This window comes from Lygodium microphyllum, chromosome 26 (assembly GCF_053477565.2).
Source record: "Lygodium microphyllum isolate KBCC chromosome 26, Lygodium_microphyllum_v1.1.10, whole genome shotgun sequence".
Taxonomy (NCBI): Eukaryota; Viridiplantae; Streptophyta; class Polypodiopsida; order Schizaeales; family Lygodiaceae; genus Lygodium; species Lygodium microphyllum.
Genome location: NC_141160.1, coordinates 116794327 through 116866415, shown reverse-complemented (window position 1 = coordinate 116866415; position 72089 = coordinate 116794327). Strand labels below are relative to the sequence as shown.

The 72089-nt window shown below is 39.6% G+C and overlaps 2 protein-coding genes across 2 annotated transcripts; both read right to left on the bottom strand.

The window, feature by feature from the left end:
- Positions 1 to 42579: 42579 nt before the first annotated feature.
- On the bottom strand, positions 42580 to 68191 carry LOC148013730 (plectin-like protein). Its single transcript, XM_087667991.1, has 5 exons — positions 67890 to 68191; positions 66784 to 66925; positions 66228 to 66329; positions 43201 to 43274; positions 42580 to 43041 (listed from the first exon to the last, which is right to left on the bottom strand). The coding sequence occupies exons 1-5, from the start codon at positions 68062 to 68064 to the stop codon at positions 42932 to 42934; spliced, it is 603 nt and encodes a 200-aa protein (XP_087524117.1). The 5' UTR covers positions 68065 to 68191; the 3' UTR covers positions 42580 to 42931.
- Positions 49404 to 49979, bottom strand: LOC148013731 (uncharacterized). Its single transcript, XM_087668676.1, has one exon. It carries the CDS (start codon positions 49974 to 49976, stop codon positions 49404 to 49406), a length of 573 nt encoding a protein of 190 aa, XP_087524802.1. The 5' UTR covers positions 49977 to 49979.
- Positions 68192 to 72089: the final 3898 nt, after the last annotated feature.

The window sequence follows — 72089 nt, the reverse complement described above, 5'->3', positions numbered from 1 at the left end:
GCTGAGAATGATGTTTATCACTATCTTTGGTACATTTTCGTATCATGTGATGGCATTTGGGTTATGCAATGTGCCTAGGGCTTGGCAATGTATAGCTGATAAGAATTTTGGTGACATTTTCCCAGAGGATTTAAAAGTTTTCATCAATGATCTTGGGGTAACCACCACAAGGGAAAGACAATTGGTCATTTTAAGAAAGTGTTTTGAGCATTACAAATAGTTTTGCATTGCTCTTAATCCACAGAAGTGTGTCTTTGGGGTGCCCTATGGGTTTTTACTGGGCCATGTGATTTAGGTTGGCTGGTATTACTAATGAAAGAATAAAGGTTATAGCTACTATACGTCTGCCACGCACTCCAAAAGAGGTACACAACTTTCTATCATCAGTGGGATATTATCGGATATTTATTAATGCACTGGCAAAAAGAATGTTGCCATTGACAAACTCTTTATCTTTTAATTGACTATTTAATTGGAGCAAATCCTATTAGGTATCCTTTAAGGATGTGAAGCAAGAACTAGCAAAAGTGCCAATCTTGAAAGCACCCAAAAGAGGTGAGGTCTTTTATATAATTTCAACAGCAACAATTCATAACATCAGCTGCTGTTTAGCCCAAATTTGGGAAGAGAAATGGTATCATCCAATAGCCTTTGCTAGCCATAAATTGGGAATATCTGAACTCAACTATACTTACATGGAGAAATTATGAGTTGGAATGGTTTTTGTGACAAGGAAATTTAGACACTATATTCTCTATGAGAAGATGGCATTTTTCACAAAGGCAAAAGGACTTATAGCCGCCTAACCATTTAGCAAAGTGGTTAGTCACTGTGCAGGAGTTTGATTATGAGATCAGGGGTAAGCCACCAAAGATGCAGGGCATTGTGGAATGTCTTATGGGTTTTGGGGAGCCAAAGGAAATTTTGGCTAAAGGGATTGGCATCAAAAGTCTATTCAAAATCCATATAGCTTCCATCCATTCTTGGTATGCAGCTCTCCCACTGCCTAGAAAGTTCTCCCATGGTGCTGGATATTGGTGGCACTGCAAGGAAACAAAGCAATAGCGATGCCGATTAGCAACGCAGAATAGCGGCATCGCTATTTACGTCGGAAATGCGATACTAATAACAGTGCAAATAGCGATACTAATAACAGCGCAAATAGTGACGCCCCAAGCGCGTTTCAATTCGCGCATTCGTGAAACTTTTCGAGAGGGAGAGCGAGCATTTTGCATAGAGGGTGAGAGAGGGAGAGGAAGAAGGCTTCTCACCGCTGCCGCTGCCGCCGCTGTCATTTGCAAAGGAGAGGAGGAGCCACCGTCGCGAAGAGGAGCCGCCAAACCCTCCTGCAAATCTTTACGGTGAGTCCATTCTCTCTCTCTCTTACTTGTTTAGGGTTTAATTTGTGTATATTGAGAGAGGGAGAGGAAATGAGAGAGAAAGAGAGGGAGAGGGAGGGGGAGGGGAAGGGGGAGGAAAGGGAGAGGGAGAGGGAGGGAGAGAAAGAGAAAGAGAGGGGGAGAGAAAGAGAAAGAGAGGAGAGAGGGAGGGAGAGAGAGAGAAAGAGAGGGAGAGGGAGAGGGAGGAAATGGAAGGGGGAGGGGGATGAAATGAGAGAACGAGAGGGAGGGAGAGTGCATTCTCTCTCTTTTTTTTTGTATAATTTGTGTATATTGAGAGAGGGAGAGGAAATGAGAGAGAAGTAGAGGAAGAGGGAGAGGGAGAGGGAGGAAATGAGAGAGGGAGAGGGAGAGGGAGAGGGAGAGGGAGGGGGAGGAAATGAGAGAGGGAGAGGGAGGGAGAGAGAGAGAAAGATAGGGAGAGGGAGAGGGGGAGGAAATGGGAAAGGAAGAGGGAGGGAGAGGGAGAGGGAGGGAGAGAGGAAGAGTGGGGGAGGGAGAGGAAATGAGCGAGGGAGAGGGAGACATTAAATATATAGGGAAATGAGAGAGGGAGAGGGAGAGAGGGAGAGGGAGAGAGGGAGGGAGGGAGACATTAAACATAATAGGAAAATGAGAGAGGGAGAGGAAATGAGAGAGGGATAGGAGAGAGAAAAAAATGACAGAATGAAAAGAGAGAGAAAAAGAGAGATGTTAAACATAATAGGAAAAGAGAGAAGGAGAGGGTGTGGGTGAGGGTGAGGGTGAGGGAGGGAGAGGAAATGAGAGAGGGAGAGGAAGAGAGAAAAGGAAATGAGAGAAAGAGAGAGAGAGAAAAAGAGAGAAAAATCATTAAACCTAATGGGGAAATAGAGAAAGAGAGGGTCAAGGTGAGGGAGGGAGAGAAAATGAGAGAGGGAGATGAGAGAGAAAAAGAGAAAAAAACATTAAACCTAATAGAGAAAGAGAGAAAGAGAGGTGAGGGTGAGGGAGGGAGAGAAAGAGAGAAAGGGAAATGAGAGAGGGAGAGAAGAGAGAAAGAGAAATAAGAGAGAGAGAGGAGAGAGAAAAAGAGAGAAAAATCATTAAACCTAATAGGGAAAGAGAGAAAGAGAGGGTCAGGGTGAGGGAGGGAGAGGAAATGAGAGAGGGAAAGAAAGAGAGAAAAGGAAATGAGAGAGGGAGAGGAGAGAGAAAAAGAGAAAAAAATCATTAAACCTAATAGAGAAAGAGAGAAAGAGAGGGTGAGGGTGAGAGAAGGAGAGGAAATGAGAGAGGGAGAGAAAGAAAGAAATGGAAATGAGAGATGGAGAGGAGAGAGAAAAAGAAATGAGAGAGAGAGAGAGAGAGGAGGAGAGAAAAAGAGAGAAAAATCATTAAACCTAATAGGGAAAGAGAGAAAGAGAGGATCAGGGTGAGGGAGGGAGAGGAAATGAGAGAGGGAGAGAAAGAGAGAAAAGTAAATAGGACCTTACAATAAGCTCATCCTAGGCTCATAGGGGTTAGGCCGATCCTCAATGAACATAAGGGATATATGGCTAGAGAGCCCTAGCATACTTGTGCCTCCTAGCATAATGTTATTCTTGCAAAGAGACCTCTCATACATGGGGCTTGTCCTAGCCTCCACCACACAAATATACAACGAAGGAAATCAGTCTATCAGTATAAAAAACATTCATTTTTTCGTAAACTAATCCCAAAAATAACTTTGGATATTCCATAAAAATCAATCTCTTTTTAAAAAGACAAATACAGAAAACTAAAACAGCATCATTCATATACTTCGCAAAACTAAAACAGCATCACCACAATATCTCTTAGGAAACTTATCTTCAACTATCAATTTTAATTAACAAATATAATAAAATCACTTGCAAGGAATGACACTCTTTTATCATTCACCCTCTTTCTTCCTTAGAATAGTCTTAGGAATAAATTTCTGCTCTAACAAGCATATATTTGAGCATAATAACTATTTTAAGGTTTATTCCATGAGTAGTAGTAGTATATATGCAACCATCAAGCTAGAGATCATGCTTTGGTATCTGTGGAGATCCCAATCTCATGCCCTCATAGAGATTATAGTGTGCAATAGTGTGGAGAGAAGATGGTCGAGTTGTAAATGGTAAAGGAGAATTCTATTAATGATGGAGAGAAGATGAGGTGAATCGCCAATCCTATTCTTAGTAAGTGCAACCTACCCATAGTCATGGTGGTCGTGATCGTGGTCGTGGTCGTGGTCGTGGTCGTGGTCGTGGTCATGGTCGTATTCGTAGTCATAGTCGTGGTGGTCGTGGTCCTGGTCCTGGTCCTGGTCATGGTCATGGTCGTAGTCGTGGTCGTGGTCATCGTAGTCGTGGTCGTGGTTGTGGGTCGTGGTTGTGGTCATCGTAGTCGTAGTCGTGATCATGGTCGTGGCTATGGTCGCAATCATAGTCGTAGTTGTGGTCGTAATTGTAGTCGTACTCGTGGTCGTGGTCGTGGTCGTGGTCGTAGCTGTGGTCATGGTCATGGTCGTAGTCGTCGTGATCATAGTCATAGTCGTAGTCGTAGTCGTAGTCATCGTCGTAGTCGTCTTTGTGGTCGTCGTGGTCATCATGGTCGTGATCATGGTCGTCGTCGTCGTCGTAGTCATAATGTAGAAAAAGAGAGAGAGATGGAAGGAGAGGATAAAATTTAAGAAACAAAAAGAATGATAACAAAAACAAATTGTTTGTTGTAACGTAGACAAAATGGAAAACGATGAAGGTCATGTTGTTCAAGATCGCGAGGCGTATCTTAATCAGCGTGTCCCATGTCCTTGCTCTCAATGCAAGCTGGCAATTAGACGAAAATGTCGATTGTCTATAGAACACGTACGACGATTTGGCGAGTTTCAATTTGAGATCATTGATCACGCGATTGCGAATTTTCAACAAATGGTAAGAAAAGTTAATATCAATCATGCATTGTACTAGCAAGCTAATTGAATACCATATACAATAAGATTGGGTCTAGCTGGCAAATTTTCTATCCAAGGAGGTGATGTCTCATCCCAAGGAGGAGTGCACCCTTTGTAGCCAATTAGAAGAGTTCATGGGCGTGCGATGGATGGAGTGCATGAGCTAATCCACCACTTGCAAGGCGGCCAATCTATACCGTCAATGCCAGAGGAGACAGGTAACCTTCTAGACCTACCTACAATCTTGGAACCTCAGATGGAGGCAATGATCGACGCATTGATTCCCATGGATGTCGACACTTCTGATCCGCTTAGAGATGAAGCATCCATACCATTATATGATGGGTGTCGAGTATCTCGCCTAAAGACACTGCTTGCACTCTTAAGTGTGCAAGAAAAATACGGGTGGAGTGATGCAAGTGTGACCAAGTTGTTTAGGTACCTTGTACATATGCTTTGTTGATTTTTTTTTGCACTATTATTAAAAATATTTAAGTGTTTATGATTTTTTTCAAGTTATTAAAATATCATATATTACCACCTGCAAATACCATGCCTGAGTCTCATGATGATGCACGACATGTTTTACGAAAGCTTGACATGGACTACAACAACATCCATGCATGTATCAACGATTGCATATTGTTTCGAGGAGAATAGAGACTATGGAGACATGTCCAAAGTGTGGTGCTCATAGGTATCGACAGGACTTGCAAGGGCAAACCATCCCTCAAAAAGTTCTCAGATACTTTTCGCTTATCCCCCGCATAAACCACAAGTTTCGTACGTCCGGCATGGCGAGCTTGATAACGTGGCATGCGCAGAATAGGTTCACGGATGGAGTTCAACAAATATCATCAGATTCACGTGCATGGAGCCACATTGACTCTACCTTCCCAGGCTTTGCCCGAGAGCCAACGAATGTTCAGCTCGATCTTGCAATGGATGGGGTGAACCCATTTGGTCTACGCTCAACTTCTTACAGTGTGTGGCCTATCGTCCATGTAAACTACAATATCCCTCCATGGCTTTCTACGAAGAAAGGACATCTCATCATTAGCTTACTCATCCACGGCCGCTACAAAGTCAAAAATATGGACGTGTATCTTCATCCATTAGTTGATGAGCTTAAGATTTTGTGGGAGGAGGGGGTCACCGTCCAAGATATGAGCAAGTGCAATGGTTGACGGTTTGCCAATATTCGAGCCATTATCATGTGGACGATGCATGACTTTCCGGGATTCGGAGAGTGCTCAAGTGAACAGGCCTCCATTCTCATTGGTAATATCTATATTTTATCTCGTTTAAGCTTGTATTCACTAGGTCATGGTGTTGGAATAGATCTGGTTACCTCAGGTTATCATGCATGTCCATTGTGCGGGCCACAATTAGACTCCCAAAGGTCACGAACCATGAAGAAGATGGTATATCAAGGACACGCCGCTTTCTTGCCAGAGGATCATGAACTCAGGAAAGGTTTTCTTGGACGATCTCCAACACGTATGAACACTGCAAGCTCGTACGAGCTGAAAATGGTCCATGCGAAGTCACATCCAAACAGAATGCGATGGTTCTCAGTTTTCTATGAGTTGCCATATTGAACCCACTTACAGGTCAACCACTTGTTGGATACCGTGCATATTTTAAAGAATGTGGGCAGCTTGCTATGGGACCACATCACAGGAAAGACAGACACTATAGGGGCACGAATGGAGTTGAAGGAGGTAGGTAAGATGGAGACGCTTTGGCCGCAGTTGAGTGCTGATGATCGCATACAACTACCTCACGCTCCTTGGGTTTTGTCCACTAAAGAAGAGCGCATTGTGAAGCAAGTAGTCAAGTCTATCCGCACTCCGATGGGTATGATGCATTCTCTCAGGTCTGCATTTTCTAAAGACGACCAATTATCAGGGCTAAAATCCCATGACTGGCATAAGATATGTCAGGTTTATACTACGAATGGATTGTAATTGGTGTGCGCATTTTGCTATTTGGAGTGTAGTCATTATTCATAATGCTTTCTTATTTGTGGCAGTTTGTACTACCGATTGCGATCGCAGGATGTCTTACTCCAAAAATACGTAGGGCCATTTACAGGTTGTCGACTTTGGTGCAATGGATCTCACAGAAGGAGATTAAGACATCCTCTAATGAATCCGCAAGGCAGGGAGCAGTGGAGACGGTCTGTGTGTTGTTGTTTCTTTTTTTGCAGAGTCCGTTTGATGCTCCTTTGCGCCGGGACGAGCTTTTGGAGGGCGAGGACATGTAGCTCACCCTTGGATCCCTGGAGCTCCCACATCGTTATTTTTTGGTCGTCTGATCTGTGTAGACATTTTCTATGTATTAGTGATATCTTACCATGATTGTACCAATCGCTTATTATGTGATCATGTATTTATTTCATGTATCAGTGTTGTGATTTCAGTATACTTTGTTTTTGTTTGCACGAGCATTGTACACAGTGTAGAAACTATTTTATATGGCTCAAATAAAGCACACAGTGCCTGCCCTGGCATTAAAAAAAAAATTCCCTGTTACTGTCGTTATTAGCGTCCCAAATTTACTACTCGTGTTGTTATTGGCATCGTTATTTTCATCGCAAACCGTCACTATCAGCGTCGGGATGCCGACTCCAGTACCGACGCTGATACCGACTGCTCTATGGCGTCGCCAATAACGATGCTTTTTGCGACGACGAGGGCAAATTTTGTTATTTACATTTTCGTTGCTTTTAACATCGGTATAAGGCCTATATCTTGTAGTGTCTGATGTCTACCAAAGATGCAATGCTAGGGAGAATCGTATGCGGGCGCTAACTCCTATTTTAGCTATGTTGCCCTTCGAAAAATGGGATATCAATTTTGTTAGACCAACATACCCTTCATCGACTACGCAAAAGCATTATATTATTGTAGCAATGGACTACTTTACAAAGTGGTCTAAAGCTCGAGTAATGATAAAGGATAACCCTAACGAGATGGCAAGTTTTATTATGGAGCAGATTGTTTGCTATTTTGGTCCACCAAAGGAGATAGTATCCTTGACAAAAGCTTTGAAGATTAAACACAATAAAACTACCCCATATAATCCATAAGAAAATGGTCAAGTTGAGAGTACAATAAATAGCTTCTAGGGATCTTATCCAAGATAGTGCCTGAAAGTAAGCGAGATTGGATAAGAAATTGTATGCAATGGTTTGGGCTTACAATACGACATTCAAGAGAGCTACATGCCACACCCCATTCAAGCTAGTATATGGGGAAGAGTGTGTCTTACCATTGGAAATAGAGCTACCCACTATGCAATTTTCTCTCAATCATTCTTTGGGTGAGGTAGAAGCATTGCATGAAAATTTTATTTCTCTTGCACATCTTGATGAAATTCGATTGCAGGCTCAATTACATCAAGAGGTAGGAAAGAGGAGAATGAAAGCATTTTATAACCTTCGGGCTAAGAAATATAAATTTATGAAGGGTCAGTTCATGTTATACTATGATGCTCGTCGTCGTGAGCTATTTCCTGGTAAATTGGAATCCAAATGGGATGGGCCATATAAAATTGTCTGTATAGCAAAGAATCCTCATTAGAATGCACAGTTACCTACTACATGATGGTGTGATTGTCATTTTTTGAAAGGATTGTTTGTGTTTGCTAGAATCTAGATCTCTAATTAAAAACATTGACAAACAAGATAAAAGGAAACGTTGTGCTAGGCTACCCCCAAGCTAGCTGTGAGACCCTACTCCAAGGGGTCATGGTTAACGCTTTGAGAGACTTAGACTGGCTCCGTAGTGAAAGGTTTGTCCGTAGAGGTAGCCTCAAACAGTAGGAAATTGTGGGTGCCAAGGGGAGCTCTAGTTGTAAATTTCACATTACTCCTAGAATCTAACGAGCCCCTTCATGACCCAGGATAGGATCCTGGAACCCTAAATACTAGTTACAAGGGTGAAATCTTGGTGGGAAAAATACCCTTGTGGAATTCTGTATATTTTCCATATGGTCGAAAAGATGAAAATTGTAATAAACTTCCAATATAATAAAGAAATTTTTTCTATTCAAGGGTTTTTTTAAATTGTATGCATATCCATAAGATAAATTACATGAAGAAACCTGTGATTTAATGGACTAATTAAGAAATTTGGTTATATAGGTTCCAATAAATGTGTTGTAGGTAATTAAAAAACTAAAGATGATTCCTTTATCAAAGGAAAGAGGGTGGGCGTAACCCCCGATGGTTCTGTTCAATGGTAAGGTGGTCCTAGTTAATTGGGAGATTTTCTAAATCGGTGATAAAAATAGGAAGACGGCAAATTGATTAACTAGTCGTTAGGTAGAACCGATTTGCATTGTTTTAGGGGGTTGGAATGGGATTTTGCCTTATGGGCAGGAGGGTTGGCATACCACACTCCCCTTCCTCTCCCATTCTCTTTGAACCAAGTGAAATGGCAAGTTTGCTTCAGTTCGAGTAATCATGTAGAAAGTGGAAACTCAAAATTACTGATGCTACAGCTGGCTGTTAGAAGACCCATCTAATTTTAGAAACCCAAAAATCCAAGTTGATCCTAATGGTTTCGGTCGAAACTCTTCCATTGCGATGTAGACTCAGTAGGGCCTAAGTGACAAACCCGGTGATACTCCAAGGGAGCGTCGGAGAAAACCTACAGATGGACTACTACAAGGTGCACCTTTTGGATTGAGACTGGTGAACACCTCACAGTTGGTATCAGAGAGCACGTTAGTATAGAATACGACATAAGCTTACAAAAAAATATTTTTTTTAAAATACAGCCTAGGACATGTTTTCTTCCCTTTGTTAATGTATGTTTTTGAGTTATGGCAGAATAACGAATCTTGGAAACGATTCTTGATCTTCCGAGTAATGTTTATATCACCTATGCATTCATCCAGTTTTACCTTGAGAAATCAAATGATGCGGATAATAAATCACTTGTACAACCCCCTCACCTCTATATCATGAAAGATGGTGGATGATTAGCGGAGGATACTGATATATCGATACAAGCTGTCTAGATTATCTTCAGAATAATCTAAAAAGGGTAAAATGGATGGAAGATCTTAAAGTTGTCAAGATCTATCTATTTTATGAGGCCAGTGTAAACTCAACCTTGTATACTAGAGGCAAGAAGATCAAACTAAACCAATATATCTATGAGGACGTTATGAAGATCCTTCCAACCTATAGAATAAAAGTCGTAGTTTGCTCTAGCTACCGCAACTACAAAAAGGATGGATTTCGTGAACTCCCTCAAAAATATACATTCCCAGATATCTACTCTCAGAATCCAAGTTACTTCATAAAGGATATATCACAGTATCATGCTTAGATTGTAGTGGGAAACCCTTTTCTGAAAAAAATAAGATGAGCATGTGAGCTATCTGAATAATGTATTTCTTCCCATTTGATTACATTGTACATCTATTGTAATAAAGATTGATTGATACTTTATCAATCAGAGAAATAATGGAACCTTATTTTCCCTTGGAACCTTTGAAATTGCAATTTAACTTTAGCAATGGAAAAAAGAGTTTTATTTGAAATTGTTTCAATAAATTAAGCGGGAAATAATTTGAGTATCAAACTCTAATATTAACACTATATAAATTTCGTAAAGCTTAACTTGGGAATTGTTAAAAATTTCCCAAAATTTTTCACCCATAATAATTCCCAATGAAGCCCAAGAGAAAAGGAATCTTTTGAAGCAAGTCAAACCTCCGAAATTTGACAAGAAAGGCAAGAATGTGGAAGCCGATGCAGAAATTTGGATCGAATCCATGGAATATTATTTTACTGCTATTGGAACTGTCTCCCAACCAACCAAGCCATGATAGTTAAGCTAAAATTAATTTATGAAGCTTGACTCTTGTGAAAACAGTGGTGCCAAGATCAAGGTGGAAGCAGCGGCAAAGCTCGACTCTGGTGGAAATAGTGGTGCCGAGGTGTCCTTGAAAATACCATTACTTGGGATTTGCTAAAAGAAGATGTAAAAGGAAGATATTTACCTCTAGCTTATCACACCCAAAAGATTAATGAGTTCAAATGGGACTGACCTTGGAGGCATATTACTCCAGTTTGTTTCACTTCTTCAATATGCACCCTCCATGGATATTGCTCAAAGTTCTAGAATGGGCTAAATTCTCCTCTAAACACTTGTTTGGAATCAATGTGCCCAATAGACCTCCAAGATGCTTTGATTCGAGTTGCTCCTATTGTGCTAGAGCTACAATAACCAAAAAAAAGGAGGATTCAAAGGTCAAGCAAAAAGAACCCAACGCCAATTTTACCAAGGTCAGAAGAAAAAGGCAAAATCCAATGCAGTTGTGAAAATTTTGTTCCTACCCAGGGAAATAGGAATAGTCTTAGGTGCTTTCACTATAATGAGCTATGACATTTCAAGAGAGATTGTCCAAAGCTCGGTGGAAAGCATCGTCAAGGCCAATTTCGAGGTCAAGGCAGAGCTACCCAAGGCCGTGGTCAAGTAGTTATGGCAAGAGGAAGAATGTCAAATATTACTCTTAAAGAAATTAATAAGGAGGAAGACCCTACTACGGAAGAAGATATTGAAAAAGCAATTGTTCATGCTACATTCCACAAGAAGGGTCCAAATTGTCAATATTCGATGATACAGACACCACCTAGTCACCCATGTAAATCATTTGAAATTTTGATTGAGTGTGGAAGTACACACTCATTTATTTCACCTAGGATTGCTAAGAAGTTAGGAATTAGATATAGTAAATGCATCAAAATTGCTTATGGAATTAGCAAATGGAAAGGAAGTACTTTCTACACAATAAACTGGTAAGATAGAGTTTAACCTAGGAGAAAACCCTTCGAGTATGAGGTTCAAAGTAATGAACTCAGGAGCTTATGAATGTTTACTGGAAATGGATTGGCTGATTCCCAATGATGCTCATATCCATTGTGGAAAAGGTCAAGTCACATTTTAGGATTTGAATGGTGAAATAGACACTGCACAAGGTAAAACAGGGAAACTTAAAGTTCAATTAGCAAAAGCTTCTCAAATTGTGAAAGGATTAAAGAAAAGATTACATGTTTACTTGATCAAGCTTAACAAGGTAAATCAAGATAGCCAGATAGACAAAGAACCATCCTGGTTAAAAGAATACACTAGTGTATTTTCTAAAGAGCTAACTGAGTTACCTCCAAAAAGAGAAGTCGATCATGAGATCAAACTTGTTCCTGGAGCCGCTCCAATTGCAAAAAGACCTTACAAAATGTCTATTCCTGAATCCATCAAATTAAAAGAGCAACTCAAACAACTGCTAGAACAAGACTATATTTGGCCAAGTAGTTCACCATGGGGGACCCCAATATTCTTCCAAAAGAAGAAAGATGGAACTCTCTGTCTTTGTATCGACTACCAAGGGCTAAACCACATAACAATTACGAATAAGTACATGATCCTGAGGATCGACGAGCTTCTTGGCCATCTACAAGGAGCAAGGATCTTTTCTAAAATTGATCTTCGATCAGGATATTATCAAGTCAAAATCAAGGATGAAGATATTCCAAAAACAGTCTTCAACACAAGATATGGTCATTTCAAATTCATCGTGATGTCATTTGAGTTGATAAATGCCCCAGCTACCTTCAACAGGTTAATACAGGACATTTTCAAGCCTCATCTCGATGATTGTGTTATTGTATTCTTTGATGACGTCCTCACTTATTCTAAGCAGGAAGAAGAACATGAATGACATCTTTGTATTGTCCTAGAGACAATGAGAATTACAAGTTGTATGCCAAGAAGAAGAAGTGTGCCTTCTTCAAAAGGAAGATTGAATACTTGGGATTCATAGTGTCTGTTGAATGTATATCAATAGATCCTACCAAGGTCAAAGATATTCAAGATTGGCCACCCCCAACCACTATCAAGAAAGTGAGAAGTTTTCTAGGTCTAACAAGATGGTATAGAATATTCATCAAAAACTATGCCCAAATTGCAGCACCTCTTACAGACCTACTCAAAAAGCAAGTTGCCATTATTTGGACGCCAATTGAACAATCTAGCTTTGAGTAACTAAAGCATAGTTTGATAACTACTCCTATCTTAAGGATACCTGACTTGAGCAAGAAATTTGAAGTTGTCATAGATGCTAGATCTCTTGCATTGGGATGCATACTAATACATAAAGGTCATCCTGTAGCTTACTCTTTGAGAAAATTGAAAGCCCATAGAAAGAGATATGTTACTTACGACCTGGAGTTGTTAGCTGTGATTCATGCTCTCAAATTATGGAGACATTACTTGCTTGGAAATAAGTTTTCCTTGATCACATATCATAAAAGTCTTAAGTGGATTTTTACTCAACCTCATCTTAATATGAGACAATGATGATGGATTGAAATTCTGTAGGAATATTACTTTGAAATTAAGTTCACACTTGATAAAGAAAATGTAGTAGCAGATGCCCTTAGTCATAAAGCCTTCCTTAATACTCTTATCATTGAAAAACCATCTAGGGCAAAAAATCTAGCTACAATAGTATCAATGCCAAATAATCCTATCATCAAGTTGACTAAGGATGAAGCAAATAAGGACCCATACTATCAACAATTGTTTTGGGAAGTTTAGAATAAGGAACAAGATCCCAAACTCAAGACTAACTGTCAAGAATTCTCTACAGATGATGACAAAGGACTTGTTTATTTCAGAATGAGACTCTAGATTCCTTCAAGTCAGACTCTTAAGAGAAGGATACTTTGGGAAGCACATAACTCTCCTTTTTCAGGACACCCTAGGGTATGCAAAAACTCTTAATGCTGTTAAGAAAAGCTATTACTGGAAAAGACTCAAGAGTGATGTACTTAAGCATGTCACTGAATGTCTAAATTTCCAAAGGGTAAAATCTGAACATGTCAAGTTACCAAGAAAACTCTAGCCACTTGACATTCCCCAAATGAAATGGGAGTTTATTAGCATAGACTTTCTAGTTGGTTTACCTTCTATACAAGGAGGATATAACTCAATAATGGTAATAGTAGATATGCTAACAAAGGTCACTCATCTTATTCCAACAAAAACCAATTACAAAGCTTCACATATTGCAAGAATTTTTTTTAAAGATATTTTTAGGGTACATGGGTTACCTAAAAGAATCATCAGTGATCGTGATTCTCTTTTCACATCACATTTTTGAAATAGTTTATTTGAAGCCATCAAGACAACCAACTCACTGCTTATCATCCACAAACTGATGAGCAAACAGAACAAGTTAATCAAGTGATTGAGGATATTCTGCGCACATATTGCAATAAGGAACCTAAAAGGTGGATTGAGTATCTACCCTTAGTGGAATTTGCTTATAATGCTTCCTATCAAAGTATTCAAATGACTCCATTTCAGGCACTATATGGTCAAGATTGGCGTATGCCACTTAATTTTTCTGATCCTACTCTAACGATAGAAGCTTTGAGAAAAATGTTAAAAGAAATGGATGATCAAATCAAGATTATCAAACAAGATATTCAAGCTGCCAAGGACCGACAAAAGGCGTATGATGATCTAAAAGGGCAAGAATGAATATTCAAAGAAGAAGGAGACGTGGTCTTCATCCGTGTCCATCCAAAGAAGAGTTCTTTGTCTTTAGGAGAATTTAAGAAGCTTAGTCCAAGATATTGTAGACCCTATAAGGTTCTCAAGTGCTTAGGACCAAGCACTTACAAGATACAAGTCCCTGAGAATATAAAAATCTACAATGTATTTTATGGTAGCTTATTGAAAGCATACGTAGCTAACCCTAACCATATCCTTGATGATCAACAAGTTATAATACCTAGCCAAGGAGTCCTTGAGCTACAAACTCACAGAGTAATTGATGTAAGGGAGAGAAATTTGAGGAGTAGAACCCTTAGAGAATACATTGTCCAATGTGGAAGGATTATCCCGAACAAGATGCGACATGGATAGATGAGAATGTTATTTATCAATAATACCCACAGTTTCTCACGAGATGAGAATATATCGATTTCTCTAAGGGGAGGAAGATGCAATACTTCCACACAATTAAAAGTTAATTGGTTCATTCGAAAGCTAGTTAGTCAATTAGTAAGTTAGTAAGGTTACTAACTAAAGACTAACTAAAGTAAAAACTAACTAACGTTAATAACTATCTAGCTAACCTTTTTTTTTAAACTGAGGATCATAACCCGATATTTTTTCCGAATTGACAAGGACTATAGCCACCCATCATGGAAGTTGCCACGTGAACGAGAGTTATGAGCCATATTAGGCATTAGTGTTAGTGTGTATAGTATGGATTGTCCAAAAATACTAGTTTTTTTATAAAACTAGTATATTTTTTATATTCTAGATATTATTTATTGTAAACATCCAAAAAATCTATGGAAACTTCTAGAATAGAGTGTCATGTAAAAAAAAAAGTGGCTTTTTAGCCAATTTTAGAGATTTAATGCAAAAAAGAAGGATTGGCGAAATCGTGTATGTCGTGATCGCAGTTCACAAGCAACAAACAACGCTCCGAACAAGGAGAAGAAGGAGTGATTTGGAAGATTTTTGAGCATGTGTCCTGCGTTTTTACCACCCTTTCAGAGCCAACGGAACCATCAGATTTGTGATTTGAGCATCGAATACATCTTAGAAGTTTCAAATTATTGATTTTGCTAAGATCCCCTCTATAAAGAGCTCTTCTTTCTTAGCAACAACCCTTCTTTTCTAATTTAGCTATAAATAAGAGGCATGGGGAGCAGTTTAGAGAGGCACAAGGAGACCCCGAGAGGCTGCGAGAGGGAGGTAGAAGGATACCCCTCCAAGAGGTTGTGAGACGGAACGAGAGAGAGAGAGAGAGAGAGAGAAAGAGAGAGAGAGAGGAGTTACCCCGAGAGGCTACAAGGGAGAGAGTTAGCTCAACCCCCCTATCTCGGTCTTCGACTAAGCCATCTTCTCTTACGCTTTCCAAGCGCTTTCCCATCCTAAATTCATTTCTCCTTCTTTATCTCTCGAATCCACTTTTGAATGATGGCTCCAAAGCGATGAGGTGGAAAGACCATGAGAACCACCACAACCAGTCAAAGAACAGGTATTGTCGAAGATATGAGAGTATCCGAGGTTGTCGGAGCTGCCACTACCAATAGAATATTGGGTGTGGAGAATGCAAGTGCAAGCAAAGATGAAATTTTCAATGTCGTCGTGCCAAACCAGATTATTCACATTTCAAAAATAGGCTATTATTTTCATATCGCCACATAAAATAATAAGGTTTTTATTGAAATTTGTATAAATGTTAGCTTTTGCATTAAATGGTACAAGATCTACTTAGATTGCATGGACAGCATCTATATAAGAATTAAGTATTAAAAAAATATTAGCTTTCATATTTTTCACTTTACATGAATTGACAATTTCATCTAATACATGCATAAATGATGAACTGCTACCTATGATTTGTAGTTAGATTAATCAATATTATAATTCGTAAGATAATGATAGAAATAGTCACAGGAGGATATTGCATGAAATGAGTAAACGACTATATACACACTAGAGATTAATAAAATAACTTGATATATTGTCAATACGACAAGGTTAGGGTTTATTAACACTTGTTATGAAAAGTGAATGTCTATTTAAGGGTCTTGTAAATCATCTCGTTAAATTATTATCATAATATTTTTTCTAAAGGAAATTCGTTTATGTTGGGCAAGTTAGCCCCAAATGTGAAATTCATGTCTTGCTACTTAACATGTTGTAAGAGATGTGCTCAACACTTCTTTATGGGGAGGAGAATCCTTATTAGAATGTAAGGTTACATTAGGATAAGGTCTACCTTGGCTGTGAAAGCTGTGAACTGTACGATGGTGTGATTGTCATTGTTTGAAAAGATTGTTTATGTTTGCCACAATCTAGATCTCTGATTAAAAACATTGACAAACAGGATAAAAGGAAATATCACGCTAGGCTACCCCCAAGCTAGCTGCTGCGAGACCCTACTCCAAGGGGGTCATGGTTACCACTTCAAGAGGCTTAGACTGGCTCTGTAGCGAAAGGTCTGTCCGTAGAGATTGCCTCGGGCAGTAGGAAATGTAGGTGCCAGGGGGGGCTCTGGTTGTAAATTCCCCATTACTCCTAGAATCTGACAAGCCCCTTCGTGACCCAAGATGGGATCCTGGAACCCTAAATACTAGTTACAAGGGTGGACATAATACCCTCATGGAATTCTATATATCTTCTACAAGGTCAAAAAGATGGAAATTATAATAAACTTCCAATATACTAAAGAAATTTGTTTTACTCAAGGGTTATTTGAATTGTATGCATGTCCGTGAGATAAATTATATGAAGGAACCTGTGATTTAATAGACTAATAAAGGAAGCTGATTATATATGTTCCAATAAATGTATTGTAGATAATTAAAAAACTAAAGATGATTTTATCATCAAAGGAAAGCGGGTGGGCGTAACCCCAATGGTCCCATCCAACGGTAAGGTGGTCTCGATTAGCTGGGAGCTTTTCTAAATCAGTGATAAAATAGGATGACGATAACTAATCGTTAGGTAGAACCGACTTGCATTGTTTTAGGGGGTCGGAATGGGATTTTGCTTTATGGGCAGGAGGATTGACATACCTTACTCCCCTCCATCTCCCATTCTCTTTGAACCAAGTGCAATGGAAAGTCCGCTTCAGTTTGAGTAATCCTGTAGGAAGTGGGAACTCAAAATTACTAACGCTAGCTAGCTATTAGGAGACCCATCTAATTTTAGGAACTTAAAAATTCGGGTCGATCCTAGTGGGTTCGGTGGAACTCTTCCATTGCAATGTAGACTCAGTGACAAACCTCGTGATACTCCAAGGGAGTGATGAGCATCGTCATTTGGAAAACCTACTAGTGGACTACTAAAATGTACACCTTGGATTGAGACTGGCAGACACCTCACAACCACCAAGGTTGAGTGATATGGTGGTGTAAAGGTTATCAAGTTATTTAGTAGCAAGACGGATCTTTCACGTGGAATATTAAGGTCTATTGTCACCATTGTCAAAGGATTCTTACAAGTATTCCTATCAAGTTCGAAAAAGGAAGGAGGGATTGTACATATTATGCATCCTCTCTCTCGGCTTGATTTTGATTATCATAAGTACAAGTGAGTTGATTAGTATGGCGTAGCCTTTATATTTTGATCGAGCTTCTAGAGGGCCCGCTAAATATGCGAACGTTGGTGTGGTCATTAAAGATCCCCGATGTAAGGTTGCTATAAAAATGGGAGTATATTTAGGATACTCTTTTACTAATAATATTGCAAAATACAAGGCCTTGATTATGGGGTTGAATGTATCCCGATGTGATGGTATTTGTCGATTATTAGTGAAAGGTGACTCACAGTTAGTAATCAACTAGTTGAATGGGACCTATAGTGTGTGAGATCCTATCCCACGAATGTATCGTCGTGCAGCCTTGGATATGTTGCATATTTTTGAGACAGTGACTTGTCAACTAGTTCCTCGTCTCGACAATGGAATCGCTTTGCAAATTCCTTGGCCAACTATTCTTTTGTTGAAGATGCCTTTTCAATTGTGGTCCAAGGGGGCTCTTACAATTACCTTCTAACGTTAGCCCATGACTACTTTGGGGTCTTCTTGCTAACATGTCCTATTTTGGCAGTCAATGGCTAGTTTGGCTTATGAGTCAGGTAGTAATTGAGCACCTTCCTATTCTGTCATGGATGCATAAAATCGTTTATCATCATATTCCTCCAAAATCCCTTTTTATTTATGTACGCCATTAGCTAATAATGTGATGCATTTAGTGTAGGGCTTGAGGAGCCGTCAACCTTGGTTGGCCTTATGCTTTAGTAAAGTTATGTCAGGACCAAGGGTTTGTTTCAACAGTATGCTATTGATTGGTCGTTTTAGGAATTATTTCATTAGGCCAAAAGGGCAAATTATTCTATAGTAAAATGTTACATTTCGTTAGGCCAAGAGGGTCATGTGTCTGTTTAGTGTGGATGTGGTTAATGGTGTTTTGTTTTAGTATTGTGCACTAGACAGATTTTGCGGGACCTCGAGGGAGCCTCTTGCTACGCAGAAGCTTCTTATGGCCCAGTCCGAGTAATATTCTTCCTTTTTATGAGTATTTTTCTGTTACTCTACATGTGTTTATGTACTTGGGGAGATTTTTTTTTTTGTTGGGGACCAGAAATCAATGTATGAAGTAGGCTAGGTATGTCTGGGGGAGGTTTGAGTAGTTGTCTACCTCCTATCAAAGCATTGTCAGGCATTGAAAGACCTATTTTTTGAAGGCAATCCTACTGACCATGTTTTACTAGTCTACTTTAGGCACCTATTCTAGGAGTTCCTACTAGTGTGAGGCGATTAGAGAAGCCTACCAACATAAGTAGAAGAGACAAGCAAGAATATATTTGAAGTATAAAAGTACAGAAGTGCGTAAAAATGGGTTCTAACCCCTAAAATAGAAAAGAAAAGAAAGAAAAATCTTAAAAGCAATTGATTATTGCCTCGCAAAGGATTGGTAGGTTCCTAGGGACAAGTCATACCCGAGGCCAATGCCCTGTCTTCCTAGGGATGGCATCTTGCTGGAAAAGAAATACTAGGGAAGGTTGGAGTGAAAAAAATAAAAGTGAGCGGGAAAACGAAAAAGGTTGAAGTATCACCTTGCAAGAGTTTGGTAGATTCTTGGATACCGAGTCAAGACCTGAGACCGATGCCCTATTCTCCTTGGGTCATTATGCTTAGATCCCTCCTTTTTACATGCCTGAGTATGGAAACCTTGAAAGAAATATGTGTTAAATGAAAATATATGATAATCACGCTATAGGAGCCCTTGCCTAGGCCACACCTAGGATGACTTCTTTGAGGGTGCTTTTTAGCCAGTCTGTGTTGGAGTAGTTGGTTAGCAACTTGCTCTAGATTTCAATCAGATTATGATGGACCTATCCCTTGAGGTTTTTCATGCCTTGATTTTGTTAGGGGATAGGGTGAGAGGAGTTGTTTTTGTGCCTTGATTGAGTACTTTGTTTTGTGGTACCTTAATGCTTTTTATGGTTGTTGTTTATGCAAATCAGTTTATGGGATTCGAGGGCTGAGTCGCCCTATCTCGTGGGGTCACCAATGAGAGCTGGATTTTGGGACCCGCTTTTGAACTGAAAAAGTGCCTAGGAATCGTGAAAGATTAATTTTTCATGCAAAATGAAACGGTTGCAGATCGATGACTTAGAGTTTTCCTAAATAGAGTTCAATGCCGAGAACGCAATGTAAGTCTCGGTTCGTCGATCGGAGTCTATTTTTTTGACCCTCCATTTAATCGCCGCAAGGTTTGGTGTCCTAAAGCAGCTATGTGATCAGGGAGCCAAAAATTACATGGCAGAGACCAAGTTGATAGATTTCGACACCACGAAGTCGGTGTCCAATCCATTTTCGCGTGAATGTGAGTTCGTTTTAGGCCTTCGTTTGGCCAAAAACCACTTCGTGTAGTATGAAAACTCAAAGATAAACTAGTTTTCTTTTAAAGGTTAAAGCCTTAAGCCTTGCTTAAGGCTAAAACTCACAAAACATGAATCATTTTGTTGGGGGGGAGGGGGGAGGGGGGAGGGATAGGGGGATTTTTTTGGCACCTCCCCCTTGAACAAAAAATTGATTTATGCAACCCTTGGCATCAAGCTGAGGGAAGAGGGAAACAAGATACAAAATTTGGATGCTCTCCAGTGCTTCAATCCATGCAAAAAATGATGCATTCTATGAAGAGATCGATTTTTAGTCTTTCTCTCTCCTCTCTCCTCTTGTTCTGTGTTTCCATGGTTGATTCCATGAGAGAAGGGGGTGGGTTGAGATGAGAGATTTTGATCATGGGATGATATTGGAGCGTAAAGGAGTGTAGGTCAAGATTGAAAGGATCATCAAAGACTACTGGAAAGTGTTAGCGGGCCTCCAATCACAAGACACGTATGTCATAAGGCACGATTCTATGAGTAAGAGGTAGATTTTATATTTTATAGCTAAATTTGGTTGTCAATGCTTTTATTGATCAAAAGTGTTAAAGAAATCAAGAAAAATCGATCATTTAATAATTTCTTTATAAACATGCAAAACTTGCAACATTGTGATTTTAAGGAAAATCATGTGGTTTTGGGATTTTGTTGTACATATGGTGTTCATATAAGATGGAGTATGATAAAAAATAATTCTTAGTAAAATCAACTAGTCTATATAAATAAATCAAAAAATATTAGTAATTATAAATAAATAAAACTAAGAAAAATAGATTTTTTACATCCAAAAAATAAAAAATAATAATATTTGTATTTGTGATTGTATGGTAAGGATGAGGCATGAGATTTAGCCTCAATGCGGCCCTATCTCTATGTTAAAGTGGGTTTTTATTGCTTTCATGAAGAAAAAATACATTAAAATGTGTTGTAAACCTACCACTAAATGCACAATCTTAAGTACAGTAGTAGGGAGAAAGGGGTGTTAAGTGTTGATAATACACTAAATTTTGATGTTTTTCTAACTCATGGAATATAGAATACGTTGTTTTTTAAAAATAAGAGTGTCTAATAGCATGAGTATGCTCAGTTGTGCCAAGCAACGCAACAATCTCGATTTAGAAGAAAGGCATGAAAATACATGTTTTTGCACCTTCACAATGCTAGTTGTTAAGAATGAACTTTTTTTAGCATTAAGAATCATATACAATTACATTGCACACAATGCATGGTATCATCTTGGATGCACATCAATTGTTTTCACGAACAATGACTACGTTGAGGAGGTGAGGTACCTTAAGCTGTAGGGTTAGTGGTTCACTGCTTGGGGAATATTCAATGAGGACTATATATTATCTCTTGGATTGATTCATTAAAAGAGTAGAGTATGTGTCGTACGTGCTTTATATATTCATGATGCATCTTGGTGCCAATCCCTAAGGTGTAGGAGAGCCGTAGTGGGGCTGTGGCATCAGCCGAAGGGCACTCCCTTTGTTAATGCTTACGTGATGTATAATGCCAATATGTGTAGGGACTCCCTCCCAAGGAGAATGGGAAGGGTTATTCATTGGTGGATAAAAATCCATACAAACGCAAAGTTCTATATTAGGGGTTAGGGTAGTACACCCCTTAGACACTCCTAGTCGTCGCGAGGCTGTGAGGGGTGGTTTGGGTGTGTAGTAGAAGCTCGGCTAGTGCCATAGAGCTAGTCTTGGGCTCGTTTTAGGTCCCGATAGGTGCTTCCCACCATGTGACTTCTTCTAGATGGCATTATCCATATGTGACCTTTGTATGGGTAAATACTCATAGGTGATAGCTCTTTGATCCCCGTTAAAGGCAAAGGTGATATGTAGCTAATTTGAGATAGGCATACTAGTGTCCACTATTGCTATATGATAAACTTCATGGAACCTCCCTATTAATCTACTAATAATAAAATTCATGGACTTGACTATCTCACATGGAATGTTTTCATGAAAGCATGGTTTTGCAAAAGTGATTATGGTATGTGGTGTCTAGAGCTATTTTCCATTCCCACATTCTTGATTCTATTCCAGAAGAGTGGGATTGTGACAACTATGAGGAAGCTATGCTTATTTAAGAGTCATTCGGACAATGAATGTGCATATTTATCTCTACTCCAATGCAAGGTTTTTCAATATCTTACCTCTTGCAAGACTGCTTTAGAGGCATGGGACAAGTGATAGATGTTGAACAAGGCTCCTTTAACCATGCATGCGGTGACCCTCTATGGTCAGCTCTAACAAGTTAAATTTGAACTTAAACATCATATTCAATCTTTGTTGCTTCATGTGATACAAATTCAAGAGTAGCTTTGGCATATGCAGTCCACTCTTCTAGAGGCACATCGAGTAGAGATTGTGCTCTATACACTTCCTACAAAGTTTCATGGAGTGGCCAAAGCTTTGTAGGTTCATACCTCTTCAAAACTAGTGAGCTTTACTCAGATGTCCTCAATGTTGCTTGAGCACGAAGAATCTTGTCAATTAGAAGGAAGACTTCCATCTCAACATGGCGGGGTGGCAAGGATCAGGGCTTTGTAGCTTCATAGAGGGGTAATAGAAAGAAAAAGTCAAAGGCATAGTATTATCACTATGGAAAGAAGAGACATATATGCAAGCATTGTAAGGGGTTAGTAGATCACAAAATAAAAAGGAGAAGAAGCAAGATATGGATTGTTATGATGCATCATCTTCATCTTTCTCAAATTTGGACTTTGCTCCACTGATAATGACAAAGGCCAAGGCATAAAAGGGATCATCTTCTACTGAGAAGGGGAAGGTCTTGGTAGCCCCTCCTCCTACTATTTTCCAATGAAAGTGTTGTGATCATCACTCACAACTCTCTAGTGCTAGAGACAGAATATGAGAGGATATTGAGGTGGGGCTAGTAAGCCTCATCTATATAGCTATACATGTACATAAGATCCATTGAGGGATGTCCCTAATGCTGAATCAAAGTCTATCAAGTTGAAATCCTAGAGCTAGGATTGATATCCAGGTTCACAATGGGATGTTTCTTGACAAAAAGTGGGATTGGTTCAACTCAAATGAGGGGACACTTCGGTGGTCTAGGAAATCCATGGTCACATATATTTAGAGGCATCTTTTATAGGATGGTCATGTATGCTACTACAAGACGTTATTGACAAACATTGCAAGCAACTATAATTGTTCTCTATTTTCAGGAACTAGTATGATTGACATGGATATCAAGGCTTGATCACCCACTACTTGGGTACCCATGGTCCTATTCTAATGGTTATTGTTGTATGTCTCCTATGATGAGTCATCATTTTATCATTGTATTGTACTAGATCACCCATGATTTGAGAGAGGGTGCCAGCACATAAAGTCATTCCATATGTGAGTTTGTGCTTGTGCTAGTAAGCAGGCATTTAGTGATGTGGTCTACTATTGTGGCACCTGATTATTTTGGTCATTTCCTAGCTTGTCGCTTGCATTTATGGCTAGTTAGCCTATATTTTTGGACTGCCACACATGCTCCCAACCTCATCATGGTTTCAAGCTATGTATAGGCCACACACATCCTTCTCTATTCATTCAGTTATTCAAACACTTGCATTCTTCTCAAGCACCTCCTATTAGAGAGAGGGAGCTAGTCCTACTAACCATACAACTAGTAATTCACTATTGTCCACAACTATCTCATGTTTAGTATATGGCTTCCATTTCCAGAGTATATCTCTAAGTTCTTGTTTGTAATGTTCTTGTATTTTCTGTCTCTTCTCTTTAATGTTATGTGGTCTATTTTAGTATTCTTCTATGCTTCCTTTGCTACATCCACTTTTGATATACTCTCCCTCCAATTCTCTCCAAAAATGATTAGTACTCTATTAGGCAAGTAATAGTACACAATAAAATCCATGGAAATGATCTCAAGGACCTTACAAAAAATAACTAAATGAAAATGCAAGGGGATTACTTGTTGGTATACATATATTGTGAAGGGAGGTAGCCACTCTTGCCTTTTGTGACCTTAAAAGTCATCTCCACAAAAAGGATGTTTACATGCAAGCCTACAAGCTATTGTAGCACATGGATGGAATGTCATATAAAGTAAGGTCTCTTCCCCTCTTTCCCTCTCTATCTCTCTTTATTTTTCTCCCACTCTCTTTCTATCCACATATCTCTCTCACTATTTCTCAATCTACTTATCTTCTTTTTCTCTCTCTCCCTATATCTATCTAACTCTCACTATCTCTCTATCTCTCTTCCCCCTCTCTCTCATGCATCACATGCACGCTCTATGTGTGTGTGTAATTCCTTGGTGCGCTAGAATCAGCTTACCCCTCGATGGTCTCAAGGTGGATCTCTCGAAAGGCCCCAATGCTAGTTGACAGCGAACTTGATGGTTATTTTTGGTCTTCGAGCAGAGTTCGAATATGGAGTGCAACATTTATTGAAATAAAAATAAAGATAATAAAATTTGAATAAGTATTTTTTTCCAAAATAATTGTTTTTCCTTTATATTTGTGTTTGTGCCTAACTTATGCGAAAGGAACATTGTTTAATGAATTAATTAATGAAGGTATTTTGATATGTTGAACTAAATTGTGTTAGGATAATTAGAAAACAAAAAATACTCCTAAGGGGAGTATTTTTTAAACATTTTTAACAAATTAATTAATGAGCCTATTTTGATACGTTGAAGTAAATTGTGTTAAAATAATTAGAAACAAAAAATTTGTGAAAGGAACATTGTTTAACAAATTAATTAATGAAGCTATTTTGATATATTGAACTAAATTGTGTTAGGATAATTAGAAAACAAAAAATACTCCTAGAGGAAAGCAGGTGGTTAGATCTCTAACGGCCCAAATCTTTCCTATGCCAAGGTGATCTCAACTAGTTGTTGAGAGACTTCCATAAAAACTTGAATGTTAGATTAGGACAACTAGGGAGGGCCGAATGTTGAATATCCTAGTGTGTCATCCTAGATCCCAACCAATGTCATTTTAAGGGTTGAAGTCAAGACTATATCTTATGGATAGATGGGTCGACGCATATGGCTTCCCCTCATTTCTCACTCCCTTTGAATCAAATGCAGCAATGGTTCACTTCAACTTGAGGGATGATTGCAATGTGTTCACCTCAAAAGCTAATGTTAGATGGGTGATAGGAGACTACAATATTTCAATTAGGTCCCCATTTTTAGATCAGTTCTTATGGGTTTGAGGTGAAGCTCCCCCTACAAGGTAGATTCAGGTAATGAGCGAGTAATTCAAGGTTATGGATGTTAAGTTATTCTAAGGAGCTCTAGACAGCAATTACCCAGATTACTTCTTGATGGACTACTAAAGATAGGTACTATTGAGATTCTTAGATAAGCACGTTACACCTAGTATTAGAGTGAAAAAAAATAGGTATGAATCTAGATATTATTTACAAATTGTTAAAATTAGATAGGATTCAATTGAGAAAAAATTATTTATGCCAATAATACTTAATGAATTTGGATCAGAGTGATGAACCTTGGCAAAGACTCTTAGTATTCTGAACAATGTTCATGTAGACACCCATGCACACTCTCAACTTCAACAAAAGAAATCAATTCATGCTTACTTTTGGATCACATTTCTAACCCATCTTCACTGTACTATGAAAGACATTAGGCACTAAAGGATGCCTACATCCAAACAAATATGAAGCAAATCCAATGGATGTAAAGTCATTCATTGCCACTCTGGCCATCAAAATTATTGTACAAAAGGTTTTTCAAAACCTTCCTTCCAAAATACAAAATCCTAAATATTTTTACAAAACCTCCATGCCATCATGCTATTGATGTATTAAATTTCCATGGGTGAATCTTCAAAGTAGAACTTTTATCCTAATGTAATGTCACTAGCTACTAAAAATGATATAAATAAAATATATTTCTTTCTCCTACTTGTGCAAGGCCAATTATTTTGTAGAAGATCCTGTAGTGAAACATAATAAGATTTATATAGAAACTCAATTATATATACTAAACTAGTTTCTTAAGCATTTTAAAATTAGGACATTTCATCTATTGTTGATCCTACCGAGCTATAAGAAAATAAATCCCTTCTCAAGCAAATAAAACCTCTTGAGTCCAATGGGAAGGGTAAGGATGTAGAAACTGATGTTGAAGTCTAGACTGAATCTATGGAAGATTATTTCCAAGGCGAAAGGACAAGCACCCCTATCCATGCCATGTTAGCCAAGCTCAACCTAAGGGAATCATGTCTCTAGTGAAAATAGTGGTATCGATATACTAGAGTCTCAAAGGATACTACTACTTGGGACTCATAAAGGAAGCTATGTGTGGAAAGTATCTATCACCTTCCTATCGCACGTTGAAGACAAATGAGTTCTTTGAACATTTCTAGTTAGGGTTGAGCCTGGAATCATACTACTCCTAGTTTGTGACTCTCAAGAACTATGCCGTCTCCATGGATATTGCTTTACAGTAGGTGGCCAAGTTTTGCCAAGGGTTAAAACCTCCCTTGGACACCCAATTGAAAGCTATGCAACCCATAGATCTTCAAGACACTCTCCTTAGAGACAAAGCTTTGATCTATTCAAATAGAGACCAATATCCTAAATATCGCTACCTCTCAATGTACTCCAAAGACCATGGAAGGAAGTGCCACAAGTGTGAAGATTTAGGATGCATCTTGAGAATATACTCAACTTCCCATGTTTCCATTGCAAAGAGCTAGGGCATATCAAGTTAATTGCCTTAAACTACATCAGGAAGATAAGAAACCAGTAGAGAAAAGAAGTCGTACAAGTTTAGTGTTCAATGTACTCTAAGAACTAGATAATGATGAAGACCTAGAGCCCATTATACACTTTGAAGCTAAGTAAAAACCCTAGAAAGATCTATATAAGATACAATAAGCCTTCTACTTGTAATGGGCCACAATATATTACAATAAGCCTATCTTTGAATTCATAGTATCACTTTGAAGCTTGAGTGCTTGTGTGCACAATGAAAGCATAATTAGTCCCAATGCACACATCCTGAGATACAACTTACCATAGAAAAATGATTACCTTAGTTTCTCTTAAGATGAGGACATCTCAATTCCTTTAAGTAGGAGAGGATGTAATAGCCGAACCTTAAAATGATAAACATTAAGATTTCTTTTTAAAACTTAAAGGTTTAGCCATTGTTTGATATCCATAATCATCATCATCACTTCCGTCATCTTCATGCTTATGAAAGAAACAAACATCATCATTGAAATGACACCCCAAATCAACAAAAAGCTCTGTGCTAATCAAACAATTCCACAAAGTCATGATAATCAGTTCAACCCGTTATTCCAAGACAAGAACCACGTCAATAAGATCATCCAATTGATCATTCCATGAACCGCAATAGGGAGAAAGGTAGAAATGCGGAATGCAAATTTTGCTAAGGATGCCAAATGCTATATAAGCCTTAGCTACTAAGGCTTAAGGCTATTGATCGTATTGCACTACTAGAGAGAGAGAGAGAGAGAGAGAGAGAGATAAAGAAAAGACAGAGAGATAGTGAGAAGAGATGGAGATATAGAGAGAGAGAGAGAGAGAGAGGCAGAGAGTAAGGGATAGAGGGCAAGAGCAAGAGTAAAAGAGAGTGAAACATATATATGTTTATGTAGAAGGATGTACTAAGAAATATTAGAGAGAAAGAGAGTTTTACTTGTATATACACATATCAAAATAGAGAAATAAGGAGGGAGAGTGAGAGGAGAGATAGAGAGAAGTGAAAATTAGAGGAGAGTGAGAAATTGATAAAGAAGGGAATCTTGGTTTGAGAATCAATATCGATCGCTTCACCTTGACCTCCTCCTTGCGATTTATCTTGCCCCTCTCTTCGCCCCATCTACCTGCTCTAAAGCAAACCTCACTTTCTATGCCACATCCTCTCCATCGCATATCATTACCTCCCTTATTCTCTGTCTAGAGATTACATCAAAACCCTCCCAACAATCTGTTATATCCCCTCTCACCTTACCACTGAGCCTACTCTCTTAAGCTAAACCTCTATCTACTCAAAACTGACCTACACTTCCTTCAAGCTTATCCTTCTAACTCAAGGAGCCTTGATTTGAGAAACTCAAGTCCAACAAACCAAAAAAGATCAAAAGAAGAAGGAAGATGATAACAATGAGATGGCCCCAAAGCGAAGAAACATTAAAGGTAGTATGTGTGAGCAATGTCGTACTGCTACGTGGACACAATGTAAAAAACCCTGGACTACATCATCATCCGAGTTTCCTATTAAACTAGAGAGTCAATGTCATATTAGTCATTAATGTTGGTATCCATAGTATGGATGGTTCAAAAATACAAAATTTTTGGACAAGTTTAGCCTATTTTTGATATGTTGGATATTATTTCTTGTAAATATCCTAAAAAGGGATAGAAAACTTCTAAAATAGGGTGACATGCAAAAAGCAAGTTTCTTTTCAACCAATTTTGGAGATCTCATGCAAAAAGAAAGGGCTTCCAAATTTGCACGATGCGCAATCGCAATTTTCAAGCAACAAATAGCGCTCCAAAACAAAGAGAAGAAAAAGGAGCAATCTAGGAGAATTCTAACCAAGTGTCTTGGTGTTTTACTCCCCTTTCGAAGCCAATGGAACCATCAGATTTACCGTCTAAGAGAAACAGAGAAGAAGCTAGTGTTTGGTGTGTGTTTTTTGGTCTATCAAGGAGCTCCAAGAGATAGAATGCTTGGAGATTGCTTCCGAGTAGTCCCAGACAAGGATTTTTTCTATCTTCTCGTGTTTTATCAATACATAGTGCTTTGAATCATTGAGCTTTGTTTTTATATTGTGTAAAGACTTTGGCATATTTGAATCCTTGCCTATTCTTTTTCTTCTCTTCTATCTCTTATTCTCTACTTCCTTCTCTCTCTTTGATCCCTGGTGGATACAATCTTTCAACTAAAACCCCTCCGACATTGGTAAAGCCGACGTGAAAGATCATCAGAAGGAAAGAAAGGATGGGAGAATCTTCAAGCACAATTTCTAGTGATCTTTTGCAACAGTTACTGTAGAATATGAACATGCTTATGCATGTACAACAACAAAAACAACAATAGGTGATGCATACTTCTGTTGAAACAGAAACTATTGTGATGAATGCTCTACAGGGGGTAGAGCATGAGATGAAGTTTTTTAATGGCAAGAATATATCTGCATATTTGCATACCTATGCTCACAACATGGAGTTCTTTGGGATGGCTCAACTTGCATGGAGCCAGTATTTTATACGGGTCACTGTATATGAATTGAAAGCCCGAGTTACTGAATTGTACGTGCAGGATGATGATTGGGTAGCTTTCAAGAAGACACTCAAGGAAGAATTTTACATTGAAGACAGTAGTTTGATTACCCACAAGACTTTCCAAGAGTGGGTTCTAAAACCAAATAAGGGTCTTGTGGCTACAGAGTTATTGAGAGAATTTGAAAGTCGGTTTGAGCAATTAGATCTTGCAGAATAGTAGGCTCTTACAAGTCAAAAAATTGAATTGTTCCTACAAGCGACATTTCTTGAGCTTCAAGAGAATCTTGATGATTCGTTAGAGTATCAAACTATAGAGACAAGGCTTAAAATAGAGTGGAGGCATGTTAAGGAAGCTATTATTGCATTAGTGAAAAAGCATAGAAGAAGAGAAAGATTGCATGTATCTAGCTTGTCTACTGTTACTGGGCAAAACAATTGATGTATCTAGTAAAGCGACCCACTTCTATGGCTAACCCTATGGCTGCACTTGCTAACCCACTTCTATGGCTAACCCTATGGCTGCACTTGCTATTTCTACTATTAGGGAAGATGTATTAGATGAATTGGTTAAAGGTATGCATGAGTTTCAATTGAAGGTCACAAAATTGGATGAGAAAGGACAAGAGGAAAGGGGATGGGCAACAATCCCCTAAACCAAGGAAAAGATGTATGTGGTGCGATAGATTGCAACATGAAGAAAGGAAGCATTGTGCTACTCATCAGGAGGCCTTGGCATAACAGCTCATCTTTTGGAAAGATGGAAAGATCGATGCACAAGAAATGGGATTGCCTCTTGCTTTAAATTTTGGAAATGGAGGTATGCAAAAGTTATCGAAAGACTTGGTTGTCCGAAGAAATGCTTATGCAATTATACATGCTTTTACTTTTGGTCTACAATTGAATAGAATATCTGGCCAAGTGATGGTTGGCCTAAAGGCTGCAATATGGACACATGCTTTGTATGCAATTGAAAAGAGGAAAGTTACTGATAGTGAAATGTCTCATGTAGGGAAAAACATTCATGACATAACTGACTAGGAGTCACCGGTAGATGTATATTCAGTGTATGCATATTTAGCAAAAGTGTAAAACATGGATGTACTTATGTAAGAGAAATGAAAGAGAGATAAAGATAATGCAAGGACATCTAAGAGAGTGACAAGAAAAAGTGTAGATCAGCCTAAAGCTGCAAATCAGCCACCTTCCAAGCATGTTATGGAAGAGGGTAGGAGTTGAAACAGGATAGCAAGCAAGAGGGCAAAAAGAAGGGCAAGCAGTCGGGATATAAGTTGCAATCTAATATTGAGATAGCCGTAGATCTCAAGAAGGTTCTTAAAAAATAAATTTTAAATAGTCGGGTGGAATTCACCTTGGAAGAGATACTTGGCATTGCCAAGCGGAATGTCATGAAGAAATCATTAACATAATTAAGAGGAAGCATCAATTTCTTAGAGATACCACTAGTGCATTGCTGCAATTTGAAGAGAAAATTGGTTTGTTGGGTATTCGAGCTGAACATGGGTCCACTAAAACGATAGTGAAAATAGAGGAGTGTGAAACTCCTTGTGTTGCTTGGCTTGACCATGGGTCCAAGATTAATGTCATTGAGTATGGACTGTATGAGAATGGTGCATGGCATGTGGACACTGATCATGGTTGGCATATGAGGGTTGCAAATAATTCTTTGGGGGAGCTCTACGCTACATGTCCTAATATAAAAGTGACAATCGGTATGTGTAAGAAGAGTAGCATTTCTCTGTGCAAAATAGTTCCCCGTATGCAGTGTTTTGGGATAGCCACACATTACAGGCATGCGTATGAAAACAAAGGTGCTTGATGATACTTATGCTTATGCAAGAGTTAGAAGCAAGGATGGGAGGAAAGCAATCCAATTTCTTACCGTTTGTGTTAATCATCTTAGGAATCGGGATACGCTTCAAGAGTCTCCTTTGCCTCCAAATGCAAGGGAATTCAAAGACCTGAATTTTCATCGAACCTTGTTGTAATGCGGGGCTACAGTAGTGTTTGTCAAAGGATATACTCACCTCTTGATGGAATGAAGCATGTTTTTAGTGCTAGTTATCAGTTTACAACAAATAGTTCATGTTGGTTTAAGCTTATTGAAGCTATGTGCAAGGCTAAACGCATATCTGTGAAATGGGCTACTAAGGAACTGAAACCATTAAGCTTGTTAGCTAAAAATGAAGGCATTTCATGCCTCTTTTATGGGTTGAATATTACTGACACTATGGCTAAAATTTCAGCACAACCATGCATGTAGAAATGAGGCTGAAAATAGAGTGTTGTATGTATGTTATTTTGACATGTATGATTTTATAGCATTGTTTGCTCAGTAGGAAGAAGGATTCCACTTTCACCAAACAGTGAGGATCTATATGAGAAAGTATCAAGACAGCCAAGTTTATGAGATCCTAAAGATATAGGTCATCAGTTTTTTATAGTTGAAACATTACAGGAACTAAAAGTTGGTGCAAAACGGTTTCTTTTACCTACTGAAAGAGACTATTTTATACAGATGTTGGCTAGGCATGGGAAAACATTTGCATTTCAACTAGTTGAAATAGGTTTTGTGGATCCGAATTTTGTCTCTCCTGTGGTAATATTTATTGTACCACATGTATCATGGAACTTGAGGCCTGTTCTAGTGCCTAAATCTTACTTGCCAAAGCTAATGGATTTGCTAAATGAAAAGATATGCATGAAGATCTTGGAGCCCTCTTCAACCCTATACACAAATCATTGGTTTATTGTGCCCAAAAAGAATGGGGCTTTGAGATTTATTCAAGATATGCAATCATCAATAAACTAGCCATAAGAAATGTGGGTGTAGGTCATGTGGTTGATGAATTCACAAAGGCTTTTGTAGGCAGAGCGATCTATTATTTGACAATCTTTACTCGGGGTATGATCAATTTCAACTTGCAGTTGAGAGTAGGGATATCACAACCATGAAGACTCCCTTGGAGGTAGTATGAATGTGTACTCTCCCATTTGACAAATGTGTACTCTCCCATGGGGTGCAACAAACTCAGTGGCACACATGACAAATGCTATGAATAGGGTACTAAGGGATTTTATACAAAAATTGACAATGCCCTTCTTGGATTATGTTCCCATCAAAGGGTGAGGAGTGGATGAAAAGAATGAAGAGATGGATGTTCATGGGTGAAGGCAGTTTGTTGCAGACTATATTGTTGATTGTGAAAGGATTTTGACGCTTCTGAAAGAGGTGCATTTAACTCTTTCGGGACAAAATTCAGTCTTTGGAGTGGAAGAGGTTTTGATTGTTAGGCATATGTGTGGGCCCTATGGGCAAATACCATCACCAGTGAAAATAGATGGAATTGATAGAATGCAAGATGTATGCACAAATGTATTTGAGGTGCATAGATTCTTAGGGGCATGTGTGTTTTAATTGATATGGATCCCTCACTTTGCACATGTAGCTAATGCTCTATATCATCTCTCTCTTGAGGAAAGGTCATAGGTTTCATTAGAAAAGTAAGCATCAGAAAGCAATGAAGAAATTGAAGCAGCTCTTGAAATCTGCTCCTACATTGAGAAAGGCTAATTATTCACTTGGAAAGCCTATCATTATTACTATTGATACAATCCCAATCAAGATTGGATGGGCAATTGGACAAGATGATTAGGAAGAAGGGCATAGATGTGCAATTTGGTTTAGTGCTAAAGTATTGACCGAACGCCAAAGAAGATATCCACATGTAACAAGAGAATTTTAGGGAATTGTGACAACCCTTAAATGTGATAAGAAGTATGTTATGGGTGATTGTGTAGTCATTGAGACTAATTGTTTGCCAATATTGGGTATGATTACTAGTTGTGCTACCCTGCACATTGATGTACTCCAATGGATTGCATACATCAAATCTTTGAACCCTAAATTTCAGCGAATTGCAGGAAGAGATAACCTAGTAGTAGCATACATGTTATCTCGAGCATGCTATGATTATGAATATGGGATGATGGATGAGGAGAAAGAAATGATTTTCTTGCTACTACTGAAAAAGATGTTTTGATTGGTGAAACTAAAGTGGCAGTTGTTGTAACTACATGTGCAACTCTCATGAATTCAAGGACAACATTAAATGTAGTAAATACAACAGCTGGTTTGTTAAGTACAAGTGTTGTAAGAGTGAATTTAGCAATGCAGGGAGTTGCTATAGCACTAACAAAAGCTTGCATAGCAAAGAGAAAACACTTTAGATGCTATGTATCTTATGTAGAAGTATTTTTGGAAGACAAATATGTAGGAGAGTGGCTAATTGGTCAATACCTCAACACATTAACAAAGAGAGGAGAGTGGTTGAATGAGGAGCTTAAGAAGATCAAGATCCATGGGTTTTTCTTAAAAGATAGGTACTTTTGGAAACTTGCTAAGAAGAAATAGGATATGCCATTGTGAGTTTTGGGTGACAAAACTTCACAACTAAACGTTATGTAAGAGTTTCATGAAACCTTATGGGTTGGCCATAGAGGTGTTTGGGCACTTTTACAAAGATTAAAGAAAAATATTGGTGGCAGAGCATGTATAAGAATGTTGCTCACTTTGTGGAAACATGTACGACATGTCAAATGTATTCATCTATGAGACATTGGGATGGATTGTTGCCTACATATCCCTTGTCTTTCATTTTAAGTGGGTGGTGGATTTAGTCACGATGTCTATAGGTCTTTGGCAAATGAGATATCTTGTACTTGAATGTGAAGACTTGACTAATCGAGTGGAAGGGAGACCTCTATGTACCAAGACAACAAATATAGTGTGTACTTTTCTCTTATAAGAGATATTGTGTCGATATGGCTGTGTGGGAAAAATTATAGTAGATAGGGGTGAACTAGATGCAAATGTAGCCCATGATTTCTTTGCACGATTGGGGATAAAGCTTGCTTTAACTTCAACTTATAATCCTGAAGAAAATGGCAAAAGTAAAAGAGATCATCCACCTATTGTGAAGGCATTGGCAAGAGTATATGGAGAGAAGGTAAAAGAGTGGCCACAATCGCTCCCTTATGCTTTGTGGCGGCCTGACAAAACAACTCATAGTGCCGTTACAAAATATATGCCTACTCAATTGATGTATCAATCAAAAATCTATCATACCGATAGAAGAGATAACAGTCACATGGAGTATGCTACCTTGAGAAGAGGAGCTGAATCAACAGGAGTTGTTGGCCTTATGTATTAGAAAATTGGAAAGGAAGTTAGAAGACATAGAGGCAGCAATTGCAAAGTTAAGGGCAACAAGGATACAGAACAAGATTGGTTCAACAAAAGACATAGATTGAGGCCAAGAACCATACAAGATGGGGATTGGATGTTGGTTTATGATAGCAGTTTGGAAAACCAGCATAGTGCCATGCGTAAAGTCTCCAAATGATGGTTTCGGACTCTATGTGGTAAGACAAGTGTTTGATAATGCTACTTGTGCATTAAATGAGTTGGATGGGACAACCATAAAAATTTCGATAAGCAAGGAAAAGAATCAAATTATTCAAGAGGCAAGAATCTACTGCCTATGAGTTACTAGAACTATATGAAAATAGTAGCCATGATACAAGGGCTAGCCAAGAAGATATGGAAGATGAAGAAGCAAAGGATATGGTTACAAAGGATGAGGAGGAATCAGAATCCAATGACAACTAGGACTTTGGCACATACCAAAGGATGTGCATATTCAAAGGGGATGGATGTCGTGTCACTATGCGGACATAGTGTGAAAAAACTTGGAGTGTATCATCATATGGGTTTCTTATTAATCTAGAGAGTCAATGTCATATTAATCATTAATATTAGTGTCTATAGTATAGATAGTGCAAAAATACGGGATTTTTTGACAAGTTTAGCCTATTTTTTATCTTTTAGATATCATTTCTTGTAAATATCCTAAAAAGGAATAGAAAACTTCTAGAATAGGGTGACATGCAAAAAGCAAGTCACTTTTCAGCCAGTTTTGGATATCTCATGTAGAAAGAAAGGGCTTCATAATTCATGTGGTGCACGATTGCAATTTTCAGGCAACAAACAATACTCCATAGATAGAGAGAAGAAAAAGGAGCGATCTGGAAGAATTCCTACTAGGCATCTTGGGGTTTTAGCCCCTTTCGGAGCCAACAAAACCATCAGATTTGCCGTCTAAGCAGCAGAGAAGAAGCTAGTGTTTGGTGTGTATTTTTAGTCTACCAAGGACCTCTAAGAGATCTAATGCTTGGATATTTCTTTCAAGTAGTCCCAGACAAGGATTTTGTTTATCTTCTCAAGTTTAATCAATACATAATGCCTTGAATCATAGAGCTTTGTCTTCATATTGTGTAAAGACTTCGGCAAATTTGAATCCCTTTATATTCTTTTTCTTCTCTTCTATCTCTTATTCTCTACTTCCTTCTCTCTCTGATCCCTAGTGGATACGATCTTTCGACTAAAACCCCTCCGATAGCAATATCCTCATTAGACCACAACTCAAGTACAAGTTTTTTCCTTCATATTACAAAGCAATCTTGATGAAATAACTCTAGAAAATCAAATGAATAATATCAATAATCTGAGATTATAACTATTAGGCATTCCAAGATCCTCATGGATATGTGAGATGTCAAGTCAATAGATGAGAAATAAAGGCCCTTAAGATGAACTTCTCATAGGAATACCCCTCCTATGATGGCACATAGTCCATGTTTAGAACTATAAATTACTGGATGTTTAAAAGTTTTGATAACAAAATGATTGATTCATTGAATATTAGAATTAATTTGCATTTTTGAAAGAAAATATTTAACAAAGTTATGATAATCAAGAACGTTGGTGAGTAGTTATCCTAATTATCTTATAAAAGTCTGGCTATTGGAAAGGTTAACCTCTTAAGTTAATAAGGGTTAGGAACATCAACCCTTTTTGCTAGGAAAGTGTCTATTAAGAATTTCAATAAGTATTTCGTCCTTGGGCAAGATACAAATCTTGATGAAATGGATTCAAAAAGATAATCTTTCTAAAAATAGAAACTTCGATGCTTGAATTAGAAGCATCATCTTGTTACCTAGATTGGGAATGAGATAGGTCAATAAAAGGTGTCTCATCAGTAAAATTAAGATCCAACAAATAAGAACCATGACAAAAAACATGTGGAACCTATGCTTGTAAGCTCAAGGCTCCAATAAGCACTCATGCATGTTACTTGTTGCATTAAAAGGAAGGTTTTCACTATTTGTGGATGCTAAGAATTAACTTATCCGAAACATGTTAATTATTGGATGTGTGCACTAGACCTCTCCCAAGGTTGGATGCACTAGCTCTCACTAAGGGAGCTAGATAAACACTCCAAATTGCTAGGACTAGTATTGGACATGAGAGGCCTTTGGATAGGGACTTATTGTATGCCAAGAGGCACCAAGAATCCAAGGGGGGCTCTAGCCATAATTTCTTGGGTGTGCTAGAACTAGCTTACCCCTTGAGCATGGGTGGATCAACCGAAAGGCCTTGATATTAGCAAAAGGTGGACTTGGTGGTTATTTTTCGCCTTTGAGTGAAGTCTAGATATATAGTAGAAAAAACTATTAAAATAAAAATAAATATGATAAAATTAGGGCAAATATTTTTTTTCAAATGGATTTTTTTAATTCATATCTGTCCCTAACTTATGTGAAAAGAAAACATTATTTAATGGATTAACTAATGAAGTTGTTTTTATATGTCGAACTAAATCATGTTATGATAATTAAAAAACTAAAAATACTATTAGAGGGAAGTGAAAGGTTACATCCCTAATAGATATTTTCTATGGCAAGGTGGTCTCATTAGTCGAAGGGCTTCCATTAAAACTTGAATGTTAGATTAGGAAAACTAGGAAGGGCCAAACGCTAACTATCCTAGTGTATTTTCATAATTGCAACTACTATTGTTTTAAGGGGCTGAAGTCAAGACTATACCTTATAGGTAGAGGGTCAACGTGCATTGCTCCCCCTCATTTGTCACTCTCTTTCAAGTAAGTGTGGCAATGGTTCACTTCAGGTGAAGGGATAATAGCAATGCAATCACTTGAGAAGCTGACACCTTGTGGATGCCATGAAAACAAAGAAACACATCTAATGTGCAAAGAAAGAAACTCAGAGAGGAAAAGTCTATGAACTCAAAACGAATGTCAATAAGGCTAGTGAAAATACAATGGGCGACAAGAAGAATATTCAAATGAATCTCAAAGGTTATAAAACCAATAGTATTAATTGCATCTCATTTTTGTCATATCTTTTATCAACATTTATGAGCTTTGGGATTACCTAAATATGTTAATTTCAGAGGTTTTGACTAAAAAGGAGAAAAAATCCACAAATTTGTCTCTATCTCCAAAGCAAAGGAAACAAGAATACCATATTCTTGCACACATTGCAACTCTTGTTGGCCATTTCCTTAATCCAATGATCAACAAAAGTGTCATTCTTTATGCTTTTTGGCTCTAATGAAGCTCTCTACAATTCATGCTTAATCCATTGGTGCTTCTCCTTTGTTTTTCTTGTATTAAGAGAAGTTTAAATCAATTCAAATTAATCTTACGGGCTCAAAAACCAACTATTGGCTCCTCTTAGCCCATAAGTGAGAGTTGCTTGTAAAAAAGATAGAAGCTAGTCATAAGGCAACATTATATTGACTTTGATGCGTTGGTTGCTTGACATCCACAAGATAATGGACTTGAAAGCTAAGGTAAAATACCTATATTAACCATCCGACATTTATGGATGCTCAAGTTGAATAAGGCCTTGGGTTTATTTAGAAGATTCTTAAAGAAGATTCTAAATGATTGCTTTTGTTCATCACTTATGTCAAAGCTTACATCATCTCTTATGTAAGTGCTTATGTTATTACTAATGTCATCAAGGCTTAAATCTTTGATTATATCATTGATGATTGTGTTGTCACTTATGTCAATCCTATCCTCGAAGCTTTTCATGTAATCTTCTTTGGCTCTAGTAGAGTAAGGGTCTTAGACTACAAGCCCCTTAGACTTGCCAACACTAGTTGTAAGACTCCTGCAATAAAAGTCCTATATAGTTCAAGTGTTATTTTCAATCTTACTCATGTATTCAAGTCAAGCCTTGTTTAGAGACTTTGTAATCAATATTGTTATAATTGTAGTTTAAGTTGTAGTTGGGTGATATATTGTATTGTAAGTTATGAGAGCAATGTTCCTCACCCTCAAAGCACTTGTCGTGCTCACAATAGTTTTGCAAGGCTTCCACTCATTGATCTTGCATAAGCATTAATAAGTCATTGATGGAAGGTGCCATTGCCACGCTACAAAACAGTCAACAAGAGATCCAATAGCTTTACAGGAGCAATGTTGTGCAAGTATAAGTAGAGAAGTCCAAAGCTCTAAGCTTAGTTGTGCAAGATCTACAACGCCAACTTCGAGAAGTGAAAGAAACAAGCTCATAAAGTCTTGACTACTTATAAACTCTCATAAAAACACAAAAAGAAAAAGATCAATCTAATCGAGAATTTAATGGTACAAGATCAAAGTTTAAACGTATTCTACAAAAGTTACAAATTTTTATCTGCATGCAACCAAACCGTTATCTAAATTGACCTTCCCAAGTTGGGCTTGTTGGCATTCTCCTCTTACGTACGACTTGGATTGCTCCTTTGCTCAAGGAGGATTCCTTGCCACTTTATGATTTTGAGGCCTTTGTATAGTAATTCTCTGCAACATGGGAGGAAATTGATAGAGTAAGGGTAATTACAACTAGCCCTAGAAACTCACGACAAGGAGCAAGACTAACTTCAATCTATGCATTTGAATTTTGATAAGTTGCTTGTGATCTAACTGTCGTAACAATTACTTATTAGCTAGTTTCATTGGGGATTGAAAGATGATGTGAAACATCTCATGCTAATAATGCCAAGAGTCCATGTATTGAATGATTTTATTACTTAATAAATCAAATGTGATAATCAACTATCAAGAGATGACAAGAGAATGATTGTGGGGTATCTTTGAGTTCTAATATAATAAAGACATTAGTTGATACAACTTTTATTCCTATGTATATGTTAAACAAAAAGCTATATACATGAGGTCCTAAAAGTTCAAGTCAAAGACATAAATCCTACATCTGTTACATATGCATGACAAGTTCTCATAAATGTATATTGATTGGCTTGAATTTGACATCTCTTCATGTAAATATTTATACACTTTAAGTTGAAATCTACCAATGCTAATGAAAAAGAGCCACATCACCCATAAGGAAAATTGTGCCAAAGTTGAACCACTAAAAATTTGACGCACGACAAGCAAAGACATGTATATTTAATAGCCCTATCCAAAGCTCTTCATCTATATGATGCAACATGCTTTTGTGCCAACCACCTAGGAGTGTATTGATAGCAACAGCCAAAGCATTGAGACTCTTTAAGTACTTAACATCCAAAGCAAGAAAATAATTTTTATATTTATGTGTCTAAAGTCATATAAACTTGTCTTTAAACCATATTTCAAACATAACAATGCACATAAAATTTTACACCGACTTTTATACATGTACTTGCATAGCAACACGTCACCTCTTTGTTGATGCACACCAAATTTTGTGGAAGGAGTACTATACACATGGTCCAAGCACTGGATTAATCTTTGCTTGTCTATATGCACTTGCCACATTTTTGCATTTTAGTCATAAAGCATGATGCAAAAAGAGCACAATACTGATATTTCAAAGGCTTAAGTGAGATAAAGGCCTTTGATGAGATGGTTCATGTTCCATGCTGCCTTAATGCCAATAAATGTCATTATATTAAACAAACCTTCCTTGTGAGATATGAGTTATGATTCTTCTTGTCAACATTTGACCTTGTTTTATTTCTATGGCACACAAGGTTGTTTCTTGTGGCACATTTCTTCCACAAAAAGAAACATGAGTCCAAGGAGGATGCTATATATTACAAGTTATTATGTGCTTCTGGGGGGGCTTCAAGAATGGGAGTTGCCCAACAAATGAAAAGTATAATCTAGCAATCTCCATGATCAAGAAGGGCTTGTGTTGTTGGTTGGACTTGTTGGACAAGAGCAGCTAATGTCAATCAAAGGTGCCGAAGCCAAATATCACCTTACCCATGGTAAGGACTTGTTAGGAAAGTCATTGATTGCAAACTAGAAGAATAGCTACCAATCAAAATTGATGGACATGACAATGTATGGAAATCTCTTGCAAATCACAATAGTAAAATGGCCTTTGAGATAAAGAGGGATGAGTTCATGCAACCCAACAATGAAAATATTTTGAAGACATGAGCAACAAGGAACAAGAGATTCCCAAATGCACAAGTGGGTGAGTGGAAAAAGAGAAGCAAAGCTATTGAGAAGGCCACTCCAAGACTCAAACTAAATTCATGTTATGGAGGATTACAATGTGAAAGATTTCTGCTAAGGACTTTCTTATGATGATCCCAAATGTTTCCCCGTACTGCATTCTTTGTTGACGAGAGGAGAAAACTACTACTCACCTTTTTTGGAGTTGTCATGAGACCGAAAAGTTTAGTCTAAACCAAAGGAATGGTTTAATCAAGCAAGTTTTAATGCTGACTTTAATATGAATATGGCTCTTTTTGTAGGCCAAGCCAATTTAGATGAAGAAACTCTAAAAATGTTGAACATCACTAAAGCCATAATTTGCAAAGACCTATGGTGGAATAGAAATAAAGTATCACAAGCTAAAGAGGACAAACTAGATGTTGAGAAAATAACAATTAAGTGTAAAAATGAGGGCTTAGCTCTTTTGAATGTTGTAAGTGGAAAGATTGAAGTTTGTAAAGTGGCTTATAGACTGCTACGAGTCTAGTTGGTCTTTTGGTGATGCATGTTCAACAATGTTGATGATGATATTTAGACTAATATATTTTCTACATTTTTACAACATAAGAAAATGGAAGAGAGGGGGGAGGCGAGGGGAAGGGCGACAACTCCACATACTCTGTTTTAAATCTTAACTTACATAAAGCTAGTCATATCTACAATACAAAACACTTAAAAGGCTAAACAAAAGGAGTTAAATACAAAGGTAGGCAACTATTGGGACAAGGATTTGCTACAAACCTTCTCATGATGGTGGACACCAACAAACACAATCCTAATATGGCAATGAATGTCTTTGGCATCTATAGGAGAGCAATAAGATTCGAAATTAACTTACAAAAGTCTCAACTAAGTAGTATCATAGAGGATCATCTAGCAGAATTGGGATGGTCAGCAAAATCACCAATATAGGAACATTTACAAGCACCTTGGATTCCCTATTGGGGTTTGTTGTGATGGGGGTGGGGGTGGGGTGGGTGTGAATGAAAACTTAAAGACTAGTTGTTGAGTGGAGGAATTAAGCCCAATAACTAGAATTCAACCTTCTGGCCCTTGCATGTAATGATCAAGATACTAAAGGCCTTCATATTCCCTATTGTCAAATTCTATCTGTCACTACTCATATGCAATACACCAAAATGAAAGGAGAGGAGCTCCTTGATTAGGAAACTTCTATGGAGCAAGTTGGGCAATGCTAGGTACATTGTCCCAATCAATCTAAATTGTCTTAAAAAGATGGAGAGAGCTATAGCTTCTAATATCAATATAGAGATGATGCTTTAAGAGCGAAGTTGTTACAAAGATATTGGGAACAAGAAATTGCATCGGTAGTTATGTTAACAAGAATAGTAGAAGTAGACAACTACACATTATATGAGAAATGGGGACTTAATGGAAGTGGATTGATAATTACACATTAGTTCTGTAACCAAAGCAAAAGATACACTCACATATCTAATTGGTGGCCGAAGGAGAATTCTTCTTGAAGCGCATAGGGACACCTTAGTCCAAGGAATTGATGTCAAGGCCAACTTTTTTTGTCATGGGACTTTAGGCCACCCCTAGCAACCTTAGTCCAAGGAATTGATGTCAAGGCCAACTTTTTTTGTCATGGGACTTTGGGCCACCCCTAGCAACCTTAGTCCAAGGAATTGATGTCAAGGCCAACTTTTTTTGTCATGGGACTTTAGGCCACCCCTAGCAATGGAACTCAGGAAAACATCTCAAACCCTGGTTAGCAAAGGAGTCACTGACGCAAAGCACTAGCTAGATAAAAATTGTGTTAGTGCTAGAGGAACAAGGGATCTCAAAATGGGGACTACCAAGATCTTCTCGTATAGGGGTGGGCCGACATTGCTGAGAAAATAAATCAGCATGGGAATATGGGAAGAGCTGAGGTACCCAGGAAGGGGCCTCCTCTAGCAATACGAGGGAAGCAAATGCATGGCATCTTAAAGACGGATTCTTCAGATTAGGAGCGCGGAGACTACCAAAATATGCAAGAAGTGGGGGGTGACATGTTGGAATTTCAGAAGCAACCGGATCGCAGGACAAAACCACAAACTTGTAGACTACTGCTGATTTGGCCTGCAAATATATCATGATCACTTTTTGAGCACTTTGAATGAGAAAGGGTTCGCATGGGACTATGTACATATGTATTGTTACTTCATTCTGCATGCACGGCAATCTACCTCCTTTCTACATCAACAGTGGCTTCACCTAGCAAGTGAAGCTTGTGTCAAAACATCCATGAGCTACCCGGAAGGTGCAACATTTGATTTGTCTATCCTTAGAGGCTGGATCCTTGAAGAAGAAATGGAATGTGTAAAAATCATCACAAGATGTCTGCAAGAGCTCGTGGGGAGCTCGGAGCAAACCACCATCCGCATCTGATTCAATTGCCTTACCGTACAGCTACATTTTGTGACCGTCACTTGGCTATGCACAGGTTCCACAGTTTGTCTGAGACATCAACTGCATTCATGTTCTCAATATCAAATCCAAATGTGTCGACAACATGGCCCTTTGAATCCACAAGGTCTACTACAAATTAAGGAGTACAAAGCCAAGCAAATTGTAGAATCGTGAGTTAATCAATACATAATTTACCTTTGTACAAAATGTACTAGACAAGCACCAGTACTGAACATCTAAGCTCTATTAAAATTTTCCTGCTTACAGTCTATTTAGAAAGGATACTTCCGGCAACTCGATTGCTTCCCTCATCAGAAGGAATGATATGAAATGTGGAAGCACACAGTGCCAATACCATCCTGCAAGCACAGAAATTTAAAAAATGTCAGTTTCATGTGGCCCAACAATATGAATCATTTCTCACCCTGCACACTCGATCATATCTCAAGGATAACGAGGTTCAACTTTGGATCACAATACATACAGAAGCTGTTGTAACTTCATTTGACTCCTAAGCATCATTAAATTCTGTGCCAAAACATCCTCTGAAGTTTTCGATGTTTGCCATCTTCATATGCATAAATATTGCTGTGATCACAACAATGATGCACTAGTATTCAGTAGACTAGTTTTGTTATCAAGGCATTTGAGTGTGTGCAAGCATTCATGAGGCATTGTGTTTAGGTCTTCTGCATATGCACACTCGTTAATAAAGTTTTGTGATTGCTTGCTGGATTCATGCTTTCATGAGTAAATATTCTCCTTCCCTCCCTCCCTCTGTGTCCATTTTTTTTTTCCGTGAGGAGTAACGATTTTGTACCCCAACTGGAGGTCAAAACCCACAAATATCAAAAATCCATGTATATATGAAAGAGAAAGAGAAGGAACTTTACACAGCAGGATGGACACTGCTAGTTTTTCTCTGCAGCCAAGAACACAAAAGATCAATAACTGTGAGTGCGGATTGGAAAGGAAAGCAAACATGGAGTGAATAGAGAAGTGGACTGAAAGAAAAACAATAAAGGGAAGAAACAAACAGACTGATTGCTGAAAGATACAAGGCTGCAATGGTCAGCCCCAATACGCAGCACTGAGGGTCAATGTGGGCACTAGACAGTAGCAAGGGGATGAAAGAAGAATGAGGACAGCTGGCTGATCTCATGATCACAATGGATGAATGAGGGGGCTGGCTGCCTATAAATAGGCAAACTGGGGGTACAACTGTGGGCACCCAAGTCAGCCCGCCCAACTAACCAAAATGGTCACAATGCCCAAAACAAAATGCACTAATGTATCCTCCATCTAATGTATCTAAAACGCATAAAATGATGGATAATCACGATGTCGGAGCTCATAATATCCTCATCTAGCTCACACAGAAGCTCACGAGCAGGAGTTGACTATGCAAACACATTTCTACTAACACCCCCTCTAGATCTTGAATGTGGCGGAAGGCCAAAGAAGATGGAATGGATCCAAGGGTGGCAAGAGGAGTGCCATTGTTGATGAAATTCATCAATGAAGATCGCCAACCGAGTAAAACCCCCTCTCCAAATGAAAGCTGAATCCAATAGGAGGCCACCATAAGCCAATGGAAACGGAGAGGCAGTCAGAAGTGGTGCAGCAATGGAAGCATAAACATGTGCTGAAATAAACTGCTGAAACACAAGACAAAAGAGAAAGGGAAAGAAAGAACACAATACAGATGAGAACTTAGATGTATGCTTCGGAAATGGAATCCATATATCAGACACGAGACTATTGCATACAACAGTGAGTCATTGGCTGCGTGGGCACTAGCACCGGCTCCTCTCTCCACGGGACCTCTCGGTGGTGAACTGACTGGCTGAGAAGGAGCCCAAAATATATAGGCCCCATAAAATATGTCAGGTTGACCAACATTTAATGCTGGTCGGCCAGCAATAAATGCCATAAAGTTAAAATGCTACACAATAAAAATGCCTAAAATATTTATATAATGTGCCCAGCCCACAATACATGCTCAGACTCACACATGAGCTAACATACTCTGCTAACACCCTCTCTCAGATCATGGGTGATCCGATACAATACAATGATACAATGATAAATGGCTCATCATAGTCCATATAACAGAGAACCACCAAGTAGAAACATGGATACCTAGGCAATGGATGATCAAGCCACCACCAAGGTGCCTCGGAAAGAACCTGATGCCGAGATCGATCGTACTAACTCTTGAAGATAGAGAAGATCATAGCAGCTCTCAATGTTTGTCAACAATGCCTCTGATGTAGCACACGTGACCATCCTATCACCAATGCCGCAACACAGAAATGACCATGGATCCCCCTCATTTGGCCAGACCGCCAAAGTGTCCCCTCATGTGAGCTCCAAACGAAAGCCACCCACTCTCTATCAAATAACCAACCCATCATGAACCTGGATATCAATCCCAGCTCTAGGATTTGAACCTGTCAAACTTTGGTTGATGCATCAAGGACGTCCCTCTCTGGATCCTGTGCATCTGTATAGAAATATAGATGAGATACAACCACCCCATCTCACCACCGACCCACACTTTCTCTCTGGCACTAGAGAGTCGTAAGGGATGACCTCAGAACCACCACTAGAAAGTAGCTGAGGAAGGGGCCACCAAGCCCTTCCCGTTGTTAGGGATAAAGGCGCCTCCGCCTAGCTACCCGTGTATTACTACATTGACAATACCCGCACCTGCACACTACAGGCGGCTGGCACCCATCATTGTCACTTCATTCTTTATTCTTTCAGTGACATTTAAATAAAGGGAAGGCCGATCACACATTGTGACCATTGGAGTTCCCACATTTGAAGTCTCTCTCTTTCTTGCTCTTGCTCCATTCACCATAGCTCTCGCCTTCGCACTCTCTTGCTCGATCCTTCCACATTTCAACTACTATCAGAGCTTGACTCTTCGAGGTCTTGAATGTGGTCAAGCACTCCTTCAGCATTCATTCGAATACCTACACTCTTGTCTTCGCTCTTGGCAGCCATAGCCACACCTTTCAAGCTTCCAGCTGGTCTCATCCTTCTTGGACAAGCATTGGGCCTTCTTGGGAAACCTTAGGGCATTCATCTACAGGTATTGGAGCTCTCATTCCACTCTTTATTTCGGTCCACACGGTTTGAAAAACAAGGCAGCCATGGCTCAGCCCATGAAGGTTTGGAACTGAGCTCTCTCTTTTCTATGCCTATTGAGGCCTCTTGGGAAGCTTCTTTGGGAGCCATAGAAGCTCCCTAACCATCAAAGTAGTGTCTAGCTCCCTCAGCAACATCAAAAACGTGATTTCAGCAGATTACTCCATTTTCTCAGCATGTCAAAAACATGGCCTTCATCTCTAGCACCTCTTCAGGCCATTGGACAAAGGTCTCATTTGAAGCATAGGAGCATGCTTCAACCATGGCATTGAAGGTTTGAGCTTAGCATTGACATTTGGGTCTGATATACTTCAGTCCAGGACTGTCATAACAGTCCATAGGCACCCCCAAACACTGCTACATTAGCATTTAATGTTTATGCTTGCTTGGTACTAGCTATTGATGCCATTTGATACCCGAATCATGCCCGAATGTTATGGCAAGCTATGTATATGATATGCCATTGATTTGGTGCTGATTTTGGCCCTGTTTATGCTCAGTTTGACAATGAATTTACTGCTGTAATAGAGCAAGGCTGAAGCTATCTAACTCGGGTTATGTTAAGCCTATTGGTCTCGGGTGCTTGCCAGATGCTTGTTATGACTATTTGGATGCAAATGGAGGTTGCCAGATGTCTTGGATGGTTCTGGAATGTATTTTGAGCCTCGTTTGAGCTCCGTATTGGTTGGCACTTACTTGACATTGGTCTACACTAGCATGCTTTGTGACAGAGGTTATACCTATGGTCTATGCATGACCCATTGATACATGCTTTGAAGCATATGTCAATGATGCATGCTACCTACATTGTTTGAGCTTCTTTGCCACTTGGAGCTTCAGTTGGGCTTATACTTGGATACTTTGGAACCTCTTTTGGATATTTCTTGGCTTGTCAAAGATTAACTTGGGTTCGTACATGATGTACTTGGATACTATCAAATGCTTTACCGCTTACATGCTCTTGGTGCTCTCATGATGTACGGTCTTGGCTATGAGATGCCTTGTACATTTACATGCTATCTTTGAGCTTGGTTGCTCATTCGCCATCGAATTTTCTGCCAGTGGGAGCTTTATGCTTATGGTCTTGGATTTACCCAAAGCTTGAGGGTTATGCATTTGAGCTATTACTTGAAATTTGAGACTGGGATCTCTTACACCTCCTTGACTATGATATTTGCTTGGTAGATGCTTCCATGTCTGCTCTTGGATGCTTATGAGCTGATTTGATCCGTCTTCATTGAGCATACACCTTTGTCAAGTCTTGCCAATTGTGTGTGTAACCGGCCTGTTCACTGGGAAGGGCGGTAGTGTACAACCAAAATAAATAAATGCTTTCACCCAATTTAATAGTCGCCCACTTTACCTGAACTTAAAGACACAGAATCAAGAAGACATACAGGAAGCTAGAATGCTCCTGTTGCAACACAGACACCCTGTTGGCCCCTAAGTTAGGCACCCCTTGCGATATTTCTTTATTTTTAAAAAGAGAAAGTACAATGGGCTGTCTTTCACCTATTCTGGGTGAAATTTGGCAGCATAACAGTACATTTACTGACCCAAATCAAGTTGACCAGGAGGGGAAACTCTGCCCCAGTCTGAAACTTCTGGTTGGAGTGCAGAATTGACCATTTCAGTCTGCTGTAATTACTGGTTCAAACTCGTTCCGAAACCTGTTTTCAACTCATACTGTACCCTGCACTGTTCAGCCCACTGTATTTACTGGTTCAGACCTGTTTTGACACCTGTTCTCAGCTCATATTGTTCCCTGCACTATCCTGCATCATCTGGGCCAAGTGCCCCTTGACTCTGACATCAATTGGGCTCTGAATTAACCTCTGAACAGTCCAAAATCTGTACTGATTTAGTGCTGTTTCAGACACCTGCTTGGTGAGATTACCACCCTCACCTATTCCTGCTTGTGGGAATAGGCTCTTGCCTCATGCAAAAACAGCATATTCCACACAGCTGTACCTAAATCAGAAGAAAGGCCCTTGATTCTGCAGCATAACCATACTGTCAGGGAGAGAGAGAGAGAGAGAGAGAGAGTAGGAAGCAAGCTCAGCCCTCTGTGCATCATAGATAGGGTAGACCAGCTCTCAAGAGCTCTCCATCTGCAGCAATCCTTCCAAATGAGCCCCCTTTCAGCCCAAAAACTGCACGCCAGACCTCATCAAAGAGGTAAGTGCACACATTTGTCCCAAGTGGCAGCACTGTAAGATATTTCCCGTTCCAGCCTTCCGGTCTAAAATTCTCCATGCTCGGTGCTGAATTTGACCTCGGCATAGACCAAAGGATTGATCCTCGTGCAAAAACGAAGATAATGACGCGAACAGATTCTGGGATCCAAAAATAGTAACTCCCTAAATTTTAGGAGTTGCTTCCATTGCATCCCACTAGTCTTCTAACCATCTTTGCAGAGTATGGCTACATCCAAATTTGCAATGTAGCTTAACTGAAAGTGAATTTCCACTGATGACCCCACATGGACTAATCTCTTGAAGATTTGTCCATCTTCACTTTGAACTAGTCTCTTCTAGGCTAGTTCTTCAACACACTTGTCGATATACACTTTCACAAGTCTCTTCCAGGCTTGTCAATCTACAGTGCCATCAGTCTCTTCCAAACTTATACTGGACCTTAACTGTCCAGTCTTGACTCACTAGACATTCCTATCCGTTTCACAAACTCGCCATGCAACTCAAGCGTTTAGATTTCAAGAGGGATCCTTCCAAAAAGAAAAACCAAATAAAATATGTAATAAAGAAATCAACAAAAAGGTAATGGTTGTCACAATCTTGTGACATACCTCCCTCTCGAAATCGCAAACGTCCTCGTTTGCATGAATGTTATACATGCTTCCAGCTAACCCAGTGAACTTACACCTGGCAGCACATGTACAACACATACATGCTATCAATCAACATTGTGTACTGAACACACTGTTAACACATGTATGTTCTAACTGTGAAACATGGCAGACTATCATCATGTGACTCCACATCACTGTTTCCAGATATAGTGGCTGGTACACCACAATGATATCCCCATAGTGGCAGATTCTCATTTGATGACTCCACATCACCCTGACTAGAGATCTAGTGGCCGATACATCAAAATGATATCCCCACTGAGTCAATTCACAAAATACATGCCCGATCGAGTAACCATTGTTACAACATGTATTCAATTCAATAGAAGTAAAAACTGTATTCTTGCAAGCAATACTTACTTCTTTACCACTAAGAAAACCATATGGACACAATAAGTGTTAACCTGTACAAAATCTGTTTCTGTACATAATTTCTTTCTTAAGCAATTGTCACTTTGATAATCTATTTCAGCTTAGAGGTACAAGGGGTCAAGTTAGGTTGCAAGCGAAATGCTTCAAGGTAAAGTTCCAACACATTAGGTGACTCTGCAAGTTCACCTTCGTCCATCCACTTAGCATCTATAGCTGGATAGTTCTTGAACTTAACCAAATACCTTCTAGCAACCTTGCCTTTCACTTTCCTTTCCTTGTGTGCCAGTACCTGTTCTAGAACAAGAATTTCATCAAGTTCCTCAACTTCGGGCTGTTCCTCAGCTGGCATATCTTCTGGCACATCACCCACATAAGGTCTTAGAAGACTTACATGGAAAGCATTATGAATCTTCCAATTGTTAGGCAATTTCAGCCTATAGCTGACATCACTAATCTTCTCTGTTACTTGAAAAGGCCCATAGTATCGCATACTAAGCTTAGTGAAAAGACTTTCCTTGCCTTTCCGCTTCTTTAAGCGTGCCTTTTCAAACCGCAACAATACCCAATCACCAAGTGAAAATATCAATTCACGACGGTGATGATCAGCAGCTTTCTTTTGCTTTGCCTGAGTCCTTTCAAGGGCATGCTTAACTTTCTGATACATTTCCCCTATACTCTGCACATACTGATATGCCTGAAAGATCTTATCCTTTGTATGCAAAATGGGAGGAACCTTTTTATCACCTTCAACAATTTCAAAAGGGGCTTTGCCTGTTGACGAATGCACAGTATTATTGTATGCATACTCGACCAAAGGCAAATACTACTCCCACTTTGACTTGTGCTCTGACACATAACACTTAAGTAGATCCAAGACAGTAGAATTTGCCTCTTCTGACTGTCCATCAGTCTATGGATGAAATGACGATGAGAACTTAAGCGTTGTGCCCATGTTCTCAAATATGCCTCTCCAGAATAGACTTGTCATCCGTGAATCATGGTCACTGACAATAGACTGGGCATACCATGATACTTGAAGACATTGCACATAAACAAACGTGCCATCTGATCTGGTTTTATCTTCTTCCTGACAGGAATGAAATGAGCCTGTTTGCTAAACCTGCAAATAATAGTCCATATCCCATCATTTCCTGTCTGTGCCCTTGGAAGATCAAAGATAAAATCCATAGCTATGCTTTCCCATGGTTTATCCGGAATAGGCAGTGGCTGTAAAAGCCCTGGTGTTTTTTGCCTGTCAAACTTGACCTTCTGGCAAATCAAACACTGTCGCACAAAAGCATCCACATCTCTTCTCAAAGTAGGCCAATAAAAGAATGTCTCTACTGCTTTGACTATTGCATCAATACCACGATGCCCTGCATACGGTGGAGAATGACTCTCTGTCATAACTTTCTGTCTCAATGGCATAGTCACACATAGTCTACCATGCATCAACATGAAACCATCCTTGAGAAGATAATGCTCATGATGTTGTCCATTAACAAACTGATCAAAGATCCTTGCAAAATCTTCATCATCAGCATATTGTTCCTTCATATCATCAAGCTCATGATGATAAGGAATTGACACAGCTGAAATTTGTGGCTTCCTTGACAAAGCATCAGCCACAACATTCTTTTTGCCTTCCACATGCATTATCTGAAAATGGAACATTGACAAAAAGTTTGCCCAACGCATATGCTTTTCTTACAGCTTAGTCTGAGTTAAGAAATAACGCAATGTCTGATGATCTGCCGGGACAACAAAATTTGCCCCAAATAGGTAGTGTTTCCAACTAGAAAGCGCATGAATCACAGCCAGCAATTCTTTCTCATAGACCTGCATAGTCTTCTTTGGCCCTCGCAAAGATTCTGCTTTCATAAGCCACTACCCGGCCATCTTGCATTAATACTGCACCAATGCTATTGCCACAGGCATCACATTGGACAACAAATGACTTCCTAAGATCTGGCAGGATGATCACTGGACTAGAAGTCATCTTTTCTTTAAGAAGATTAAAAGCTGAAATCTCTTTCTGTGTCCACTGGAAAGAGACTCCTTTCTTCTGTAAAGCATGTAAAGGTGAAGCAATCTCTGCAAAATTGCGAATGAACCTCCTGTAGTAAGAACACAAACCCAAGAAGCTTCTAACATCATGGACAGTCTTCAAATCTGGCCATGTTCTAATTGCTTCAACCTTAGCAGGATCCATTCGGACACCATCCTTTGACACTATGTGCCCCAAGAACTGGATTTCTTCCAAGAAGAACTCACTCTTCTTACCATTGATAAGCAACCTATTACTGCAAAGCTCATCAAAGACTGCTTTCAAGTGTTCTCTATGCTCCTGTTCATTCTTTGAAAAGACAATCATGTCATCAAAGAATGTACCAACAAACTGCCTGTATGGACGAAAAATCCTGTCCATCATTCGATTAAACGTAGCAGGAGCATTGGTAAGTCCAAATGGCATTACCAAGAACTCATAGAGACCAAACGTGGTCCTAAATGCAGTCTTATGCACATCCTCTTGCTTAATCCTGATCTGATGTTGGTAAGTCCAAATGGCATTACCAAGAACTCATAGAGACCAAACATGGTCCTAAATGCAGTCTTATGCACATCCTCTTGCTTAATCCTGATCTGATGGTATCCACTCTTCAAATCTATCCTGCTGAAAATTGACGCTCCTTCCAAATGGTCAAGGATGTCGTCAATCCTTGGAATGGGGAACCTGTTCTTGATGGTACTCTTGTTCAACGCTCGATAATATATGCACATGCGCCAAGAGCCATCCTTCTTCTGCACTAGAAGCACTAGTGAGCAAAAAGGAGATGAACTTGGCTGAATCAGCCCTTTTTCCAACAGCTCATTCACCTGGCTCAATATCTCTTTCTGTAGGGCTGCACTAACCCTATATGGGGGGTCTATTTGGTGGGCTACTGCCTGGCACCAAATCTATCGCATGATCCTCAGACCTCTCTGGTGGCAACTGTGATGGTAATGAGTCAGAAAAACAATCACTGAACTGGGACAAGAAAGCAGGCCTGTCTCTATCTAACATAGAAAAATTTGACTCATCATTATCCTTGACATCACGTGCAAAAATCAAGTACGCAGAAAGATGATTCTTTATTACAAATGTAATGGCAGAAGCCGATACAACAGGTACAGACTCTCCTTTAAGCTTCACATCAAGCACATGAGTCTTTCCCCTATGTTCCAAAGTCAGTGTCTTGTTAAAGGCATCCTTTATCATGTTTAATGCTGCCCCCAAAACCACTTGACTGTCCCAACAATAATGCATTTCCTGTGCTGGCATTCTCAATTAACTGAGTCAAAGTGGTGACCTTTGTCTTTGTACAATAATTCCGAAGTTCCTTGGGCAGCCCACAGCAATATTTCTCTATCTGCTCAGTCAATGGCACAACCCGGTAAGAAGTGACTGGGAGTAAAGCTTCCCAAAACTTATTGTTATAGTCTTCCAAATCCTTGCATTTAGATGCATCCAAATTGTGCCAAGCTAACATAACATCGATCTCAAATTCATTGGTCAACCAAGCAAAAGCAAATACTTGCTTAAAGTAAGTCCAAGTGGCAAGAGCCTGTCCTTGCATCAACAGTGTACTCCACCACTGACTAGCATTGTCCTTAAGAAAAGTGGCAGCTTTCCAAACCTTAGAAGGCTCTGTAAAGTTCCCTCCTGCAAATGCGGCATCAAACTGCTGTAAGAAAGAGAGAGCCTTAGTCCTATCTTCAAATCCTCGAAAGATGTCAAGCCGCACAGCTGCACCACCTTCCTTGTATGGCTTTGGCTTCTCATGAGCCATCAAAGGGTCCGTAGGATATGCCTGTAACATAGGAACATTAACAGATGGCATGGGATTGCCGAACCACTGACTGCAAGGCTTGTAGACACAATACTTGCTTGCTGGTTTTGATAACCAGCCATACCAAAAGTGCCCTGTGGCATGCCAAAACTGCCCTAAACTCCCTGAAATCCAGACTGCATGCCTATATTACCATACATGGGATTTGGCATAAAACCCTGTGTACCCCCCAACACTGTTCCTGGTACATAAATCTGGTTTCCAAGCGCATAACCAGCCATACTCTGAAATACAGATCCACCTCCAAAGTACCCAAGATGTACAGAGGTCGGTGGGAAAACCTGTGGTAAAGCCTGAAAACTGTTTCCCTGTCCATTTAAACCAACATTTTGGCTGCTGTAAAGTGGCGAGCTGAATTGGCAATGCCTGTGTAACTAGCGTTTCCGCCACCTGTTCCTGAACAGTCAGAACCAATCTTGGAGTCTCCATTGACTTTGCAAGCTGCCTTGGTGTTTCCACTGAATCTGCAGCATGCTTACCCTTATCCTGGACCTCTACTGGATCCAAAATCTTTGCAGATTGCCCAACTTGCTGTAAAGGAAGGGAAGGCTGCAAAAATGCCAAAAAACTTGGATTCTGCATCACTTGAGTAAACATACTCACGGCAGCAACTAACTGAGTCTTGAAAATGTCTTCATCCGTAAGAACTTGTGGCTCAACCATAACAGGAGGAGTAACGAACTGTGGAGGTCTAGAAGACTCTCCCACCTCATGAACAACAGGGATCTCCTGTGATGCAGACGCTTCCTCTTTGGTGTCTTCCTTTCTATCAGCCATAATGCACAATTCTGTGTCTACACCCAAACAAACCCTGGCTCACTCTTTAGGGAAAAAGTGATCCGGTCCCGGCAACGGAACCATGTAACCGGCCTTTGGGAAGGGCGGTAGTGTACAACCAAAATAAATAAATGCTTTCACCCAATTTAACAGTCGCCCACTTTACCTGAACTTAAAGACACATAATCAAGAAGACATAGAGAAAGCTAGAATGCTCCTGTTGCAACACAGACACCCTATTGGCCCCTAAGTTAGGCACCCCTTGCGGTATTTCTTTATTTTTAAAAAGAGAAAGTACAATGGGCTGTCTTTCACCTATTCTGGGCGAAATTTGGCAGCATAACAGTACATTTATTGACCCAAATCAAGTTGACCAGGAGGGGAAACTCTACCCCAGTCTGAAACTTCTGGTTGGAGTGCAGAATTGACCATTTCAGTCTGCTGTAATTACTGGTTCAGACCTGTTCTGAAACCTGTTTTCAACTCATACTGTACCCTGCACTGTTCAGCCCACTGTATTTACTGGTTCAAACCTGTTCTGACACTTGTTCTCAGCTCATATTGTTCCCTGCACTGTCCTGCATCATCTGGGCCAAGTGCCCCTTGACTCTGACATCAATTGGGCTCTGAATTAACCTCTGAACAGTCCAAAATCTGTACTGATTTAGTGCTGTTTCAGACACCTGCTTGGTGAGATTACCACCCTCACCTATTCCTGCTTGTGGGCAGCAAACAACTGCTCCTGTTCCTGGAGAAAAGAGGCTCTTGCCTCATGCAAAAACAGCATATTCCACACAGCTGTACCTGAATCAGAAGAAAGGCCCTTGATTCTGCAGCATAACCATAGTGTCAGGGAGAGAGAGAGAGAGAGAGAGAGTAGGAAGCAAGCTCAGCCCTCTACCAAAAACTGCACGCCAGCCCTCATCAAAGAGGTAAGTGCACACATTTGTGCCAAGTGGCAGCACTGTAAGATATTCCCATTCCAGCCTTCCGGTCTAAAATTCTCCATGCTCGGTGCTGAATTTGACCTCATCACAGACCAGGGGATTGATCCTCGTGCAAAAACGAAGATAATGACGCGAACAGATTCTGGGATCCAAAAATAGTAACTCCCTAAATTTTTAGGAGTTGCTTCCATTGCATCCCACTAGTCTTCTGACCATCTTTGCAAACTATGGCTACATCCAAATTTGCAATGTAGCTCAACTGAAAGTGAATTTCTACTGATGACCCCACATGGACTAATCTCTTGAAGATTTGTCCATCTTCACTTTGAACTGGTCTCTTCCAGGCTAGTTCTTCAACACACTTGTCCATATACACTTTCACAAGTCTCTTCCAGGCTTGTCAATCTACAGTGCCATCAGTCTTTTCCAAACTTATACTGGACCTTAACTGTCCAGTCTTGACTCACTAGACATTCCTCTCCGTTTCACAAACTGGCCATGCAACTCAGGCGTTTAGATTTCAAGAGGGATCCTTCCAAAAAGAAAAACCAAATAAAATATGTAATAAAGAAATCAAAGGTAATAGTTATCACAGTCTTGTGACAGTGTGTACATCTTGCTTATTACTCAAGGGATGTATCGGTTGTACTAGGGACTCTCTTGACACATTTGGGTGTTTGGCTCATGTTCATTGGCTATCATAGTGCCTCTGTTATGCCCACTTGATGCAGGATTGGACTTGGCAGTCACTGTTGTCATTGGATCTCTATTAGCTCACTGTTTGCTCTCATTTACTCACTGCTGTCATTTATTACAGCAAGCTGTTTTATGTGGACTGTGATTGTATTTACTGAGCTTAATCATGTCCTTTTGATGTACTTTTGGTACTACTTGGTAGACAGCTGGTCATTCTAGAAGTTTCTCTTATTTTTAGCTTGTTTTAGCAATGGTTTTGGCCTGTTTATTGCTAATTACAACAAGCTGTTTTCTGCATAATCTGCCTCTGTTTGACTCATTATGGCTGGTCATCTCAAAGATACGGCTTTGTTTAACATTGCCAAGTTGGATGGCACCAACTATGGCTACTGGAAATTTCAAATATGGCAAGTTTTGGTGTAGAAATTGCAGATTAAGCCACTAAGAAACACCCGAGAATATGGATGATGATGACTGGGCTGATTTAGATGCACTATGCAAGTCCACTATCATTTTATCACTCTCCGAAGAGGTCCATAATAATGTTGTTGAAGATGAAGATCAAAGTGCATGGAATCTATGGGAAAAGATTCAAGAACTTTATGCAAAGCAGAGCCCTGCTTCACAAATGTATTGGCTTAAACAGTTGATGGATCTCCGCATGAAGGAGGGACCTCATTGTCTACTCACTTTAGCCAATTTCATTCCATCATGAAGAATCTGCTTCAACAAGGTATTGAGTTTCAGGATAATCTACATCCTTTGTTTCTACTTGGCACTTTACTTGAGTCTTGGGATGTATTTCGCACTGCGATCTGTACCAACAAACTTGATGGACTGAAATTGCAAGATGTAGAGAGTGCTCTTTTGACTCAAGAAATTAACAAGAAAAACAATAATGCTTCCCGCAATTCACATGCTTTATTAGTTAGAGGTAGCAAAAGTGGCAAGAAAGATAATGATCGTCATGAAAAGGGCATGTTTTGTCAATGGGTTTTATCCCACATGTATCTCTCTCGAATGCTCGTCTCAAGCATATGTCACTTAAGGGAATGAAAACGCTTAGTGCTTTGCAGTATCTTCCGTCTTTTTGACTACTTGCATTTTGAGTCGTGTGATCATTGTTTATATGGCAAGCAAACTAGGAATTCGCATAAAAAGTCTGATATTCCACGCATGGGTGAGCTTTTGGCTCTTGTGCATTCAGATGTATGTGGACCCATGCCCTATCAATCATTAGGGGGTGCAAAGTACTTTGTCACAGTTACTGACGATTATTCACGTAAGGTTTGGGCTTATCCCATAAAGCAGAAATCTGATGTCTTGATCGTCTTTCAGCATTGGCTTGCTTTAGTAGAGAATCAATTTGGGAATAGGCTAAAATGCGTAAGGACCGATAACAAGGGTGAGTACGTCTCACGTGCCTTTGAGCAATTTTGTGACGAGCGGGATATTAAGTGTCAGTTGACCGCCCCTTCCACCCCTCCCCAGAATGGTATGGCTGAGCATATGAATAGAACTATCCAGAAGAGGGTCCGCAATATGCTTAGCCAAGCAGGCTTACCATAGCATTTTTTAGTAAGGCAGTCTCTATTGCCGTGCATCTCATTAACAAGTCACCTTGCAGTGGTATTGACTTCCAGATTGCAGAGGAGGTATGGACAAGAAAGCCTCCCTTATATGCTAATTTGCGTGTCTTTGGATGTGAGGCCTTTTGCCATGTGCCCAAGGATAAACGCAATAAGCTAGATCCTAAAAGTGTGAAATGCATTTTTCTTTGCTATGGCGATGTAGGCAAGATGGGATATCGTCTTTGGAACCCGCAAGCACGGTATATATTCCCCACCATTGTCAGAGCGAAGACACTTAAGTGTCTTATCTATCTGATTTTCAGCCAATGCCAAGAATTTTTTAAACCTGTCAAGCACTTCATCCTTGCTACAAATAGGGTAAACCCATACTTTCCGTGTAGCATCATCGACAAAGGTGACAAAATATTTCTTTCCCCCTAAAGATAATCCTAGCATTTAACATACATCTGAATGTACTAACTCTAGAGGAGAAGATTTCAAAGAAAGAGACTTTTTGTGAGAAGGCTGCGCATGTTTGCCATAAATACAATGATCACAATGCTCAAAATCAACATAACGAAGACAAGGCAAGTAGCCCAAACGAGAAAGCACTTTCCTTCCTGTTTGACTCGTGTCCCAACCGGCCATGCCACAAAGAAACACTTGGCTGCTCGGTCACGGCAACAATATGGTCACGCATACTAGATACATGAAGTGGATACAACGTATCACTCTTGCAACCTCTGGCAATAATCCTAGATCCCTTACAGATCTTCCATTTTCCATCACCAAAGGTGGTATGAAAACCATCATCATCTAGCTGCCCTGTGCTGATCAAGCTCTTCTTGAGCTGAGGTACATGCCGTACATGCTGAAGTGTAAAGACAGAGCCATGCTGAAACTGTAAATGCATACTGCCAATACCTGCAATCTCACATGCATAGTTGTCCCCAAGATGGACAACACCATGTCGACCCCCTGTATATGCGGAAAACCACTTACGATGAGGGGTGACATGAAAAGAAGCACCTGAATCAAGAATCCAGGTATGCATGTCATCATCTGTATCTACAAGTAGAGCATGTGCACCAAAATGTGAAGAGACAAAGAGTACATCACTCCCACTGTCACTGTCATGAGTGACTACATTCACCTCTTCAATTTTTACACTGCTTTTCTTAGGCTGACTGTCCTTCTTCTCTTCCTTGCAATCATCTGTCTTCTTGCCTTTTCCTTTCTCTTTCTTCCATTTGTAACAGTCACGTTTAAAGTGACCCTTCTTGCCACAATGATGGAATTCAACATCTTTGCCACGTGATTTACTGCATCCCTTGCCATCATATTTGCCCTTTTGCTGTGATCTGCCCTATGCAAAGCAGTGGAAGACTTGTTGGATGCATTGTTCTGTCGATTCATCTCTTCCATAAGTAGAGCACTCTCTACATCAGCATACAAAAGGATCACATTAGAATTGCTCATGGCAGTCCTGAATGTATCCCAACTCTCTAGTAGAGTGCAAAGCAAGAAAGTAGCCTTAAATTCCTCATCAATCATGAACTTCAAGGCAACCAGCTGGCTGAAAATGGAGTTAAACTCACTCAAGTGAGTAGACATTGCTATACCTTCTTTCATACGCAAATCCATAAGCTTTTTCAGCCAATACACTTTACTTGCAGCGCTCTTCTATGCATACAGTTCTTCCAGTCTAGTCCATATAGCATATGCAGAATCCAAGCCTTCAATGTTGAAGAGCAAGGCATCAAAAATCAATAGCTCTATGGTTGAGCATGCAAGCTCATTCAACTCATCCCAATCGTCCTAATCCATGTCCATAGGCTTTGCCCCTTTAATTTTGATCGGCTTTGCCTGCTTCTTTTGTAACAGGATATTGTAGCACTGTTTTGCCACATTGCAAAATTATGTGCGCCTTCAAGCTTCTTTATATGCATCAAATTACTGCTGTCATTGCTGCTAGCCATGGTTTTCAACTCAAAAGTGACCAAAAAACCAGTAAATGCAGGCCCAAATTGTCACCCAAGTGACCAAGGTACAAACGAGTACCAATCAGCAATAAATGACCACGCAGAAGTACAGATTTCAGATCTGTAATTCAGTTTTCAGAAGCATGAAACCAAGTGCTACAGCATTATCCAACTGATTACAGCTGTTCCAAAAGGCATGTGCATCACTTTACATGAGAAATCCCAAATTTTCAGCTGCAATTTCTGTTGTACGTGTACCCACGGGCATAAAATTTGACAGGAACGGTTAAAAGCCCCAAAATTTGGTGCTTGAAATCGTCAAACACACATCTGCATTTCCTTTGTCATACATAGGACTGTCCAATTTTGCCAAAATAAAGCAATTTCAGCAAAACCCCCAAATTTTACCAAGTGTTGATGTCCAAATTGCGCAGAATTCAACTTGCATGTACATAAAATGACCAAATGCTGCACAAATTTTGCCCAAATCGCAAAAGCCCCAAATTGCACGGGGTCCAATGTGCATCAATGTCGAGAAATTGGGTCAATTTCAGCCCAATTTGTGCATGTACATGAAAAGCCCCAAATGTCAGGGACAAAATGTCACAAATTCCTACAATTTCTGAGACAAATTTGCTTGTCCTGCATCAAATTTCCCAAATATGGAAAAAACCCCAAATTTTTGGGCTAAATGTTGAGAAATTTCACTCAGATGAGCAAAATTTCAACAATTTTGGCAAAATCCCCAATTCAAATACACACAATGTCTGCAATTCCGACGCAAATGCCTCAATTTTCCACGAGCAGCGCTCAGTCTAGCAAAGCCCCAACTTTCTAGGCCAAATTTGTGCCTATCGCAGAGTCACTATCTACAGCTTACACCTGTGACTCTCCTGCTCACCTTTGAGCTCTCTCTCAATCTGACGACCGTCTGCAGCACCTTACGCTCTGATTACCAGTTTGAAGGAGTCAATTAGGCACGGAGATCGAGGCAGATAGCCGTTACGCGCAATGAGAGAGACAGGGAGAGGGCGAGAGATCAGAGTATAGAGTGAACACGTTTTTAGGTACAATGACGAGTGTATCACTTTAGGTTTTAGATAGATATATGTATGAAAGTACAATGTACTAAGGGTGTGTTCACACCCGTGCACATATAAAAGGCACGATGGCCCTTTATTCCCAACACTCTTGCTCGATCCTTCTCACCTTTCACCCGCGATCCGAAGAAGAGGATCCCTTCCACACCTTGGACTTCACCTTGGCCAAAGAATCTAAGTCGAAATCGGAAGCGTATGATGACTCATCAGAGGAGTCCACATCCCGCTTCATCTTCTGCTCCTTTTTCTTCCTGGAAGCCGCTAACTCTTTGCAGTCCTTCCGCAAAGGACCCTTCTTGCCACAGTGGTAACACTGGGCCTTCAACTTCTTCGTCTTTGAACCCCTCTTTGAAGCTACAAGGGCATCACTAGAATCTCCATGTAATGTATCATCAATGGGTGTGCACGGAGGAGTCATCTGTAGAGGATTTAGAAGAGAAGTAGAGAAAATAAGGTATTTGGAAAGGGAACACAGCCAAACCACAAGCACAGGCTGCAAAAAATGAGAGTTCACATGCAGCATAACCCAAAGTCTGACCAAAAGAAGTAAAGCTGCTGCAAAAAGTCAAAAAATCAATTAAAAACTACCAAAAACAGCAAAAACGGCCTGATAATGCAAGCACCCAGCCATGAGGAGATGGAGAGACACCAAAATGCAGGCTAAAACAGACAGGCATGCTATACGGATGTTGACGTCAATAAAAAACGCTGGTAAAACAAGTCACCTGGTTGGAGCAACAGTCGCCTGATCAGCAAGGGTGAAAACGGTCCTAAAATCAACAAGAAAACACAACAGGAGCGCCGATCCTGAAATCTAATACCATGTCAGAGTGGTGCAGCAATGGAAGCATAAACATGTGCTGAAATAAGCTGCTGAAACACAAGACAGAAGAGAAAGGGAAAGAAAGAACACAATACAGATGAGAACTCGGATGTATGCTTGGGAAATGGAATCCATATATGAGACACAAGACTGTTGCATACAACAGTGAGTCACTGGTTGCGTGGGCACTGGCACCGGTTCCTCTCTCCACGGGACCTCCAGGTGGTAAACTAACTGACTGAGGAGGAGCCCAAAATATATAGGCATGAATAATGCCATAAAATATGTCAAGTTGGCCAACATTTAATGCTGGTTGGCCAGCAATAAATGCCATAAAGCATAAAATGCTACACAATTAAAATGCCTAAAATATCTACATAATGTGTCCAGCCCACAATGCATGCTCAAACTCACACATGAGCTAACATACTCTACTAACAGAGGCCTCACACAATTACTCTAGAAACTCCAATCATGGATGGGTGAGCCAAGCCTCTAACCCAAAGAGACAATAGCAAGGAGCTATCAAAGGCATCATAAACAGCCAAAGAAGAACCATAGGGACCAAGGGCCATGAAACAAGTATGCAAGTGATATGGAATGGTGGCTTTATGACAAAGGAAAGAGGCCATTGCATGAAGAAAAGGCCTAAAGAAGACTAAACCCCTCAAGAATTTATTCATAATCCTCGAAAGCCCCCTCTAAAACACAAAGGGCCAAGGAATCACAACCCCATCACTGATATCATCCCCCTCTAAAAGGGATAGGAGGGTATAAGGGAACCACCAAAGGAGATGGTGGGGAATGGGATAGAACCCATGAGATGAATGGTGCACAATCAAGAACGTGTGTGGCAATAGACAATTGGCTTAGAGGGCCCTTCACAATGGAAGGGGAATGGAGCCTGTACAACCCCCTCTCCCACCAACCTATCACAAAAATGGCTACTGTACATGAATCCTCAATACAACTATCTACTCGGTAGAGATAACCGGATGCAAAGTCAATAAGGCCATGAACTGAGAGGAGATGGAAGCCCAAGTCCAAAACATGTAGGACTTTCAAAACACAACTCGATGGACCATTAAGCAATAAAGGCAAGGTGCCAATACCAAAAAGTCAATGTGGGCACCAAGTGAAAGCAAGGGGATGAAAGAAGAACGAGGAGGGTTGACTAATCTAATGGATTTAATGAGTAAATGGAGTGAGGAAAGCAAGCCACCTATAAATAGGAAGCAAGCTACTTGCTGTGACCTCCTATTTATAGAAGGCCACAACAAGCATACAAATTGGCCAAGCCCAAAACGTGGGTGCCCTGGTCAGCCCACCCAACTGACTAAAATGGTCAATGTCCCAAAAACGAAATGCATTGGTACCACTCCCACCTAAAGTGTCTAAAACACAAAACAACAAATAGCACAATGTCGGAGCTCCTAATGTCCTCATCTCACTCAAACTAAGGCCCACAAGCAAGAGATGACTGTAAATGGCACACTTCTACTAACACCCCACCCCCTCTCAAATCCTAGATGTGGTAGAAGGCCAAAGGAAATGGAATGGATCCAAGGGTGGTAGGAGTGCCCTACTAATGAAGTCCATCCATGAAGAATGCCAACCAAGGAGTAAGAACCCTTCTCCAAATGCAATGGGAAGCCACCATAGGCCAATGGAAGCGAAGAGGCCTTACCCAAGTTAACAGTAAAGAAATGGTCAAGCACAAATAGAGAACCACAAAGTTTATGACCAACACAAAGTGTAATGTAGAACTCAAAAAAAGAGAACTTGAAAAATGAATGAAGCATGAATACAATATGCCATAGTCAGGGACACGAGGAAACATAAACATCAATTTTTAAAACGGGGGAAACGAAGAAACACCACATCATCACAAGGTTCTAAAGCATGATAGAATTTATGTTTCTTGATTTGGTTACTAAAACAGATTGTTGCAAATTAGAAATAGCATTATTAATGTTAATGCTAGAAACTTGGACATAGGTATGGGTGTGGGTGTACACGTGTGCATACTATGCACTACGCACTCTGTGTGTGTGTGTGTGTGTGTGTGTGTGTGTGTGTGTGTGTGTGTGATGGTACCCATGAAGCACATTTCACTAAGGTTGAAAAGTGCAATGCATTTCACTACTAAAAATTTTCAACATGCAAAATTTCTCCTATTTATTTCACAAAAGAACAATTCCTATTTAAAATTTTTTGAGCATAAGTACTTTAATGTGTTATTCTGCCATTTCATGTGGCATTTCACTTAGGACTTGGCTAGGGGTGAACCATTTCAGGCTGAAATGCAATGTTTTCGGGAGTGAAACATTTCATTATTACCTTTTAGATTGGGGGTTTTTTTCTTTTCTTTTCTTTTCTTTTCTTATTGATGTGTGTGGGTGTGTGTATGTGCACACGTGTTGAGGGACACAAAGATAGAGAGACATTCTTATTCAATTTCTATTTGGACTCTGAGCCCTAGGCCTTTGGAACGTTTCCCCCATAGTAAAATGGGATAAGTTTCAAGGATGAGGATGGGGAGGAATTGCCAACCTCTGTCACCGTGAGAGGGGGCTCTAACATGTGTACATGACTAGGACAGCACAAGGATAGGATGAGACTTGGATGATGGTGACAAGGGAGCTCTAACATAGGGATGGGACTAAGATGGTACTAGAACAAGATGGGGCTAGGATGGGAAGCTCGAAAATGGTTTGTCCCATGTTGCTATGATCCCCACCCCCGTGAAACGTTCTTCAAGATTTCCAAAGCCATTTCCCCATTTTCCACCTATTTAGGGGCCACTTCAGGCTATTTCCCATAACTATGTTGTTTGTTGAATATGCTAAAAGGACCGGGTGAACTAAGATTGGTGTTAGAGATGCCAGGAACAACCCCTTGCAGTGTGTCATACTCATGATGGATCCCAAAATGCAGCAGCAATCCACACGGCTCTGATGATGTTGGATGATGATAGCAACAACATACTCAGTCCAACAGGCTAAATATGCAGATGTTGCTGATTAGATGATGATGTCAGCACTCCAAGAGTGGGCAGCAAGCTGGGCAACAGCAGGCAGCCTGCCAGATTATGAAAAAGAGCAGTAACTTATGTCAGCAGCTGGTAGAGACCTCTACAAAACACAAGTGTATGGCTGTAGGCAATAAATAGGCTGCAGGAGGTCATGGACAGTAGGCCAGCCAGAAAGGTAAAGTGCAGATGTTGAACGGTATAGATCAGGTTGCCAGCTAGTGTAGAGGTCACTTGGCTGAGAAAAGCAGGTGGGACAGGTCATGGACTGATGTGGCAGCAGCAGGTGCACGTCCTCCACTGATTGCTATGTCCTCCAAGCTGGCAGCAGCAGGTAGCGGGTGAAGATCAGCTGAATAATGACCAGCAGCTCCTCCGGATGGGGTATGGGCAGCATTGTGAGGACGATAGGCTGATTGTTGAAGTCTGAGAGTGAAAATGATTACAGATAAAGGATGCACTAAACAACTAACTCTATTTATAGGGGATTTTGGTGCATGTGTCCTATTGTTCAAAAATAAAGCCATTTATTTTGGTAATTTAACATTAAAAGCATTTTGGGTCTGTTTTAAGGAGAACTAAATAGGAAATAATGCACTATAATTATGTATCAATGCAAACCCCATTACAAGTGGCCCAACAATTAGCATAGTAGCAAAATCACAACTCAACACAAAGAATTGTACAAAACTATACCAGTCAATATCATGTCAAAATGATACAAATCGGAAGTGGAAAGCGAGATCCATGAGGCATGAGCACAGAGATGAAACACACACATGAAGGCAGAAAGCACAAATGAGAGCAAAAAACAACACAACTGATCCCACAAAGGGGCCTATATAGATACCATTCAAATGAGTAAGATCAAGATAACCATGAAACATTTCAAGCCCAAAACATTGTGTTCCAGCATGAAACATTTCACCCTTGGGTAGGTCCTAAGTGAAATACTGCATGAAATGGTAGAATGACACATTTGAACTACACATATTTAGAAAAATTTTAATAGAATGCCTATGATAGAAATGCAAAGTGTCCACCTAATCCTCCTGAGATGGATTCAAATGAGACACTAAAATGACCTCAACATGAACATCCTCTACATTTACTTTAGGCAATGTAAATTAGTTCACTTTATTAAAGAAGTGTTGATTGAATGTTCTCAATTAGAGATGGAAATAAACCAAAGGATTCTCATTCAAATCTAGGATTAAACGAGTCATTGATGAGTGCTAGGACTGCATATAATGGTTCTCACTTGCAACCATTGGAAAACGCATTTAGAGTTTACAAGCTTTGGAATTTTTTAGTTACCATGAGGCTTTTTCCCACTCCCTTGGCTCACACGTAGAGTTCATTCCTTTCTCACAATTTGAGGATATCCCCTTGTTTGAACCCTATCGAGGTTTGTACCATGGCTTTCACTTTCAACCCATGCTCTAAGTATTGCAAAGAGCTCTTCGCTTGCTAGCTCCAAAGGTGGTTTGGACCTGATCCACATGTTCCATATAGTCTATGGGTTATCATTCCCATTGAATTTGCATAGGAGCCAAGAAATTTGGTGGAGCCTGAATCTGTTGACTGCAATACTGCACACATTTGCTATTCCTCTACCCATACCATAGCATGGTAGTCCAAATCACATTGAATATTTGAGAGAATCACATGGATTATTTGAGAGAATCAAGACTCACAACAATGACTCAGAAGTGAATAACCCAAATATCAAAGTAATGCAAGAAAATCAGAGATACCTCTAATAAAACATGCAACCACCCAAACACAAAGTCAAGTTTCAATTTAAAAAAGGTTTATTTAGAAAACATATAACTAAATAGCTATATTTGGACAGATTCATTCACACGTGTTCCAAGTGGCCTCCCACAAGAAATCCAACTATCTGTAAAATATTTCACCCTAAATCAAAACATTTCACATGTGATATTTTCAGCCTTGAATATTCAGGGCAAACTAGCTCAGTCACATGATCCATGCTCGTGTCTTTGAGGCAATTTTACACAGACAAGTGAACTCATCCAATCTCTTAAACTCTCTAATAACTTAGAAGGAACAAGCATTATAGATTAGAATGTACTGGTTGCGTTGCATGTCTGTATGAAGCTTTCTCAATGACTCCTTCGTGAGCTGCAATGATTCACGCTGAACACTCAAAGCCTCCAACTTCTCTCGAAGAACCGTGTTCTATGCAAAATAAAACCAGGTTCAAATGTGAATTTCAAAGAAAGCTCATAATAAGTAAAGAACAGTTTCACTACCACAACTTTCACAGTGTTCTGATATTCTAAAAACTGTTGGGTAAGAAGTCTGCCATGAGGAAAGAATAGACAAGGTTTTCTCCTGGGCTGAATATTGTCATTCAAGGTTCTTTAGGTTCCCAGAGCATCAAATTGAGAGAGTTTGAAAATAAGCAATCAAGCAACTTAAACGTTCCTCTTCTAATCCTTTCTGCAACCTTACTCAGAAAATTTCTCACATCCATAACAAGCTCAGCATGTCCAGGACCAAAGACAAACCCAGAAACAAATTGTCTGAATGGTGGTGAGGAACAGCACCAAATACACTTGTTATTTTAGACTTTTGCATGCACATATATTCATCCCTCAAAGATAAAGGTCAATGTCTGAACTTATCTTTCTTTTTCTTTCAAAGTCTTTTCTTGCTGCAGAAATGCATCGCAATTTCTCCTCAGAACTTCCTCAGGTTCACCAGCCTGATTTCTGAGGCGAGCATTTTGCAGTTCATCTTCTACTTCTGACACCTGTCTTTGCAAATCTAACATCCCAACATCAAACCCCGCCCCCCCCCCCAAAAAAGAAAAAACAAAACAAAACATGGGGAGAAAAGGCTATGTCAATCCAGTTGAAGTCTGGGGAAAAATTTTTCACAGAGGCATACATTGACAAGACAAGAATACCAAAATTATGGCCAAACAGTACATATGCACAAAACAGGTGCCACTTCTGCTCGGTTGAAGCATAATGGCCTTTCCAACAAGCCTTTAATTTTGACAAAGGGTGGTGCACATTGAAATCTATATATGCATATGCACATGAGTACCACTTACCCTGTGATCGCAGAGAGACACAGTTGAGAGAACTTGGATATTTAGTAAGCACCATATTCATTTTTGAAACCTTGAACAAACAATTATGGAACTGACATATCTCAAGGATAGCATTCCAGGCTGCCGTCAGCATCAGCGGCTGTGAATTACTGGCTGGAGATACAATAGTTCACATTCTGTTTAGCAAGTGTCCAGTAGAACATTTCAAGGTCTGAAAGTCACTGGATCACGGACTTCCAGTATATTTAGCACAAATTTGAAGAAATTTGGATTATCAGGTTACATCATTAACCTGCCTAATAATATAATGTAGTACAAAGACTGTGCTGCATTACCCCATGGGAAGAAATAGGAACGGGTGACCTAATTCAGGATAGCATTAAATGCTACATTCAATTCCCTGTATGTTTAATAGAGTGAAATATTCTCCTTAGATCAATCAAGGTCACTCAAATTTTCCCCAAACCGTACAGAATTGGAATTGGCAAATTTGTTTCTTTTTCTTTTTATGGAAGTTTGCAATGATATATTTATGGACATGGATTTCATGAGTACTAGCGTTGTTTCCTCTGTCAGCTGGAGGCAAGAAAGTTTCTGGCAAATGCGGCATGCAGCGGGCTTCCAAACAGGACAACTGTGCGACCTTCGGAAGAAGAGAATAAAATTTGGTACCTTCAGTCCACGTTAGAAGCTCGACATGATCTTCTTGGCAGGCGGAGCTGATGCGGAAAATGCGAGACACGAGGTCGTCCATGAGAGCAGTTTCTGCAGACGCCTTTTCTTCGACCATGCCGAGTAACTGGTCTGCAAGGGCGAGCAGGCCGTCGGGGTTCAGCTTCTCCGCCATCTTTCAATTTGAAAGAGAACGAATGCGTGTATGTTTTGTGGCATTTGAATGAATGAATTCGTGCACAAATCGCTTAAGTATATCGCTGTTACGTTATTTCTAACAGGTTCTCTCTCTCTCTCTCTCTCTCTCTCTCTCTCTCTCTCTCTCTCTCTCGTACCTTTGGATTGTGTTCCTACCACGTTAAAACTATGTGTAGTAAGTTTGATGTGAAGACCAATGGGATATTTTTTTAAGATGTCTTGGAATTGTTCCTACCATATTACTACTCTTTTAACTATAGGTGTGCATGAGACACTTTCACCAAAAAATTAAATTAAAAAGAAAAAATAGGAGGTCTCTAAATAAGAGGAAACTTTCCACTAACTATTTTATCACCTTTATGGGGGTAGAATGCTTAGTGGAATAGTTTCCAAATTTTCAAGTTTGAGTCCACCAAGGTTCAAGTCTTAGATCTGAGGGATATGCCTTTAAGGCATCTTGGGATTGTTTTCATCACATTAAAAAATCTCTCTCTCTCTCTCTCTCTCTCTCTCTCTCTCTCTCTCTCTCTCTCTCTCTCTCTCTCTCTCTCTCTCTCTCTCTCTCTCTCTCTCTCTCTCTCTCTCTCTCTCTCTCTCTCTCTCTCAACACATACCAAAACATATGGGCCCTTAGGATGATAAAGCTTTGCCAAAGAATAGAGAAAGAAGAAGGCAAGAGAGCAGTAACATGTCCATTTGAGTGGGAACATGCCACTGAAAGTAGCAAACAAAGAGCATTAATTGTTGTTTACTAGCATGGTCACATGACATCTCCCCCTTCCACATGCATGTAGGGTGGCAAGTCAAACAAATGGAGTGTTAAGACTAGCATCAGTATAGATGTGGAGAAGAAACTGAACAAGAGCTTAGAGGATGCATTGGAGATGGATTACTTCAAAGTGGTTGAATCCACATGCCACCAATTACAAGGAGATAAGAAGATAATGCAAAGTGAACTTCATGCCCATAATGAGAAGAGGGATCTATATTTCACGAAGGAGGTGAGGAATAGAGTTCTTCGAGTGCCCATTGCCTTCTCTCTATCTAAGATTCCTAATAGGTGCATTTTGAGTCTATGTTGGGTCTATTCTTCTATTGTATGGGCAAGCCTCCGTAGGGGAAATGAGCTTGAGTGCTAGTTCAATTGTATCTATTAAGGTAATGCACCCTTGTAACACTTTAAGTTTTTGTTAGACATGGTTTTTACATGCTTTTATTAATTCTCCTTAGGAAATAGAATGGATATTATGTAGTAATGTTGACCATAGAGACAACCTTGTATACATAGTGCTAGGATCAACTACAACTTTTCTCCTCAAGAATTACTACAAAATGAGTGCCATGTTTGGGTCTCTTTCCTTGCACTCCTTTATTGGTGGATGAAGAGGTTTTGATCTTGGCTAAAGTGCTAAGCCAAGTATTATATTTGCTTTCATTCTACACTAGATTGTCAAGAGTCGAGAGAGAGCCTATGTGCTTTGGGATCTTTGTAATGGCCCTCCCAAAGTTCTAGAGGTACATGATGCCAATGGGAATGAAGTTGTTACAAGGTTCTTCAGTTTACTCCACTCCTATAGATTCATGTTAATCATGCAAAGGGGCCACGCACTACACCAAACGTTATCCTCATAAAAGGTCAAGGGGAGAGGGAAGTTGTTGCAATCACTGCAAGGCAGCCTAAACCTACTACTAGAAGTGCCATGCCTAAAAAAGGCATGAAGAAAGACACAAAGCAAAGCAAAGGCTAAGGAGAAGGTTGAAGGTTTTGTCGAGGTCGAAAGTAAATGATGGAGACAAACCCCCTAAGCATGGGCACAAAGCATCCTCACCTTGTAAAGAGACTTGGCACAAGAAGGAGAATGTCCCTAAAGAAGATAAGCACAAGAGAAACGAGGGCCAATGTATTTCTCAAAAAGCACATTAAAAATACTCAATTGGATCGATATGCCTATGTTTCATTGCATGTCAATGATAATATTAGTGTTGAATCGAATGGTTGTCTCCCCTAAGATCAATATATTGTTCAAGAACATCTAGCGCATATTCACATAGAAGAAGCAAGACAGGTGCCTCAAGGTGCTAAGACAACTGCAAGATTGATGTGTAGCCTACAAGAAATCTGGCTTGAAGAGGGAAGTTTGAATTGGGAATGTTGTTGAGCTTTGTGGCTTCAAAGGAGCAAAAGGCAAGGGGAAGAAGTGGCACCAAGGAAAAAATGAGAAGAGAGTCACTACGGTGCCAATTTATGTCGCAAACTTGTTGGCTTTGAGGGTAAAGGAGTGGAGCCTAAGTCATGCAATCCTCTCCGAGGTAGGCATATCAAAATAAAACATGGTGATAGATCATGCGAAAGGGGGTGCATGATCTATGTTGATGTTTAGCACGGAATTATGGGATTACTAAGCATGGCTTGATTGATGTTATAGTTGCCTTGTCTAAAGCCCATATATGTGGCTTCACTTGGAACAACAACCATAATAACTTTAAATGGGGAAGTCATGAGATTCCTGATTTTAACCATTAATATTGACATTCTTCTTAAGTTAGAGGCTCAACAAAATATTACTAGGATTTTATTTTTTTTGCAAAAGGGCCAGTGTGGGAGTGATTGTTTTGCTCAATTTTCTAAGTTTGACTTTTCAAGTGCACTATTTGGAGTTTGGAGGGTGAATTTATGATGATTTTTTGTTGTTATTTTGAAGTTATTTGAAAAAGAGAGCTAGCTAGAGAGATGATACACTTTACTATTACATAAATCTACATAAAGGTGATATGTGAACTAGACTATGACTAAGAGTGCCATTGAAATTGTGTTTGAGAGTGGAATTATGATTGAGACTGAGAATATGAATGCAAGTGAGATTACTACATGTACATGAATGGTTGCTAGAGGGTGGTTGGGAGGTCTCAATGGTCATTGGAGACATCTCACTATGCTCGATGTGGTGATCAAACCTGTGCCCCCTAAGTTTCTACATCTAAACAATACCCATTTGTGCATGGAAGAGAATTTCATGGTATGATTGAGTTAACTAGAATTTCATCCTCGATATTGTTGAGTGGCTTGGGTTCAACCATGACTTTTATGCCATGTTGGCTATCTTATTCAAGATTACTACCTTGAGGCTTTCTATTAATGTACTTGTCATGAGTTTTGAGCTCAAAAATCATGGGATGTGTTCTACCCCTTCATTATTTGTGCTATCCACCAAGCCTTCGGTGAAAGTTATGCACATAAAAGTGATGGAGAGGAGCATCAAAAGTCTTACTCTCCTTGTGGCAAAACTTTTGCACTCAAATGTTCAATGATGGTAATTCTAACCTTATTGGGGCAAAATAAAAGATCGTTGGTGAATTAATGTAGATCTACCATGATTTTGTTGATTTCTCAATAAAATTATTTAATGATTTCATTTTTACCTCCTATAAGCAAAGGAACACAACTAGCATTTGTTGGCAAATGTGTTATTGTATCAAGGGCTGAAAGAGATTGAGCCCTTGTGCTGTCAACCTTCTCAATGAAAAGGCTGGATGAGGATTGGCCTTAGGCCTTCTTGCTAAAGGCATTTTAAGCCATGCCCATGATCCCACAAGGACATTGATTAATTTAAAATGGTTAGATGTTGCTTTCTATAGGGCGATCAACCCAAAAATTAAACCTTCTAATTCGTCATGATCCCTTTTGAAGCATTTAGATTCTTAGTTGCAAATTGTGATTGAAGAGGTTCCACTAATGGTAAGGTTGCTTGTTTTTTGGATCTCATCTAGATGTTGAGTGAAACATTCAAAGATGATTGGCTTCCTACCCTTGCTAATCCTTCCCATAAAAAAGGGTGCATCATAATGTTGGTATAAAAGCTAATGGCCAATAGCCAAGCATGCACCCCTTGTATAAGCACACATTGCATAGTCATATATAAGTGAAGATAGCAAAGAATAATGGTATCACTTATGGTACTTACTAAACTCTCTTGTGTGCTTCTCTCTCTCAACCCTCTTGCA

Coding starts and splice junctions, on each gene's coding strand:
- LOC148013730 (XM_087667991.1), bottom strand. CDS start 68,064: ATGGCGGAGAAGCTGAACCCCGACGGCCTGCTCGCCCTTGCAGACCAG. Junction 66,926..67,889: donor GCTTCTAACGTGGACTGAAG/GTACCAAATTTT, acceptor TTGGGATGTTAG/ATTTGCAAAGACAGGTGTCA. Junction 66,330..66,783: donor ACTTTGAAAGAAAAAGAAAG/ATAAGTTCAGAC, acceptor TGCATAGAACAC/GGTTCTTCGAGAGAAGTTGG.
- LOC148013731 (XM_087668676.1), bottom strand. CDS start 49,976: ATGTATCAGAAAGTTAAGCATGCCCTTGAAAGGACTCAGGCAAAGCAA.